The sequence below is a fragment of the Magnolia sinica genome, chromosome 5 (genome assembly GCF_029962835.1).
Source record: "Magnolia sinica isolate HGM2019 chromosome 5, MsV1, whole genome shotgun sequence".
Classification (NCBI taxonomy): Eukaryota; Viridiplantae; Streptophyta; class Magnoliopsida; order Magnoliales; family Magnoliaceae; genus Magnolia; species Magnolia sinica.
In genome coordinates, this window is record NC_080577.1 from 110322534 (window position 1) to 110394622 (window position 72089).

The window sequence follows — 72089 nt, forward strand, 5'->3', positions numbered from 1 at the left end:
TACGGATCTGATTTGTGATTGACGGTCACCGTTACGCGATCGGGACCTAGAGTTGGTGAACGGGTGTAGGAAAATTCATTAGACCTCCACCGTAAATGTGGAAGAGATCCGACGGTTGGATAGCTTGGTATCTCGGTTTCATTTGCAAACGCCAGATTTCGGTCCTGACATTGGTCGGGTGTATTTGTCAGTGCCAGATCCCACTTCTGGGTGTCTGCTGGGTCCGTGGTCCGCGATGGTCCACAAGCCCAGTGAGATTTATGGTTCCCTTTATTTTTAGAATTTTCTGACCTTCCTGTGTCACGGTGTAGCCCATATGGGCTGTTGCTAAGGGCAAATGAGCCATCTGGCTCGACGGCCCGCACCGAGTCCTGTCATGACCCGACCGGTTTATCCTAATGGGCTAGTCCTGGGTTGATTTGCCTGTGGTACCTCACCGTGCATGGTTTAAATGATCGGTCCTGTGAAAAATCCTACGTGGACACCCCAGGACACTGTACTGGTTGGACAAGTTGTTACATTGTGGATGATGGATTTCCTTGAGGGAGACGTAGGGTTTTGCAAGATGGGACTCTCTTGGGCCCCACTTTGATCTATGGCCCACCTTCACTCTCCTTCATTCTCCCTTCCTCTCTTCTTCCTCTCTTTTTTCTCCCTTTTCTCTCTTCTCTCTTTCCTTCTCTAGGGCAAATTCGTATGGGGAGAGGGGTGCCCTAAATGAGGCCCTTTTATAATGCCAGATTGGTGCAAATGGCCCCAAGTGCTAGGTTTTTACTATACTAGACCTATGAGAGGGTCTTTCTAAGCTCTAGGGCCCACTATGGGGCGTAGGAGTCGACACCCACCGTTGGATAATTGGCCCTAATGATGATCTACGTATGTATATGATCGGCCTGCCATTTGGACGCGCCGATCGACAAATATGATTAAAAGTCTGTTCAACGGTCACTGATAGTCGATCAGGGCTGTGGCTATACGGATATGAGCAGAGAAATATCCTTACTTCACAGGTAAAGTTTGGTCGCAAACCGACGGTCCGAAATTCTCAACTTTACATAAGAGTGGATGACTCAATTCACTTAAGTTCCAACTCCTTCCTTTTGGGTATTTGCACTTCTCATGCACTCGTCCTTCGGCTCAAGTTAACCGGTTCTGGACAGTACCTAGGTCCGATTCCCGTGATGGACGTCAAGCCCAATGAGACGGACACTATTCTATAGTTTTGGAACTAGTGGCCCGCTAACGAGCGGTCTAGAGCTTGTTCAAAAAATCAGGGCATTTTTGGAATGAATTAGGTATTGAGATTTCTCGAGGGCAATGATCATGGTTTGGATTAACTATGTTCATAGTGTGGTCTATTTATAACTAGTGAAAGTGAAGATTTGGTCATGATTACTTTAAGCCGTTGGTTTTAGGCTAAAAGAGTAATGGGGTTGCTCTGATGGGTCCCTGGTCAAGAAATTTATAGAATAGGTGCTCCATGGCCTGATGAAGGGCAATGCAAAATTTGAGGGCAAACGGATGCGAGGTTTTATCGCAACGTCCGATTTGCGATCAACGGTCACCGTTTCACGATCGGGTCCCAGATTTTTATGGGCGAGTGTAGAAAAATACATTACACCCTTATCATAAATTATGAAGAAATCTGATGGCTGAAATGTCTTACATTTCAGTTTTATTTATACGTGCCAGATTCTAATTTTGGCATTGGTGGGGCGCATCTGGCAAGTGACAGATTCCACTTCTGGGTGTCCATTGGGTCCGTGGTCCGCGATGGTCCCCAAGCCCAGTGAGATCTATGCTCCTTTGAATTTTTATAATTTCCTGACCTTCCCGTGTCGCGGTATAGCCCGCACGGGCTGTCGCTAAGTGTAAACGGTCATCTGGCTTGGAGGCCCGCACCAGGTTCTATCTTTGCCCGTCTGGTCTATTCAATTGGGTTAATCTTGGTCTAATTTATTTGTGATACCTCACTATGAGTGGCTTAAACGAACGGTCCTGTGGCAAATCCTACGTGGACGCCCCAGGACACTGTTCTGGTTGGGCGGGACGTTACACTACACTTGATGTTTAAGTGATCGGGTGGATTCATTGGCTTTCTACGGCTGATTAATTGGATTGGTGCGGCTCTTTACTGTACCACCCCTATATACACTGACATTGAGTGCTAATGATTACTAAGTAATATTTAGGTTAATTACATAAAATTTAAAAAAATAAAAATTGATGGATTTTTGGAAATCCAAAACAGTAAAAATCTAGGATGTTACACTTTAGGACATGAGATAAAAATGAGATAGATCCAAGACTCACAAAACTTGACAAACGATAATGATGACTATTATTATCAACTATCTCCTTGTGGTGTGGTCCACATGATCAATGAATGTGGCTCAATCTTTGAATCATGGTCTTTTATAAAATTCTGACAAGAATGGGCGGAATAGATTTGACACATACCCCATGGTGGGCCCTATAAATGGTGTCCAAAGCCCCGCAACCCTTAACACATGACAACCTCGACTCTAACAATCCATACATTTAACACATGATATACCTCGACCCTTAACACATGACAAGAACGACCCTGACAACCTAGACCCTTAACATACGACAACCTTGACCTTGGCCCTTAACACTAGAAGGACGTCATCTATTGGGCCCACCCTCGAGTATGTGTTACGGGTCGAGGTTGTCATGTGTTAAGGATTTGAGTCATGATCGTCATGTGTTAAGGGTTTAAGTTGTCATGTGTTAAGGGTTATGGGGCCCACCATGGGATATGTATGGAATCTGCTCCGTACATTAGATTCAAATTTTAATTTAACACCATGAGCCAAAGAATGAGTTACATAAAAAAAATTGTGGCCCCTGAGAAGCTTTTAACAATAGGTTTTTAATCTCGTTGATTTTTATTGTGTAGTCCACTTGAGCTTTTGATATGCCTTTTTTTTAAGCTCACGCCCTAAAATGATCTTTCAAAATAGATGGACAGCATGGATAAAATATATATATCATAGTAGATCTCATAGAGTACCTAAAAGGTTCTGCTGGGTGGTACCCAATCCATGTCATGTCCCATCACATGGACATGCGGATTTATAGCGAATGCCTTTCGCAGAAAGTTCCTGCCATGAGAAACTATGTTGGGTCCACCATGATATTTGTGAGAAATCCACTCCATTTATCCATTTTGTTACATTATCATGCTAACACATGAGGCAAAAATCAGGCAAACTTGAAACTCAAGTGGGCCATATAACGGGAAACAATAGAAATGAGGTTGCCTACCATTCGAACCTTTATGGGCTCTATGTACCATGATACTTTTATGCAATCTAAACCATTCATAGAGTCGCCCAAATGTTCATAAGGTCATTATTGTTGGGATAAATTGAAAGAACAAACATATTAGCTAGATCCAAAGCTTATGTGCCCGTAAATGTTTCAATTATGGGTATACAATATTCATTGTTTGATGTTATGTGGCCCACTTTAACTTTAGATCTACCTAATTTTGAACTCATATCATAAAATGTTTTAGCAAAACATGTAGATGAGATAGATTTCTCACAAACACCATAGTGGACCCCATATAGTTTACTTAGTATGCACAATCTGCTCCATCCCCACCCATTATAGTTTAAAGACCATGTAAGTAATATTTTAGAAATGCTCTTCTTTCGACCATTGGGCTCTTCGGGGCTCAAGGTGAATGGCACTAGAGGGCATCTCTATCTTCAGCGTTCATGAGCAACCAAAGTCCTCCAACGTAATAATTGGAAGTAGATTAAGTGTCATCCGTGCTTTTATTTGCCATCCAACCTTTTGATAATGTCAAAAAGTCCTTGATGAAGGACACGTACAAATATCAGCTTGATCCAAAGCTTTTGTGGCTCACAAAAAGTTTTCAACAGTCATTTATTACCTTTTCTAGTGGTATGGTCCACATGAGATTTGGATCTTCTTAAAGTTTAGGATAGCATACATAAAATGAGATGGAAAAACAGATGAACAGAGTAGATATTAAAAAAATACATCACTATGGGCCCCACACGTTTGGAGTTACACCTGCAAAGGTGTTACTCTGATAGCTGCTGATCCGCTCCCATGTGATTGACGGGAAGCGGATTGGCTGGTGTACCACACACTAACTGCTGTATTGACGTCAGCAAGTACTGGGGGCTTGATCATGAGTTATGTGTTATATCCAAACCGTTCATCCATTTAGGGAGCTCGTTTTAAGGTGTTAGACAAAAAATAAGATAGATACAACTATCAAGTGGACCACACTGAAAAAAGCAGCAGGGGATTGAACGTGGGGTCACAGAAGTTTTGGATCAATAAGAAATTTGTTTTTTCTTTTCATTCAGGTCTTTGTGACCTTATGAACAGATTGGATGGAAAATAAACATTATGGTGAGCCCTGAGAATTTTTTAACGGTGAAAATCATTATCTCTGTTGCTATTTGTGGTGTGGTCCAGATGATCTTTGGATATGATTCATTTTTTGGATAATGCTCTAAAATGATCTCTAAAAATAGATGAACGGTGTAGATATAATAAATACATCACTGTGGGGGCCATGTAACTTTAATCTCCTCTGAACCGTTCGTACAACTCGGGGCTGGAGGAGGGTCAGTGCTCGTCTTCGCACGACACTATAGAAGACTACGGAAGCTATATAGCTGATGTGTGGTACACCAGATAACCTGCTTCCGTGATTTACGCCCAAATGCCTACGTAGCCACCTAAACGTAGGGAGCGGATTATCTGTTACCGGTTTCCTGGGAAAAGACTTTCGCATAAGTTACTGCGGTAGGATGCAAAGTGGGGTCCACCGTTATGTTTACGAGAAATCTACCCGTTCATCCGTTTTTCGAGTTAATTTTATGATATGGGAAAAAAAATAGGAGGATCAAAGACTCAAGTGGGCCATGCGAGATGAAACAGCGAGGAAAGGAATGCCCACCGTTGAAACCTTCCTAGGCTCCACCTTGATGTTTATATTCCATCCAAACCGTTTAAAAGGTCATTTTCAATGGGACGAAGTGAAAATACCAAAAATTAGACTGATACAAAACCTATGTGGACATATAAATGTTTCAACGGTGGTCACTAAATCCCCACCGTTTCCTCTAGTGTGGCTCATTTGAGTTTTGGATACACTTTATTTTTGGCCGCATGTCCTAAAATGAGGTCTAAAATATAATATACGGAGTAACTTTCTCACGAACATCGCAGTGGCCCCACCCAAATTCTTGCGAGGAAATCAGCCTCCGGTGTTACCCGGGGAACACCCACTAAGGCGTTATCCTTACCATATGGAGCCTACCTTTATAAATATTTTGTATATCCACGCCGTCCATTCATTTTCCCGGCCCATTTTAGGAGGTGTTCCCCAAAATTAAGTATATCCAGATCACAGGTTGGCAATACCAATGGAAAAAATGATGAATGACCATTAAAATAATTTTTTAGGCCACAAAAGTTTTAGATCAAACTGATCTTTATCTTTTAGTTCATCCAGATCTTTTTGACCTTTATCAACGGTTTGGATGGTAAATAAACATTGTGGATCTACTTACAGTGGGCCTTTGTAAGTTTTTAATGTTGACCGTTCAATTACCACTGTTCCTATGGTGTGGTCCACCTGACATTTGGATCTACTTAATCTTCAGATTGCAGCCGACATCTCTCTCAATTTATAAAACGGACGGTGAGGATTGGCACACAACTTTATCCTCATTCTGGGATGAAAAACCACAACTTAAGCCCCTGATTTTAGTTTGAACAAGCGAAGCTTATGGTTATATGATCCAAACCGTTGATATGCTGGGCTGGACAGTGGATGTGCTATGCATAAGAAATATACCACGTGTAAAAATCCTAACCGTTCACGTCTGGGATTTCGTTACTGCGTGGGACATCAAAAGGGTGCCCATCATATATATTAACGGTTTCGATCACTGAAATATTTGCTCCACGGTAGAAACTGAAAACTAGAAGGTACTGAAAATCCTACGGGGCAAGTGTATTATTCGTATACCGTGACTACGTGCCAGCATATGGATGGAGATACTCTGCCAGAGTATCAAAAGGCTTGGAAACGATGAAAGTGAGAAGATTCTCACTCTGCGTATCAGAAGTGTGGAACTCGAAACTTCGCGGGTAAGAAACGATGAAGAAATTATATGTTACATGACGTCCTTCTTTTCACAGTACATGCCAGTGTTCAATTCTGACAATTAGGTCCCAAAATTTCATAATCTAGACCATTGAAATATTTAATTACACTTTAAAATTATAATTTTTAAAGTAATTATTTCAAAAAATAAAATTTTTACTTTATTTAAATATCATTTCTTATCCTTCTTTATTTAGCCTATAAATTCAAACCCGCGTATACTGTCGATGATGCAATCGCGCACATTCAAATTCCTTGGAGAAGAAATGCGGAGCGATACAAGCGAGGAAAGGTCGAAGAAGTGAATATCGGGACGCTAGCTAATTTAGAATATATATGAGAAATCCGACCCATAATAGTGTGAAAATTCCAATAAAATAATCGTTTTGTGTACTTCTATTTATTTTTCCACATATAAAACGCTAGATCTAATGTATTGGAAAATATTTATTTTTTAACCGTCAATTTTCCTCATATGTTATTTCTAATTTAAATGAATATATTTTTATTTATTTTGATAATGGACTTTAAGAATATTAAATGAATGGCCATGATCTCGTATATATGTTTTGATTTGGCACGTATGACGAAATCCACATCTTCAGTCTCTCCTCGCGCGATTCTCTTTAAGTTGATATTCTCCTTCGAAATCTAAAAAGCCCCGTCAACGCGGAGTCACTCTCACTTTATAGTACGAGACCGTACAGAGCGGGAATCAGACACCTTCTTTCCCATTCTCGTTACGACTATCACGAAACGCTCGACTTCACTCACCTCACACGTTGGCACACGTACAAGGCACACGTATGAGATATCGAAGCAGCTTATCAGATGATCTTCGCTGTCAAGGTTGACTATCGAAAACTCAGGACGAGATGGTCTCCAGATGGGTCGAACGACGACAACGCTCAGTACAATTCTAGCAACGGTCCAATTCGAGGAACACCTTTTCCCAACGAGATGATTATACCGTCGTGATTCTTTTTCTCAGGCATGCCATCTAGGATGCTGGGAGCCAAGGACTAACGGACATGATATCTTACATGTGTGCTTCGTATCCACGTGTAATGCGAGTGCACTCTAAACGAGTGCAATCAGTAGCATTTTGAGAAAAGGTTTTCTCGGATACATAATCTTTGAATATGAGTCTTATTCCAATGACCCAAACCGTTTATAAGATTAAAGTTCCATTTTACGGTGTATGTACAAAAAAAAAAAAAATCGATTTGGCTCATTTCAACCCTTTGAAATGTGGATCTTGTGTTGAAAATGGACGGCTATTATAATCTTCAACTTGATAAAAATTTCAGAAATCTCCAATCCAAGAGAATCATTATCAAATAAACGGTTTGGATCATTGAAAAGAACTAGAGTCCAATGGCTAAAGTCTGACGTATGATATAGCAATCCGTCCAGATGTATTCGAGTGAACCACTTCGCATAAATTTGATCACCAGGTGGGCCACGCATGCTCACAGAAATTGACCCAAAAAATTAAATCTCTACTAACCGTTCATTTTTTTGTCCGCCCAACTTGATGAAGCACTCATATCTCTCACACGTATCCACAGTTCCCACGTGCGAGGCGAGTGGAATTTCAAGGTGCGCTCGAGCGAGTGCTTTTAGCACCTTCCTCTCTCTCCGGCTGTCTCTTTGTCCGATCGCTTTTGAGCTTTTCTATGTTCTTTCCTTCTTCCCTAAGCATCTCTTCTCCTATATAATAAGTGAAATCAAATGCGGAGAAATACGATTCCTGGTTTTTGATTTCCTGCATTTGGATTCCCATAAGAAATAGCATTCTGGTATATTTCGCGACTGAGAGTAGCGATGGAGACGAAAACGCCAAGAGAGCATATTGAGCACATTAGGAGAGAGACATTCTCCATTGGTGGAAAACCAAATCCTCTAGCGGGAGCTTTACATCAGGCCGTTAATTTTCTGTCCGCCGAGCTGTATACTAAAGACGTCCATTTCCTCATGGAGCTCATTCAGGTCTCTCTCTCTCTCTCTCTCACACACACAGAATGGCAAATTGGCTGAGCCGGCCGACACGGACCGGTTGGGCAGGAGGATGGACCGGTCTCGGTGGGCTTTAACTGCTGTTGGCCCGTTATGAGTTTTAGGCCCAATAACTTACTGGGCTCCACTTAATCCATAATAACAAATCTAATTCTCGGGAATTATTAAAATTTTGTGGGTTTTCTCGGGATATTACCCCGAAAATCTCGCAAAAATAATAATATTTTATGAATTAATAAATAATTTTAAAATGTTAATTTATAATTATATATTAAGTTAGTTCCGAATTTAAATACTTCTTACGTTAATCACGGGATAAATTGGTGGAAAATTCGCGAAATATTCATCACATCCACATTTTAAAATTCGCAAGATATGTGTTGATCCAAACCCGAACCCGATTTTAACTCGGTTAGATCGGGTTTGGGTTTGATTTTTCTTACCCAATTTTGATTAGGCTGGTGTGATAATCTCCACGTCAATGATACAGATGGGGTTTTAACCGTTCAATACGATAATCGTTTGGCCTCGGGCTGATGAAGTCCGAATAGGGTTTATTAGATACTTAGCTAGTAGTGGGCTTGGTCCGGCACCACTTTAATCCAAACCGTGCAATTCTCGGGCCCCACTTTAAATGATGGCATGTACATCACAGTCAGTTTATTGGGCCATCTGTACTTCTTTTCTAGAAAAATCCTACGTCGATTCATGTAACGAGAGATAGTAGATGGTGGACCCCACATTAAGTGGGCCACGTACATAAAGTTGAGATCCCAACTAGGGCCTAATTTCTGGGACTTATTTGGATGATTAGTCGGGTTCGGGTCCATCTTTTACCCAGTTAAAAGATGTGCGTAGGCCATGTCTCAGTTAATGACTGGGTTATGATGCCCTAACCCGATGGGATTCAAATTATGTGGGCAGTAGTACGTAGTCCAATTAAATGCTGCCATGTCATGTGACTGTGGATGTGATAGCCGTAGGGTCACTAGGAACAATCTGCATTCAAAACATAAAAGCTAGAAGGGGACCACAAGGACCAAGACCCGATGAGAGCGAAACTCCACTGCTCGGGTAATTCATACTCGTGAAAAGTCTTGGCACGGTCAATCATTTACAATGTGTTCACACGTGCTACAGTGCCGATTCTATTGAACATCTGAGCCGTTCAAAAGGTGGACCCATTTATCAAGGTCGTTTTGCTAAAAAATCTGGCCGGGTCGTTCATTAACTTGGTCACACATCAAGTGGGCCACACATGTGTTGAATAAGACCATCAACGGTCCATATATAGAGCTGTATCCTCTTTTATGCCAGTGTAACCTGCCCTAATACCTTAGATTGACTTGGGTGTCCTCTGTACACGTCCACTGGGACGTGTGAACGCAGCGTTAGTTACTCCATTCAATTCGCTGTATTCCCAGGAAAAATGTACAAGGCATATTGGGGCGTTTGAATCTTAAGTTACTTAAGATAAGGTACTTATGCATGAGGATTTGGAATAATTGTTTGGCTTTCGCCCTAAGGGCCTGTTTGATTTCAAGGGAATTGGAAAATACCTTTGCAAAAGTTCATTATTACCTTTTTCTTCCGTTTGGATTTTCAAATGCAATTCTGCCTCGACAATTGGTCCAAAAAGGTTGACTTGTGTTTGTGGACCCCACTGTGATGTGTATGACATATCCACACCGTCCATCTATTTTATCAGAAGATTTTAGAGCCTAAGTCTAAAATTGATAAGGGATAAACACAAATATCAGCTTCAGCCAAAACATCTAAGCGCCACAAAATTTATATACGGCAAACATTAAATTTCCACTGTTTCCTGTGGTGTGGTCCACTGGGGCTTTGGATCTGTCTCATTTTTCAGGTCATGGCCTAAATGAGGCTGACATACAGGATGAACAGTGTTGATACATCATGTACATCACAATGGGCCCTATATTCCTTTCACAACCATCCTCGATTTTAACGCCAAACGGTTACGCCGTCGACATCAGCGCACTGGAAACGAAGGGCAATTCCCCGGTAAGTAATTATTACTTATTTCACAGGTAATTGTTTGGCTTTCGCCCTAAACGATAAGAATTTGGAATTCTATTTGGATGTGCTATTATGGGTGCTGCATGTTGTGATATAGATGGACTGCATCCTGTATCACAGTTTGCGGTTGTAGGAGCTTAAGGTCGTTCTTTTGTTGGTTTCTTTACTTTGGCTAGTGATGAATTTTGCGTGAGACCTATAATCGGAGGTCGAGTCAAATGATAAGACTGAGTAAGGACTCTTGCAAGCTGCATTTCTGTCCTACCTATCAACTGTTCATGCACAGTCCCAATGAGATGTATCTAAACTCGATCATGAATTGTTGATCATAAATCGACTATGAACCGTGCTACCTTTTATGATTTGGTCTTCGATGAGTCATTTTGCATTGCCAACCAGTAGAATTTTTCGGTATAATATGTGACGGTTCGATTCCTTTGTCAGTGATTTTTGTATTGCTGGAACAATACATGCTCGTAATCAATAGGAAAGAATTGTGATCGAAGAAGGCATTTCATCCGTGACCATGATCGGATGGACGCCTTGTTTTGTCGGGCACATGAGAGTTGTAATTGCTCACACCATGAAAATGCACCAAATTTTAAGTTATTGCTACTAATTTTACTTCTTCTTTTTTTTTTAAAAAAAAGTTTTGGTACATTTATGTATCAAAATGTCGTTCTGTTTTGGCTAATCAATCGAGGAAATCTTTTATATGCAAAAAGCCATTAAAATTGAAAAGTTCAGCCTTAACTCGTTAGTCTCTTTTAACATAATCTAGTCGATCGTCTTTATGCACCGGTCGTTGGACAACGCCGTTACTAATGTCCTCGTTGCTGGAGCTCGACTCATCTAGGGTAGCCATACGATTCACCTCCGGAAGTGCTTTACGAAAATTGGGGTTATGCTGTACAGCGATTACAGGTAGTTGAGTATTGATTGGGCTCGCAATGGAATTAGCGCATTCACAATACAATTGAGTGTTGTCTGCAGTCCTTATATGGTCGATTGACTCTCCCGTTTGAAAGCTATCATTCTTCCCAATAAAATAATGAATCCCTAAATCACCGTTTACAGGATTTTTGTCCATTCCATTATTAGTTGCCATCAATCTAAGGGGAATCCTTACTACCAAGTCATGCAGGTAAAGACGTGATAATGTCGATCATCGTTTCCCTCATGACAACTAATTTGAATCCATAGAGTTTTTTGAACTCCTCACAGAGTTTCCTCAAATCCATGAGGGATAAAAAGTAAAAATAAATTTTAATAAATTTGAAAATAAATTCATCAATCATAAAAATGAAATTATAATCCTTTAAATTAGGGTTCATAGTCAGGTGGGTTAGGTCGGATTGGTGCTCAACCCAAGCCCAACCCAAGGTTCTTATACCTCAACCCAACCCAACCCAACCCAACCCAACCTCACCTCAGGTTTGGAATTCTCAACTCAAGCTTAACTCAAGCAGGATCGGTCGGGTTGGTCGGGTGGATACATGCTAATATTTTCATTATTACATTAGTTTATTATATTTTTAATACACGTTTTATTTTTTGTACATATGATTTTATTAATTATATATGTAGTTATTTATCATAAAGGACTTTATTTTTTCTAAATGAACAAGCTAAATATATAGGACAACTACTCCTTTAAAAGTCATGTTATGTAGCACGCAATCCATTAGGGAGACAGAAATCCGGTGTATCTTATTAGCTTGGTCATCATAAATGACATGGACCAATGAAACCTGATGGTACTGGAATTTCTAATGCCTTCAACACAGATGATCCGCACTCAATTATAATTTATAACCAACTTATATATCGATTGGGTTCAAGTTAGGTCGGGCATCTCGAGACCTCAACCCATGCTCAACCCAAGTTTTATCTGGTTGGTGTTTATATAGCCCAAGCCTAAGACCGAACCCGATACATCCGCCCAAGCTCAACCCAATATCAAGATAGTCATGGGTCGGTCAAGTTAAAACCATCTGACTTTCAGCCCTACTTTAAATAATGAGTTTAAACCTAGGACGAAGTTTTAGGTTTAAAATGTGTCCAATTCCCTAAAAAATCAAATTCCCTAAAAATGTGGCTTACTATAAATAATAAATTTACTACTTATAAACAATCATGATTCCTACTAGATTTCATTATTTTTGGCTAAAAATAATAAGTGTCCAATTTGGCCTAACCACGTTATTCTCCTAATTTTTCGAAGTCCTTTCATGTTGGGCACATCTCCTACAATTCAAAAGGATCAAAAGTTATGATTGAAATAAAGCATACTATTTATAAAAAAAATGAAAATAAAATGGACTTTTGAATGTTGGTATAATGGAATCTCATAAATCCGGTGTGGGCAAACTAGCATAGCGGGGGTTGGTCGGCTAAAGTAAATTCTTCTACCTTAAAATCATATATGGTATGTCAAAAAACTTATTTTGATTTGTGAGAAATGATTATTTTAAGGTTCTGACGGTCGCGAGCACTTTTGCCTCCAGTCGGCCACACCGCAAGAAACATCATGAATTGAATGACCACTGTTGATAACTTCTTGGAAGCCATAAATTTCGAATCAAGCTTATATTTGTTTTTGTTTTTTGTTTTTCTCATTCATTCATGTTTTTGTTACTTTATGAAAAGGTAGGATGACAAATCAACATCACTGAGAACCCCCTGGGAAGGTCTCAATGGTGGATGCCTTTATCTCCTTTGTTTCTTGTGGTATGGTCCACTTGAGCTTTGAATATGCTTCAATTTTAGGCTAATGCTCTGAAATAAAATGATATAGAAAAGTGGATTGACGACGTAGATGATATATACATCCATGCTAATGGCTGGCCCCACAGTGTACTCGGTATGCTATAGTAAGCAATCTGCATCTAGGTCCCATGTAATGAATGGTCCCAATCAAGGTTGATTGATATAATGGATGCAATGGGCCTCACATGATAGATGGCCCACATCAAAGTGTGGTCTTTCGTTTTGGACAATCCACATCAAGTGCACCCCACCTAATGGACGGCCCACACCCAAGGTCTTACAAGATGGATGGCCCATATCCAAGTCGCCGAACACGAATCCACGTAGAAGGTGAGTCCCATTGATAGATGGTGGACATCAAAAGTGGGTCCCACGTGATGGACAACTAACATTGAAAGTGGACCCACATGATGGATACATCATATGTGAACTCCACGTGATGGGTAGTGGACATTGACCATGTAAAGGACAATTAGCATTGATGGTGGGCATCATATGATGGATGACCTAAAACAAGATAGGCCCTCACATGATGGATAACCTACATCAAGGTAGGCCCCACCTAACGGACAGTCCAAGTCAAAGTTTAGGCCGTAATGATGAATGGTCCACATTTTAAATGGGCCTCACATGATAGACAACCTTCTTTGAAGGTTTGGCCCACACAATAAACGGTCCACATTAAAGATGGGCTCTATATGATTGATTATCCACATCCATTGCCGGATATAATAGACAGCCCAAATGTCTGAAAACATGAGCTTGAAGCCATCTATTCTTTTGCCATTTTGGGCACAGTCCGTTTATGATGAGATACACCAAAACAACCATATGTTAATCTTATAACTGAGTTGTTCTAATTTTTAAAAATAACATCAACTAATACAACAATAGAAAATCTTTTTCAAATATTTTACCAAATATACTTATTTTAAATAAGAGCTTTTTCAGTTTTAAACAAGTGATTTTTACAAACGAATTTATTGTAAAATTGGGCAAGTGTCATGTAATGGTCCACCATCTTGTACATACCAATCAAGTTTGGCATTTGTCATTGATGTAGAGAGGGTCGTGGACAGTTTCATGGCCAAGATGGATCAGAAAAGGCCCGGTCAACGATAGAAGTGATTCGGACCGTTAGACCTTAAATCAGGCGTATCTCGCAATTCGGAATGAGCTATCGGATGTAAAATATATGAATTTGGCGTAGAACAAGCTACTTTAGCCACCCAACCCTGCTATGCCAGGTTGCGCAAGCTGGAATTGTGAAATACCATTAGATTGATGGTCATTTCCTTATTTTAATTCCGTTTTTACTACAAATAGTAAGTTTTATTTTGATTATAACTCTTTATCCGTTGGGTTTTAGGAGTTGCGCCCATCGTGAAAAGAGCTTAGAATAATTAGGAGAACAGCTTGGTGAAGCCAAGTAGGACACATACTTTTCTAGCTGAAAACCTTGGCACTGGTAGACTTCACGGCCATCTATAAATGGTAAGTTTACTATTTATAGTAAGTTGCGAATTGTAGGAGTTTTACTTATAGTTTGATCCTGATTTCTCCCCCATTGCTTGGTATCCCTATTTAAAGGGTTGTGAACTTGTTTATTTCATTCGTAAATCAATTTTGAATTTTATAGAAATTATTTTCTATTTTCTTGTTCTTTTCCTCATGGATTTGAGGAGTTTATGTGAGGAGTCCAATGAAATTCCGTGGATTCGGAACAGTTATCCTCTTGAGGAAGACGTGCTCGACCTCATGTCCTCCCTGCGTCAGTCATAGACCTGTACATGATCCATGCCACATGTTGTATTAGTTTCACCATGCATGTACTTCTGTCCTAAATTCATACCCATATGTGATGATCCTAACCATTCAATTGGTGGAGCTTTCACCAATTTACAAATTTTTTCTTTTCAGAAAAAAATGATCCAGTGCGAATCACCAATAAATGAAGTTCTTTATTGGTAGGGTGTCAATGGACCGGGCTCGGGCGTGAAAAATCAGAAATTTGGATAGGACAGGCCGACGGCCCGGCCCAAAACAATGCAAAATCCGGGCCGAAGTTTACACCAGGCCCGGCCCGTTGACAGCTCCATTTATGGGTGAGAAATTATCAAGTGGACCCCACCTAAAATCATTCTTCTTTCTGGACTCTTATCACTCAATAGTGAAAAATCTGCCTTTCATACTAGCAATTAACTAAACTGTCGCATCTTTTTTTTTTTTTCCCTTACTTTCTAAAGAGGAATATTCACAAACACCTCAATGGACTGTAAGTTACGACCCATCTCGTTCACACGTGCTAACGTGCCACGAGTGTATTGCATTTGAGTCGTCCAAAATGTGGGCCCCACCATGAATATCTCCTGATCTAAAATCAGGCTGATCCAATCATGAGGGGGAGAACATGCATGTTCTGTACTTGGTGCAATTGAAGGAGTTTGGATTATGAATTTACAGAATGCCGAAGATAATGAGTATTTATCTGATGATCCGTCTCTGGAGTTCGTTATCACATCAAAAGACATCACAGCAACTGGTGCCGCCTCGACTCTACTTATATTCAACAATGAAAGAGGCTTCTCCGAGAAGAATATCAACTCCATATGCAATGTTGGAGGATCGACAAAGAAAGGGAAGAGGCAATGTGGATATATTGGAGAGAAAGGTATTTCGATTCGATAACAGTTTTTCTTCCCATCACTTCGATTACTGAATTTTCTTGAAGCAGATACATAACAAAATCTCTGATGTTTTCCATTACAAAATTTTCAGTGGGATTAAGTATTTCCATGGTTGATAACAAAAATTAAAGTGGTCATTTATAAATTTCATTATCATATAAATCTCCCACTAAAAATAGGAAATTTCACTAGATGGCCCATGTAAGGGGTCGTTTGGATGCCTGTAGATGGTTTAAAATCATTTACAGCCTGTCCTGTTTGGTTGTAAGTGATTTACAGATAAATGATTATCTGTGTTTGGATAGCTTGTAAATTCTTTGAGTCCTGTAAATGGAATCACAACTATTTGCCTGTAAATCAAATGAGGCTGAAATCTGTAAATGATTTACAGCCTGTAAATTATTTACAGGCATTTTTCAGCATCCAAACACAAACTGTAAACCATTTACAGGCATCCAAACGACCCCTATTGACCGTTCACTTGGGTGGGTCCTTCCATAGATCTGTGACTGGAAATATCTCACTGTTCAGACAATCTTAATGGTTCAATGCTGAGACATACGGAAGGATGATGGAAAAGGATATTTGGCAAATGTCGGCAATGAATGTAAAAAGTTCCCCCGATTGGATGTTTGGGGTTGCGCATCGTGTGATTGGCAAGCAATACCCACCTTATGAATGGTCTTGACAATGGATGGTTGTGACATGTGTCCCAACTGAGATCAGTGCATCATATAAGAACTTGTTGAGCTACTCAATTTCATCATGGTGGGACCCACCTGATGAATGGTCTTCTGTGGACACTTGTCCAAATTGAGAGCAGTGCATCAGATAAGAGCTCGTTGAGCTCCCCAATTTCAACACCATCATCATATCTATTTGGGGTTATTTAAGTTTCATTATTTGAATTTTCCAGAGGTCTTTATTGTTTTTATCATGCATATTCTTTTAGGTGTTCCTAAATACTAATGCATTTCGGAAGCTGTTTCTCTTTTATGTTTTCATATTTGAAACTTGAACACTCTTTTATCTTCACTTGTTAAGCCTTCTTTTCTTGCTGCATGCTTGAGGTTATTTATGATAATCCGAAACATGTTCTTGCATTATCTAACTGTAAGCTTCTTGTTTACTCATTGAGTTCTTGATTTTGGTTGTGGTCTTGATTTGTTAACCATTTTGAATGGGGAGTTTTTTGATACTTGGTCGTGTATGAGTCTTGATAAGCTAAATTGTGGAACTCAAGTTCCAAAGTCAGATTGGTTGAACAATCCCAATCTTCGACATGTGGACACTTGTTTGTTGAAACAGAGCCATTGGGTATCTTTAACTTCTAACCATCCAAGAAATTTTCTCCAATTTGATTGTCAGTTATCAAATAAACGTTTTCATGATACATCTAAACTGGATCCATAAGTGAACATTTTGATTTGAATTACTCGTTCAAGTTATTTTGATGTTGATCTTTATCATGGCCTTGCCCTAGTGATCGGGGTCGATCTTCTCCAAAGCCTTGCCCCAGCTATTTGGGGTTGATCTGTATCCTTGTCTTAGCTATTTGGGGTCCCATTTCATAGTAGCCATGTCCCAGCTATTTGTTATTTATCTTCATCACAGCCATATCCCAACTACTTGGTGATGATCTTGATCTCGGGGTGCAACTCGGGCTTGTTGGCTCAGATTTTGGGTCAACCGTAATCCAACCTGACCTCTAGAGGACCCAATTGTACAATCCAACCCAGCCTGACTTCCAACGCAAGGTGCACAACCCAAAATCCTCTATATTCGATCCAACAAACTCCAACCTGACAGGATCAGCTCAAGTTGCAGCCATGTCTTCTTTGTGGCATTGTACTAGCTATTTGATGTATAAATCTTGTTTTGCCGATAGCATTCTTAACATTCATATTCAAGATTGCTTGACAGAAGTTGTATGATTGGCTGCTTGCCTTCTCTTTTATATGGGCCTGTCAACCAGCTGGCCTCCAGGTGGATTTTCCGATTACATCTCAGATATTCCATAAAAACATCATGGAACTTGAAAAGTGTTTTGGAAAAAGGATCCCCTTTCTTGATTGAGTAACTTTCACTCTAAGAAAATATCTTACTGAGCCAATGTAATTCATATCAGATAATCAATCTTGGTAACTTTCAATTCAACAAATGTCATCTACATTCAAAATCAGTGTCATAATATCCAGTACCTTCAAGATACATTTATTTGCACCACTTATTCAAAATCTATACCCCATTGATGATCTGATAAACCCTCTCAAACCATGCTCTAGGAGATTGTTTCAATTTATACAAACCATTTTCTAACTGACAAACATTTCCTTCCTCATTGCGAATTGTTAATATAGGTCGCACGTATAGGCCTTTTATAGATCTCCATACAAAAAGGCTTTGTTAATTGATGTATGACTCCTACATTATTTGGAAACAAAGTGAATTACTCAAATTGAGTTTGATATTCGATCAAATTTACATATTGTGAATAGGTTTGACAAGACAAGTCTCTTCCAGTGCATTGGAATTGCGCATATTCCAACATCTAAACATTTCCAAGGTAGTAAAAAACAATAAGAGTCCAAGATTGATCTTATCAGAAAGAACAAGAATGAGAATCTCTCTCATAGATGACAACACCATGAACTCTTTCACCAATCTCCAATGAGAAAAAAAGAAAGAAGGGGTACAGAAGAAACAATAAAAGCAATCCAAGCTCATTGCAAATACAACTGCCATGTTGTTTTTTTATTTTTACACTAAGATAATTATATTACACAATCTCTTGGCTCATTTGGATTTCAAATTTTAAAACCAAACCTAGATGCTTGAGATTGAAGGATGTATGGATGGATTGATGGAGAGTGTGATAGAGAGAATGTGGCAAAACTATCTAACACATTATACAAGAAACAATCAAACACAAGCGACAAGTGTCAACATACCTATATAATGCCTAACACTAAAAATCACCTAAGAAGCTACCCAATAGATGAAATGACAAGCAGTACCTTTTTTTTTTTTTTATTGAACTCAAAGAAAGAGTGTAAGCCAGTTATGTATCCAAAACAATCCACACCATATGTCTGTGTGAACCATTATTTCATTTGCCGAATTTTTTTCCGTATAAGTTCCGATCTCCACAAGAACAGGGTTTATTTACTATCATATCCGATTTCAAAACCACAAAACTTTTTCTCTTCGTCTCTTGAAAACTTCGTTGTCAAAGCCTTAGATGAGCTATTTGGATTAGATGAGCTATTTGGAGTGGGCTCTAGCAATCCTGTTTCTGGGCCACATGCCAATCTTAATATCTGAAACAAGAATTCTTATGATTGCTTTGAAAATACCTGTCATCAACCCTCCAACTAGAACTGGAGTGCTTTTACTGGTGGAGAATTCCTCCTCCCTTGAAAACATGTTCACAACATGCAGTTCTTGAACATGATCCTTGCTGTCATCTCCACTTTCAAAACTGTGGAACGTTTTCTATTCATCCCTTGAAAACATATGGTTTCTTGGAAACATATGGCTTCACACGAAATACCTGGCATCAATCTCCACCAGAACAGGGTTTTATTTACCATCATATCCGCTTTCAAAACCACAAAACCTTTTCTCTTTGTCTCTTGAAAACTTCACTGGTGGAGAATCCCTCATCCCTTGAAAACATGTTCATAATACGCAACTCTTCAACAAGATCCTTGCTATCATCCTCACTTTCAAAACTGTGGAACGTTTTCTATTCATCCCTTGAAAATATATGGTTTCTTGGAAAAATGTGGCTTCTCACGAAACACCTGGCATCAACACCCATCCCTTAACTAGGCTTGGGAAAAGGTTGAATGTTAATGTTACTGGTGGATAATTCCTCTTCCCTTGAAAAGATGTTCACATGTGGTTATTGAACATGATCCTTGCTATCATTTCCACTGTCAAAACCATGGGATGTTTTCTATTCATCTCTTGAAAACATATGGTTTCTTTCATCATTCCAAAATTAGCTCTCAAATAAATTGCCTAACTGTTATCTACCTAATTTTCCCCCCAAATTTCTTTTAGTATGATTAAAACTAACATCTTAGGTGATTGGCAGGTATCGGATTCAAGAGCGTATTCCTCATTACCAGCCAGCCTTATATTTTCAGCAATGGGTATCAGATAAGGTTCAATGAAAACCCACATCCAGACTGCAATCTTGGATTCATTGTCCCTGAATGGGTGGACAAGAACCCAACTCTTTCCGACATACAAAAAATATATGGCTCTGATAAAGTCCTTCCGACAACCATTATAGTCCTGCCATTGAAGTCTGAAAAGGTAAATGCTGTGAAGCAACAGCTTTCAAGCATGCACCCTGAGCTCCTCTTGTTTCTTTCAAAAATCAAGCAGCTTAGTGTCAGGGAAGACAACGATGATCCTCGGCTTAATACAGTTAGTGCCATCTCTATTTCGAGTGAAACTGACTTTAAGACAAGGAAGAGCATCAATGCAGAGTCCTGCACTCTCCAGCTCTCCGCTAAAGATCCCTGCGAACAGAAAGGGAACGAATGCACTTACCATATGTGGAAGCAAAGGTTCCCAGTTAAATTGGAAAACCAAGTTGAGAGGAGGAAGGAAGTTGAGGAATGGGTGATCACACTAGCATTTCCCTTCGGCGAACGCCTCGATCGAGGGATGGGAATGCCTGGCATTTATGCATTTCTACCGACAGAGATGGTCACAAATTTTCCATTCATAATTCAGGCAGATTTTGTTCTAGCATCATCAAGAGAAACCATACTCTTGGATAATGTGTGGAACAAAGGCATTCTTGATTGTGTGACTTCTGCTTTCATCAATGCTTTCATTTCTCTAGTGAAAGAAACAGGCAACACACCCACATCTTCCCTCGTTCCGATATTCAACTTCTTGCCAGTAAAAAGCTCTTCATTCAAGGAGCTGAACACCGTGCGAGAGGCAATAAGAGCGAAGGTGGTCGTGGAGAATATCATACCATGCGAGTCATACACAGAGCAAAAGCTATTCTGCAAGCCCAGTGAAGTGGGCCGGCTAATGCCTGCATTCTTGGATATCTTGATCAAGGCGAGGGAGCAAGGTGTGAGCTTCCAGAATCTTTCATCCCATGGGACCTACATTCTGAACTCAGCATTCGATCAGGCAGAATACAACGATGTCCTGGGTTTCTTGGGTGTGGGATCCATCAGCAACGAATGGTATGCGAAATGCATCAAGAGCTCAAATCTAGTACTGGGTGTTTCTGAGGATCTTTATATGGAGCTGCTATCCTTTTTCGCAGACAATTGGAACATTTTCAGGGAGACTGATACCAGTAATATACCCCTTCTGAAATACATTGATCGGAACTGCATGCAATCCTTGTCGAGCATCAACAATGCAACCGCCAAGCATGGAAATACATTATGTTTTTCATCCAAAGCTAATCATGTTTCGTGGCTTATCAAATGGAACCAGGAATTCCGATGTGCTGCGGACCGCTTCTTCTTCCCAGAAGGCACACATGAGGCTTTGAGATTGTCTCCAAAGAGGGAAACAATACGGGAATGGCTTCAGCAGTATGCTAGTGTGGACAGTCTGACTGTATCCAAATATGGTGATCTTCTCGTCAATGCAGTGATGAATGATAGAAAGCTTGTTATAGCTTTTACACACTTCTTATATCACTCCCTCTCAGAGAAATACTTGTCAGTTCAGGAAGTCTCGCAGCTGTGTGATAAAATGCCGCTTGTAGATAACTATGGCCAGGTGACTGCACGAAGGAGCCAAGTCCTTGTTCCCGCCAATGGCAGCAAGTGGGTTGGATTATTGGGTTCAAACCCATGGAGAAGAGAGAACTATGTTGAACTGGGTGAAGATTATGCCCGGGATGGCTATTTTGCTGGTCTGTATTCATCCAAGAAACAGCTGATGAAGTTCATGGAGGATTACGCTGAAGCTTCTGACATACCGGGTCTATGTCCTCCTGACGCTGCTTTTCCTACTGTATCATCTCCGCTGACGAAAGAAAACACATTTCTGCTTTTGGGATGGATTCAGAATTTGAAATATAAGGGGGTGCAGATGCCAGAGAGTTTCTTGCAATGCATCAAGGAGGGGAGTTGGCTGAAGACCTCAATCGGTTACAAGCCTCCCTCGGAGACATTCCTATCGAGCTCTGACTGGGGAAACCTACTTCAGATGGGTTCTGTGCTGGTGGATATCCCCTTGATCGACCAGGGATTCTATGACAACAGGATCAGTGTCTACAAGGAAGAGCTGAGAACAATTGGGGTGATGTTTGAGTATGGCGAAGCATGCCGCTACATTGGTGAACGTCTCATGAAGCTAGCCAGATCCACGAGGCTAACGAGAGCGAATGTGCTGTCGATGTTGCAGCTGATAAAGTTCATGCGAGAGAGGATTCTGTCACCGGAGGAATTCATCAAGAGCATCAAAGATGGTCGTTGGCTACGGACCACTCACGGTGACAGATCTCCAGTTGGGTCTATTTTATATGGGCCTGAATGGAAAGCTGTGTCGGAGATCAGCAATCCGCCATTCATCGATAAAGACTACTACAGCAAGGATATAGAAAACTATGAAGAAGAGCTTCAGCTGCTTGGTGTTGTAGTTGGCTTTGATGCGAATTACCACATGGAAATCGTGGCGAACAACTTCAAATTTAATGCTTCTTTACCTTCTCTGTCAGCAGATAGCATTCTTTTGATTTTGGATTGCGTTCGGAATTCAAGATTGTCTGACCAGATCAAAAGGAAACTTAAAGATGAGAGATGGGTAAAGACCAATCTCGGTTACCAGTCACCAGCCAATTCTTTCTTCTTTGATCCCAAATGGGAATGTCTTTTGAAGGTTGTCAATGGAATTCCGTTGATTGATGAAGGATTTTATGGGAGCCGGATCCGCTCATACAAGGATGAGTTGAAAGAGGCCGGGGTAGTTGTCACACTACAAGGAGTGTCCAAGGAAGTCACCCGTCGTTTTGAAGAGCTCATTAAGACATCTTCCATCAGAAAAGAAAATGTGCTAGCACTGCTGGCATGTTACCGCCACTTCAAGGAAGCAAAACGTAGCTTCCCCAAAGAGCTATTCAACTGCATACTCAAAGAAAAATGGCTGCAGACCCGCTTCCTTGGCTTTAAATCCCCACAGGAATCAATACTGTTTGATGTGGAATGGGAATCTATCTGTCCAATTGCGATCCTTCCGTTCATCGACGACAGCGATGCATGCTATGGAAAAGACATCCATGAATACAGAAATGAGTTGAAGGATTTTGGTGTTGTAGTCAAATTTGAAGATGGATCAGGGTTTGTAGCTGCCGGTCTCAGTATCCAAAACCCAAGCGGAATAACTCCTGCAAGTGTGCTGTCACTGCTGAAATGCATCAAGAATTTACTGGAGCACAGCAGCACCTTACCAGAGGAGTTCATGCGGCGTATCAATAAGAAGTGGCTGAAGACCCATATGGGCTATCGATCGCCAAGCGAATGTATGCTGCTCGATTCGAAGTGGGCTTCTCTAGAACGCGAAGATGGGCCATTCATCGATGAAGCTTTTTATGGGACTGAAATTACATCATATCGAAAAGAGCTCAATGCGATCGGAGTGATTGTGGATGCTGAATTTGGCTGCCCATTGCTTGCAGGCAACCTCAGTTGCCATTCTCAATCTACAGTCATAACTAGAATCTATGAGTTTTTGAGCAAATTCAACTGGGACCCAGACAGTAAAGAAGCTAGCTGGATTTGGATACCAAATGGAAGTGACAAGGGAGAATGGGTGGGCCCAAGATGCTGTGTCATTCATGACAAGGATAATCTCTTTGGCTTACGGTTGAAGGTTTTGGACAAGTATTACAAGAAAGATCTACTTGGCTTCTTCTCCTTGAGGCTTGGAGTTAGCTCAAATCCAAGTGTTGAAGATTACTGCAGTCTGTGGAGTGATTGGGAAAAAACAGACTACAAAATGGTGTACAAGGAATGTTGTTCTTTCTGGGCGTTTGTGGCAAAGCATTGGAATTCAAAGTTGGAGAAGCTTCTCTTGAGCAGCATCTTGAAGGTGCCTGTGAAGATGGCTTCTGAGGGAATCCATCTAGTCGACAAGCGAGACGCTTTCATTCCCGACGACCTGCAATTGAAGGATATTTTCGAGGAGGCTTCTCAAGAACCAATATTTGTCTGGTATCCACAATCGAGCTGGCCTTCTCTGTCTCGTGATAAGCTCAACAAGATCTACAGCAGCATTGGGGTCCGAACTATTTCAGAATCTGTTATAAAGGATGAAGATTCAGCATCGAACATGCCCGAATTCAAGAAGTTAGATAAAAAATATGAGATGCTCCAGAATGGTTTGTTCCAAATTGCACTTGGGTTTCTCTCAGATCCTTCATTTGAGATGCCCATGGACGCGAGGCATCAGAAGGTGAAAAGCCTCCTCGGCGTCGAACTCTTTGTTTCAGAGGAACCCATTACAGTAAGCTACAATCTGCTACTTTCTGCAGGAAAGATCATCAAAGCAAATGCTGCACGAATGATTCGTTGGGATAGGGAAGACTCAAAGCTGTTTGTTCAGAAGATTTCCTGCAACAAATCCAACATCAAATTCGCAACGTATTTCTCTGAAGTGATAGCAGAAGGGCTGTTATGGGAAGAGCCTGATAGGATTCCGGACCTCTGTGAGCTTATCAAGATCGGGTGCTTGTTGGAGTTTGAGGAGGCGGCGATAGAGTTCTTCTTGAAGACTCAGAATCTGCAGGTTTTCATGGAGGATGAGGAGTTCCTCAAATCTGCACTCTTATCTGCATAGAAACTTATGATGCATGGTTTGTGATGAAACTTCCTGTTTTTTGTTTTGATGATTTGAAGCTTGTATTTATCTTTTATCTTCTTCTTCTTCTTCTTCTTCTTCTTCCTTTTTTTTTTTTTTTTGGATTTTCAAGCTTTTATTGTGTTAGTGTTTATGTTAGTGGAAGTTAGTTTCTGTTGGAAATTCTTCTGTTTTGGTCAAGACAAAGATGAGCTATATTCCAGTACAAATTCTTCCTACCTTGTGAACTTGCAATTCTGTGGGGCCCACTTGTAGCAGTGTACCATTGGGGTCGTTGGATCCATCTTGTATTACATGTGGCCTCAATTGCACGCTCATTGGATGAAATTTGCTTTTTTCAAGAGAACAGGGGAGGAATTCCATTGCCACAGAAGTTCAAGGAAAAAATCGAATTTGAGGAGAGTAGGCCCAAACCATACCAAAATTTGGGCCACAATCACCGTAATCATATGAAATAGTCTGTGTCATCCAATCAAAGTGATTTGTGGCTATATATATAAAAGATGTTTCTGTTTCTTTTACCGAAGAAGAAAAGCCTCTGTATCCGAACTTTCGCCGTATAATCCCCACTTCTTTCGTCGACCTCTATTCGATCAAACAACGAAATCTTCCAAATGCCAAAAATCAAAACCTAATAAGATGCTAGTACGGAAGCTTCTAGAATTTAATTCCGGAACTAGCAGATTCGAGTCTGATCGATCGCGGAAGAGTGTGTTCGAGAGAGAGAGATGTACGCAGGAAAAAAGTTTCGACAGTTAAAAGAGAGACATCTACGCATGAAAGAGTGTATGGGCCCGTTTGGGAGCTTGGATTTGGAAAGCATTATAGTCCAAATCATAATTGCATTGGAATCAAGGTGATTCTGAATCTTCATTTACATTCTGATGAAATGCACTAGTATTTGTCAGGCATTGGAATTCTTGAGTATATTGACAGCACATCGTGATATTTATTAGAATGATTGTAATACATCTGTTAAAATATATAATTCGGAAAAAAAAAATGAGAAGAAGAAGAAGAAGAAGAAGAAGAAGAAGAAATGTTAAGACTTCATGCAAAGATTATAAACATGTGACTCAATTTTTAAACTGTACATTTACATGGTTTAAATCATTTTATTGATGTGATTTTATTGTTGTGCCGATAATTGAATTGTTTTTGGGTATCATAAGTGTGCCAAGTATCTAGCGAATTAGTAGCCTAGAAACACCTTTATTACATGTGCCATTATGCATTTTGTTGAGATTTCAAAGCGTATCTAAAGGGTAAATTTGAAAATACCTTCAATTCCTTTTCCTATGGTGTGGTCTAATTGAAATTTAGATCTGCTTTAGCTTTGGGACCATAGCCCAAAATAAGCTGGTAAAACGAACAAATGATGTCGATACACAATGCATACATCAAGGTGGGCTCTATGGTTAGGGTCTCACCCACATTACTGATTCTGCGGTCACAGCTAAGTCATGCTCGATTTTCTTCGGCTAATGATAAGTTATGAATGACCTATCGCTTGTACACCAATTGATATGTATCCTTTGGTTCATCGAGTACAACAACATCTGAGAAACGATGTCCAATTTGATTTTTCTCCCTTTCTATTCATCACAATGCCCATGTGCTAGACTGGTTTATGGATTTATTTGCAAATATGATTGTGGTTTTCATGATTAAAAGGGTGAATTTCCTTTCTAATAGATGGTTTCATTGAGATTTGAATTCTAGAGACGGATTTATGGTTGCAGAGTTGAATGAATGTCCTTTTTCTAATTTCTTATTTGTGTAGTGGTTGATGGGATTTGGTTGAGATTAAAAATTTGCAATTGCTTATTTGCATGTAGTGGTTGATGGGATTTAGTTGAGATTTAAATTTCATATGCACTAATAAAATATTTTCTTTTTTTACTGCTGGGGTTGTGACAAGCCTTAACACAACTTGTCTGTCGTGGAAGCAACCTCAGATGGAATCATACAAAGCAATAGGAAAATAAAAATTCGAGAAATCATAGAGAACATACAAATTTTACGTGGAAAAACTTTTATGGGAAAAAGCCAGAACACCAGGCGACAAACAATCCATTATGAACAGAAAATTATAAGAGATGGAACAACTTACAAATGAGAAACCCTAACTTATCACTCGAAACCCTTGAAAACTCACTAACCTCCTTTCATTGTACCCTAACTATGTAATTAGAAGTTTACAAAATTAGAAACAAAAACTTGCACTTACGCATTCCGCTCGATCGCACATTCGGTTGACCGAGACATCAACAAAGTTTCTTGATCAACTGAAATAGATCTCAAGCGTTGAACATCATTGCACCCAATTAAAGGCACTCTATTAACAATCTCCACCATGGCTTTAATCCTCCAGCTCAACTGTTCCACGTTGTTATCTCTCTCTCTACTCTCCTTCATAGTAGCACTATCATGATCACTTTTTTTGCACACTCCATCTTCATTCCTTCTCTGTCAAGCCTGAGAAGTTGAGCAAAACCTAAATTTCTTTGCATGAATAATAACCTTCGCAAACATATCCGCCGGATTTTCACTGGTGTGAATCTCGTTAAGAGTAACATGACCTTCCTCTACCATCTGCTGGATAAAATGATTATTAACATCAATGTGTTTAGTCCGTAAATGATACACTGAGTTCTTTACCAAATTGAGTGCACTTTCGTTGTTATAATGCATAAGCACGACTTCTTATTGAAGCTCTAATTCATTCATCATTCCTTTTAAGCAAACAACTTCGTTGAATTCTTTTACTTCAGTTGTAAAAATAGCAATCACAGACTGACGTTTTAACATTTAACCGATTATTCCACCCACTAACACAAACGAATAACTAGAAATCGACATTCTATTTTCCACATTACCAGCATAATCCGCATCCACATAATTTACAAGTTTTTCATTAGATTTTTCAAATGTTAAGACGTAGTCCATCATAACTCATATGCAACGAAGTTGTCATTTCACTGCCTCCCAGTGTTGTTTGTCAAAGTTTGACATGTATCTACTCACAACACTCACTGCATGTAAAATATCTAGTTTAATACATATCATGACATACATAAGATTGTCAACCGCGCTCAAGTAGGGCACATGAGACAGATACTGATTTTCTTGACCAAGACCTTTTCAAGATATTATTCCTGAGACAACCATGGCCTGCTCCTTTTCCTATCTTTGAATAAGTTGATGCCAAGAATCCTTTTTTGCAGTTCCCAAATCTTTCATCTTAAATGTCCTGGATAACTGAGCCTTCAATATGTTAATTTCAGATATGATATAACTAGCAATAAGCATATCATCAATATACAATACCAGAATAATTAGTTTCTCATCACTAATTAGTGATGATGAAGTAGACACAATGATCGAACTTACTTTTGATAAACCGTTAGCTCAATATGAAAGAATAAATTTTTTTGTACCATTGCTTAGGCGACTATTTCAAACTGTACAACGACATCTTTAACTTGCAAACCTTATTCCATATCTACCGCACCTCGAATCCTTCAGGTTGCTTCATGTATATATGTTATTCTAGTTACTCATGTAGAAACACAGTCTTCACATCAAACCGTTTAAATTTTAAATTGTATTGAGCAACCAACACCAATATAAATCTGATGGATACTTGATTAACCACATGCGTGAATATCTCACTAAAGTTAATGTCTTCTTTTTTAGCATAGTTCTTTACAACCAGTCCCGCCTTTTACATATTCGGTTTCTTGTGAAAAATTTATTTGTACCAATCACTTTCCGCCAAACGAGTAGTTCCATTAGCTCCCATGTTTCGTTCTTGTACAGAGAATTCATCTCATCATGCATCGTCGCTTTTCACTTCTTAAAATTTATATTACCTAATGATTCATGTAAGGTAAACGGATCCCTTTTATCCATAATGAGGGCAAATACAACATTTGAGTCATTCATGTATCATAATGGTACCCTGCGATTCCTTGGTAGATTTCTCTTGACAGGTGGTGCCAGCATCTCTTCATGTACCTCTTTCTGTAGTTCAGCTTCTTTAAGTGTTTCAACTTTATCTATTTCAATGTCAACAATCGATTTTTTTTGGTTTCCTTATGCTCATCCTTACAGTATAAGAAATCATCATCGAACTTGACGTCCCGGTTAAATATGATCTTTCACAAAATCTAGTCATACAATCTATATCCTTTCATACTATTACTATAACCAACAAAAGTACATTTTTTACCTTTTCATATAGCTTATTTCTCTCAACTGACAGTACATGAGAGTAAGCATCACAACAAAAATTATGCAGGCCCGAGTAGATAACTTACTGATCACTTCATATCTGCTCCGAAATTTTATAGTCAATTAGTGTAGACATAAATCGGTTCACTAAATAGCAAGTTGTATTGACGGCTACAGCCCATAGCTCATTCCTTAATCCAATATTACTCAATATACTTTGGAATCTTTCCAAAAGAGTTCGATTCACATGTTCCACCACACCATCTTACTCTGGTATATGCCTCACTGATCGAACCTAGGGGTTGACAGCGCCAAGTATAGGGATGCGATGTAATAATAACTCTGTGAAACTGAGGTCGATTAACAAGAACTTTGGTGAGAATACACTTAGCGCCAATCAGGTTTTGTCCGGATTTTTAATCCAGCGAAGTAGAAGGGTTTTAAACAATTAATAAAATGGACTAAGGATCCAAGAATCCTCAATCAGTGAAATCTAAACTTAATTCGTCTTCTCGAGTTGATAACTCAAGTAAAACTGGATTCCAATCCATTCTAATTGGAAGATAAAATAATATAATCAATAATAAACATCCAAACTAGATTAGAATCACGATAAACTTGATTTCTTATGAAGATGTAGACAATTACAATATAGGGAATTAAAAATATCCAATGTAGCCAGAGGCAACAATAGATCAATCAACTTTATAAATTAATTTCTTCTCTAATGTAAGAATTCAGTCACTTCTAATCATAATTCAACATAAATAATTAAAACCTTCATTGAAAATGAATTTAAATGTCAAATATCCATTAAAATGTTCATTCATTAACTTTAGGTAAGAGATTAATCAAACATGACTAACATCTCAAATGTTTATTTGCTATCTAACCAGTTCATAATTAACTTGGATAGTGGGAAAACACAAATAATCAGCCTGATGTAATCGCCCTTAAGAAGTTTTTAATGGTAGGTGTTTTGTTGGGGAAAAATAGTACGAGTTTGGAGACTCGGCTATGGAATGGACTAACTCTACTGACACTGCCGGGGATCCTAAGGCAACAAGCCCGACCGAGGCAAGCATACCAAATGCCTAAAGGAGAGACTTAGCTCGGATTATAAGGAACGAATCCCGACCGAGACTTACAAAGTCTAGAGCCATAAGGCAGAATCTATGGGATGCATGAAGTTGACTCAATAAACAAGGTAGCAACATTCAAAGAGGCCGACTGAGGCCCAAAGCTCAGAAGCCACACGACCGACCATAAAACTGACCCATCTTGAGGTCAATTACAGAGTCGGCAATTGGACTGAGAAAGCATACTGATTACGGATCAATCTCATCTCATCCGACAGAGGGCAAGTAGCTCTACCTTATATAGCCAGCTGAGGCTCGCTCTCTAGTAGAGTCGGCTCGGCCCGATCCAAGCAAGGTAGAAACGGTGTAAAATAAAACACATTCTCAAAAATTTAGTAAAAAGATCCCCGATCCCGAAGATCTCGGGATCGGCTAGAGTCCAAAATTGGATTAGCACCGAATCTCCAAGATATCAGGAAAAAAATCCTAGTACGATGGGATCCTCCTCTTCCTATAAATATGAAAGACCTCAAAGGTTGAAGGTACGCAGAAAATTCTCCCTAGAACCTTTGATCACGATCCTAGTGCTGACTTTGGCATCGAAGGGTTCCTGGCTCAAGCCAGGGTCTCTGTTGTCTTCTCCTTGTGCAGGTGTAGGGTTGGAGGAAGGTCGCACCAATTTTTTGCATCAACATGTTTAATCCCACTATGTGATCTGTTTAAACTTTGAATACACCTCAATTTTGAGCTTATACCTGAAATAATAAGAAAAAAAATGGATAAACACGCATCACGATGGCCCCTTAGACGCCCTGCATGTGCTGATTCCAGGATATGCAGGGATAGTACCCAATCCGCATTCCTTCCCGAGATACTCGGCCTCATATCCAAAAGTACAAAGTGAAAAGATGCCTCATTCGAAGCTTTGCAGGTAAGGAAGCGGTGAAGCGATTATATGTTACGCGACCTCTTTCTTTTCAAAGTATATACTGGTAGACCCACAATTTTGTAATCTAGATTATTAAAATGTTGAATACCATATGTATCTGTTTTATCCATGCCGTGCATTAAAATTTTCAGCTCATTTTAGAGCAGGATCCCAAAATGAGGCAGATCTAGATACAAATATAGAAATTTAGGACTGTGGACCCCACCTTTTATCTAGCTGTTTTTATGAAACACTACAAACTTTGTTTTGGAACTTAGACCTGCACGTGCGGAGACCGAATTTCAGGACGAAAATACCCCTCCTTTTCACTGCTGTCCACTTTTCCTCTCCCTTTCCATTGTTTGCTTTTCATCTCCCTTTCCACTGCTGCTTTCACTATCGTTGCTTTCACCCCCTTTCCTCACTCCGTTTCCACGAGAAAGACCAAAAAAACTCATTTTGTGGGCCCCCCTTATCAGCATTTTGTCTTCTTCTGAAAATGGTTAGTCCAGTGAAGAAATCACGCACCGCAGGTATATTTTAAACTCAGTTGGGCCCACTTTGAATGTATGTAGTACAAGAAACGGATTGGCTACTCCCCTTGACACCAGCCCATTGGCTGGCGATCGGTGCTCTGTGGGCCCCACCATGATGTATGTGTTTCAACCATTTTGTTCATCCAATCGTAAAGATCATTTTAGGGCTTTATCCTAAAAATAAGAGGGATATAAATCTTAGATGTACCACACTACAAGAAAACAATAGTGATTGGATATCCACCATTTAAATCCTCCTGAGGCCCACTGTACTGTTTATCTGAAATCCAATATGTTTATTAGGTCATAAAGACCCAGATGAAGGCTAAAAACAAAGATCATCTTGATTCAGTACGTTTATGGCCCCCAAAAAGTTTTTAATGATCGATGTTCATTAAACACCGTTTCCTGTAATGTGGTCCAATTGAGAGCAGGATATACCTCGTTTTTTGTATAATATCATAAAATGATCTATAAAAATAGATGGACGGCATGGATGAAACACCTACATCTTGATGGGGCCCACAGAGCACCGAACATCGGTTTCCTGTAGTATATCAACACCGTCCATCGGTTTTTCCATCTAATTTAAGGGGTTGAGCCCCAAATTAAAGCATATCAAAATATCAAGTGGATCATACCACTGGAAACAGTGGGCATAATGATTTTCTAGTTTGCCCTGCTGATTTCATGTTTCCCCCACTCAATTTCATGTTTGCCCCGCTGATTTTCTAGTTTGCCTACTCAATTTCATGTTTGCCTCACTGATATTATAGGTTGCCCCGCTGAATTCATAGTTTCCCCTGTTGAAATTTCTGTTTCCCCCGCTGAATTTCATGTTTGCCCCGTTCAATTTCATGTTTGCCCCGTTCAATGTCTAGGTTCCCTCCCACATATGGGGTTTTGGTGTATACATAATCCGATGAACATGATGTATTACAAATAAAACATCATTGTGGGGCGCAGCAAGTGTAATCGGATTGCGTACTGAGTTAGTCAGTACGCTCCCATTGTAATAAGTAAACTCAGATGGGCCCACATTGAATGTATGTAGCATATCCTCGGCGTCCATCCGTTCTTCCATCTAATTTTAGCTGTTTAGCCCCAAACTGAAGCATATCAAAAGATCAAGTGGATCATACCACGAGAAACAGTGGGCATAATGATTTCCACCGTTGAAACCATAGTGGGCCCAACAGTGATGTTTATTTCTTATCAAACCTATTCATAAGATCATATAGACATAGATTAATGGAAAACACAATTATAAGCTTGATCCAAAACTTCAGTGGCCCTTAAGAAATGATCAACATGAGAAGTTCAATTCAAAATTTTCCTGTGGTGTGGTCCATTTGAACATTGGATACGTTTAGTTTTTTTGGCTCAATTCATGAAATTATCTGTTAAGTTTGCACCGCTAATTTTCTAGTTTGCCTCGTTGAATTTCATGTTTCCCCCGCTCAATTTCATGTTTGCCTCGCTGATTTCCTAGTTTGCCCCGCTCAAATGCAAGTTTCCCCCACTGAATTTCTTGTTTGCCCAGCTGAATTTCTAGTTTGCCTCGCTCAAATTCAAGTTTGCCCCGCTGAATTTCAAGTTTGCCCTGCTTAAATTCAAGTTTCCCTCGCTGAAATTCAAGTTTGCCCCACTGAATTTCTAGTTTGCCCCGCTCAATTTAATGTTTCCCCTATAGAATTTCTAGTTTGCCCCGCTCAATTTCATGTTTCTCCCACTGATTTTCTAGGTTGCCTCGCTGATTTTTTAGTTTGCCCCGTTGAATTCATAGTTTGCCCTGCTCATTTTTCAGTTTTTCCCGCTGAATTTTCTATTTCCCCTGCTGAATTTCATGTTTGCCCCGTTAAATATCTAGATTCCCTCCCTCAATGTCTTGGTTCCCTCCCACATATGGGGTTTTGGTGTATACATAATCCGATGAACATGTTGTATTACAAATAAAACATCATTGTGGGGCGTGTAGCAAGCGTAATCGGATTGCATACTGAGTTAGTCAGTACGCTTCCATTATACTAAGTAAACTTAAATGTATTATAAATAAAACATCATGTATGTAGTATATCCACACCGTCCATCCGTTCTTCCATATACTTTTAGCAGTTTAGCCCCAAATTGAAGCATATCAAAAGATCAAGTGGATCATACCATGGGAAATAGTGGGCATAATAATTTCCACTGTTGAAACCATAGTGGGCCCAACAGTGATGTTTGTTTGTTATCACATCTATATAAATTGGTCAACTTAATCACTTTTTGTGAACAAAAAAAGAGCCATATTCTTTAGCACTCATAAAAATATCATGATCAAGTATACCTTTCAAATGATGTAAAATCTTTTTTCCTACTTGTAGATGAATTTAACTTAGAAATTTCATGTGCTAATTAAGTAATTTCATAATACACAAGATGTTTAGGCTAGTATGAGTCAAGTAATTAAAACTTCTAATCGACAACTTGAAGCCTTTTAGGATCTATTTGATTTGTTTTCTTGTCCATGCTCAATTTCAACTTAATTTCTATGAGTATGCACACTAATTTAGAAATTTTCATCTCAGAGATTTTTAGAGTTTCATAAATATACGTGTTCTTAAATGTAAAAATTACATCATCTATTTAATTTATCCCGATTCAAGATAATATCTCATAAGACCTCATCAATTATAACACTATCATTGTTTGTGAAGATTAGATCACCAATGTATAAGGATGTCAATAATACATCACCATGGTCATTGTGTTAACATGGATAACATGCTCATTGGGATAACTTGTTTGTTTGTTATCAAACCTATTCATAAGATCATATAGATATGGATTAATAGAAAACACAATTGTAAGCTTGATCCAAAACTTCTGTGGCTCCTAAGAAATGATGAACATGAGAAGTTCAATTCAAAATTTTCATGTACTGTAGTCCATTTGAACATTGGATACGTTTAGATATTTGGGCTCAAGCCATGAAATTATTTGTTTAGTTTGCCCTGCTGATTTTTCAGTTTGCCCCACTGAATTGCATGTTTCCCCCGCTCAATTTCATGTTTGCCTCGCTAATTTCCTAGTTTGCCCCACTCAATTTCATGTTTGCCTCGGTCAATTTCATGTTTGCCCCGCTCAAATTCGAGCTTGCCCCGCTCATTTTCATGTTTGCCCCACTCAATTCCTAGTTTGCCCTGCTCGATTTCATGTTTGCCCCGCTCGATTTTGTGCTTGCCCCACTCATTTTCATGTTTGCCCCACTCAATTCTTTGATTGCCCCGCACATTTTCATGTTTGCCCCACTCAAATTTGTGTTTGCCCTGCTGAATTTCATGTTTGCCCCGCTTAATTTTGTGGTTGCCCCGCTCATTTTCTTATTTGCCCCACTCAATTCCTAGTTTACCCCACTCAATTTCTAGGTTTGCCCCGCTCAATTCCTAGTTTGCCCTGCTCATATTCATGTTTGCCCAACTCAAATCCGTGCTTGCCACTAGAGCATCGAAACGAAGGTTCTCTTTAAATCCCTAGAGTTATGGCATCTTGTGGAGAATGGCTATACCAATGTAACTGTAGCTGAGACACAGGCATTCGAAGGCCTTCCAAACAAGGGAAGAGAAACTTGTTGTATTAGGTGCAACCATGCAGGTGCTTGGATCTAAACTAATCACCCTCTCAATCAACAAAGTAGCAATGATAAAAATAGAGACAATGGAGAAGAAAATAACAAATCTAACATCTCTTATTCACTTTCAAAACCAAGATGCATATATCACATTTAACACCAACTAATACTCATATTATTAACATAATTTGGATGCATGTAAGTTTCTAAGTTGCAACTTGCAAGTGATTTTCAATTGTAAGTCACTTACAGTGAAGTGAGCTCATTTTCATTTTTTTTATAGGTGTGTGCTTAGCAAAACTCTATATTATATGATGCAAGTGATTTTGGATGTAATTTTATCACTGATCTGGGTTTTGTCATTTTTGAAGGTCAAGATAAGATTGCTAATTTTGAGATGAAGTTCATGGTCATTGACAGCAAGCATCTTGGTGGAAATGGATTCCAACAGGAAACCAATTCCAAGTATTTACATGGGCCCAAACGCATGTAAGTTGACATGTTTGATTAATGACTGTTTTGTCTTTGCAGGCACTGGCATCTCAATCTCAGTGACTCAACTTGTTACAGTAGCTGTTCGCCGATATAGCTTTAGAGATTGATATTCGAGCTAGGGGTAAGGAGCCAATGCATTATCTGCTTTTCTTTCAACTTTAAAGGTTCTCAATTTCATGTTTGCCCCACTGAATTTCATGTTTGTCCTGCTCAATTTCATGCTTGCCCTGCTGAATTTCATGTTTGCCCCGCTCAATTTCCAGTTTGCCCCGCTCAATTTCATGCTTGCCCCGCTCAATTTCCAGTTTGCACCACTCAATTTCATGCTTGCCCCGCTCAATTTCTAGTTTGCCCCGCTCAATTTCATGCTTGCCCTGCTCAATTTCATGTTTGCCCCACTCAATTTCCATTTTACCCCGCTCAATTTTAGGTTTCCCCCACTCAATTTTCAGTTTGCCCCGTTCAATTTCCTGTTTGCCCCGCTCAATTTCATGCTTGCCCTGCTCAATTTCCAGTTTGCCCGGCTCAATTCTTGTGAAAATCCTTTCAAAGAAAAAAGATTCCTAAATAATACACTTGAGAAAAGAACAATTGGGCATTTTTTAGCTAAGACATACGAGTAAACTTAATATTTTACTAATATAGTGAGGAACTCATGTACTTGTTAATGAAATAACATGTTCATGTCCACCAATTAAATGACATGAAAAAATCAAGTGCCAAAATCAATGATATTGAGAAAGACTTGTGCATATTTAGAATTTCCAACAACATTCTCCAAAGACTTGTGCATGAAGCCTTCCTCCCTTGAGACTTTTCAATTCTTCTCTCATTAGCACTGACAAGTGAGCTTTCAAATACAGTTCATTAAGAGGAATTCCATAGAGAATCATTCTCAACGCAAGAAAATCATCCATGTCTCCGTGATTCAATGCCGCTGCAATTGTAAGGACTAGTAATTAGTGGAATTTATCATAGAAGGTGTCAAAAATATTTTTTTAAAGAATAAATTGCCCAAAGAACATTTTTTAGGTTATTCAGCTCGAACAAGTAGATGAACAAGTGCATTTCATCTTGCTTTCAACAACACATCTAATAAATCTTAAGTAGAAAACATACCTCTCAATGCAATGTGCTTATTGGAACTAACATTTCGAGCATCATTAAAAGCATTCCTCAGAAGATCCATAAAATATTCTTTTGGGACACCTCCATAGTTTAGTAGTGAAATAAAAGTCTTATTTAGGTACAGCACCTTGGCTATTTGCTAAAAAAAGAAGACAAGTAATTTGGATCAACTCTTCACATCACCTTTATAGATAACAAATAACCATAACATACAAGCACTAAAAGTTTGCCTCGATGAATTTCATCGAGGCTTATTTAATGTTTGCCCAACTTAATTTCATGGTAGATAAGGTCAGTTTCATGTTTGCCCCGCTCAAGATCGTGACAACCTGAGTGAAACTGACCCCATCTCAAGTTGGGCTAGTTGATCCAAACCCAAGTTGTAGTGAGGGGTAGGTTGGGTTGAGTTGAGGGCAACTTGAGCCCAACATGACCTCTGGAGGACCCAACATGACCTCAAGCCTTTGGTATCCACAAAGTTCAACTGCTTTATGGGTTCCTTTTCTCCTCCACTTGACACTTTGGTTATTGAGAACTCTTCCAGATATGGTTTGTTGGAGCCAAAGGGAGAACACTTTGGTTATTGGGATTTACATGTATGATTTACAAGGGCATGCTTGAGTTGAGTATAGGGTTTGTGCACGTGTTTTGCTATGGTTATCGGGAGAATGGTGACCTCCAATTAGCTCTCAGGTGTCCCTTGGACTATCATGATCTTGAATCACATTTTGGGTTCTCATAACATGAGCTTGTGGTTAACATCCTACGATTTACAATTCAGGTTCTATAATCTAATTCATTTATCATGGAAATCGAATTAGTCCTCAGTTTGATCTTTGTTTGATAGGCATCTCACAAGATTTGTACAATTTACTTCACTAAAAGAAGGGATGGCATGGGGATCTCATGAGATGGCAATAGACTGTCGAGCTTCTAGGCCTGTCTTGTTGTTGATTGGGATCTAGCCTGGGTCTGCAACAGATTCACATGTTGTGGGTTTTTTCTCTTTCATGGCAAGTGATAGGTCTTAGGTGGCCATGATTGTTGGCTATGAAAAAGATGGACTTTTCCGGAATCTCAAGGATTGCATTGTGTGATCACCATATACAATTAAAACCACATGCATGTTGTAGGAAGATGTTACCCATGAAGCTCGGACGGGTAAAACATTGCCTTTTAAGGTTACATTCTCTATGGTGTCCTAATGCTTTGTTTCTTTGTTTCTTTTTTTTCTTTTTTGTTTTATTTTGTTTTTTTTATTTATTTATTTTTGCATCAGGTGTGAAGAAGAAAGTTGATAAAGTAATAGTACTTGTGGGGAAAAGAGAGGAGAAAATGCCCATAGACTGATGGCTACGGATTATAACCGTAGCAATAGAGTTTCGAAAATATCAACCATAATTCGATAATATCAAAGATGAATGGCAAATTGTCCAGCAACAAAACTCAAAAAATGGATGAATTTTTGATAATATTGAGATATGTTCGATAGTATCAAGCATAAGTCATCGATAATATTGAGACATGATTGATAGTATCGATAACAAATACCAAGTAATACCGTAGACTTATAGCTACGGATTATAACCGCAGCAACAGGTACCGTGGCCGATCTGCCATCAACCACAACAAAATTTTATAGTCTTTTACGAATTACAATTATGGCTACGGCTATAATTCGTAGCTATAGCTTCGATACATATCGAAAACACTACGATATGTATCGAAAATTGCAGGATTTTTAAGGCAAACTCGCTGGACAAGTTTGGACTTTTTCAATAATATCGAAAGGTTTTCGATGTATTGAAGCTACGAATGCGACAATGGGGATGTTGTGGAAAGAGAGAAATGGTTCCATCCAGCATCTGTTTGGCTCTTAGAAGCGGCCATGGCAGGGATCTGCATTAACACCACATGCCGGAATGGTCCCATCCAGCATCAACCTCCAGCCCACTATTGCGTTCATGCCCCAAAAAGGTAAGCAAGTGAAAGCAGGGTTATGGAGGGGCAGTTGCCAGGCAAACCGTCAGGCATGAAGGCGCACAAATGTACCACTACCGGACCAAAAGTGGAAAAGGCATGCTCAAGTAGTTCGCTGCAGGGAATAGTAGGGAGCCCACTGATACATGTTGACCAAACATCATTCACATGCCAAAAATTAAAAGTATAACTCAAAAAAGAACAATATTCAGATTTCTTTTTCTATGAATGGGTATCTCAAACAAGGTTTGACATATCGTCCAATACTGGTATGTATTGCCCAATATGTACCAGTATTGTCCATCAAAGATATGGCCGTATCAGCCCATATCAGCGTCATACAGCCAGATCAGGAGACCTATGGGGCCATATGACACTGAATCAGTGGTAAACAATTTGATATGAGAAAACCGATTTGCAAACCATGATCTCGAACGAGACAAGTTGTTCACATGGTATACTTTTCTAGAAATAAAGCCCATATGTAACGTGAGCAGATATGATACCGAGCATTTTGGCTTTACAAAACCAAGATAATACAGCGGGTGGGAAATAGTCACGATCTGCTACTCGAGTACACTCATCTCCAAGCAAGTCCTTCCATCATCTTAGACATAACTTTCTAAGATGCATTTATAATCATGTTTGAACCTTACCAGAAAATCAGATGGATTTTTCTTGTGTTGCTCAGCATGGTTTACTGATTTGCTGAACTAATAAGAGGAAAAGCAATCTTAAAAGCAAAGAAAGAGTTTCACACAAAAGCCCGTCCTTCAAAAATCTATTCCAGTTGTATACTTCTGTTGCAATTCCTTATTTCCATATAAACTCATCTAAATTTCTTTCCTTCTTATTATGGGGTAACCTGGACATTCTTCAAACTTTGCATTTATCAAGCGACTGAATCTCGTCATATGGTTAGAAGTAAACAATATGTTCCCTTGAGAGCATCCGTCCAACTCAAAATATGACTGAATTGAAACTTACAATTAACCAGCTGGAAAATTAAATAATAAAAAAAAAAAATCCCATGTCTGTTTGGAGAGGAATCCAACTCCTAATATCATACTAAAAGAATTTAATGCACCTTCTTGGTTATAACCTCCCATGGTCATCTCAACTTCTAAGATAACCAATCACACCAACCTTTTTCAGTAATGATATCTCATCAGCAGTGAGGTCTGCATTTTTCCTTTTCCTTTTCTTTTTCTTTGAAATATTCAAATATAGTCCTATCCAAAAGTCTATTTTGAAAACTCAGCAGCACTTTAAAAGTTCTGTTCAACAGAGATGGAACATATATGAAGTCTGCAGTTGAAGGCTAAACGGTCTACTGAAGTCTGCAGTTGAAGGTTTAAACGGTCTACGCCCCCCACCCCCCCGCCCCCTTTTTTTTTCTTCTTTTTTGATGCGGTAGAGCCTCCAGGAGTTGCAAAAGAAATTACAATAAACCCTGAATTTAGTAGTGAGATACAGTGAGAATTTCCTAAGATGGAAAGCTTTGGCAATGCTGTATGACAACAACACTCCATTTACCAATTTCTAAAATTTGCTTCCTAAAAGTAGCTGTGGTGTGATCTATTAATTTTGCAAAACATCTCATTCCGAATTCCAGAAAATTGTAACACCAATGAGCATGCTGAAAAAAAAAAATGCGACTCTTCAATTCCTAACCAAACAGTGACAAATCAGACTCATAGAGAAAAGAGAAGGCACTTAATGTAGGTATTGTAGAATGAATTTTCCTAAAATAAAAAATAAAAAATAGTGTCCTTCTGTAACTGAGAAGATATACATAATGTTGTGACCGGGGCCAAGATAGACCAAATCAATCCAGCCAAAATGCTTGATGGTATGCTTGATGATTTTGCATCTGTTTGGCTCAGCTCTGTATTTTTCTGTTTTGAGTAATGAAGTAATCCATTCACCATCTGTTTGGTTCGGCTACATGAATCCTTTTCCACCATTCCACTCTTTTAGAGGCCATAACTTCAATTAGACCATAGCTCATCAAGTCCTTAATTACTACATCCACCCACGTCCTTTTGGGCCTTCCCCTTGCCCTTTCAGAGCCTTCAACTTGTACCAACTCACTCCTTTTAGCTGGCGCAATTCTTGGTCTCCATTGCACATAACCAAACCATCTAACTCTACTTTCCCTCATCTTGTTACCTATTGGCGCTACTACAAAATTCCCTCAAATGCATTCATTTATAATCTAATCCTTTCTTATATTGTCACTCATCTACCTTAACATCCTCATTTCAGCTACACTCATCCAATGGCCATTTTGTTTTTAACTGCCCAAAATTTTGTCCCATAAAGCATGGTTGATCTTAGAGCCATCTTATAAAAATTTTCGCGGAGCCTAGATGAAGGTGACTCACACAGACAACTGACTCCTTTTCAATAGAAAGGAATAGACAAACCAACCCAATTGAATGGATGTGACGAAGTAAACCATTGTTTGGCAATAATGAGCCAAGCTAGTATTTGCGATGAATCCCCCCATTAAATCGTCATGCATTATGATAAGAACTCCCAATTTCCTAACAAATACGACCGTTTTGATCATTTCTTCACATGTACACTCCTGAAAAAGGACATTATATGGACTAGATTAGAAAGATCAGTCATCCTAAATTACGATGCATTTTTTGTCTCAAATATTCACTTGTAGCGTGCCATATCTCAACTGATTGACGTAACTTTTTTCTACCGTGTGTACATTCCCATAGTGATGGTGCTTTTCTAAAATCAAACTTCGTTGTTCAACATCTATTTCATAACCATTTTTGCTAGGGACCACATGTTCTTCACCTACCTCTGCTTCACATTTTGTCACTTGAAGCACGAAGGAGAAGAAGTCTACAAGCAGAAGTAGAGAGCAGCCACAACTCTACTTTCATTTGACGATGATGGTAAGGAAAGAGGGGAGGGGGGATTATGTGCCTCTTCAATCTATCCCCTTGCTACAGGGCTCCTGCTTGCCTCGATCCTTAGTCAATGGGATCAGGGCAATTTAAGTGAGTACACGACGATCACATAAAACTCCAGAGGCACATCTCCATTTCTTCCACCTCGCCCGAATTTTATGGGCAACATCCTTCTCAATCTATCCACTCTCATGAATTGTCAATCCAAGTAAGCAATCTTTACTAATTCCTCGTTCTCACTCTTATTATTACTAAAATTGCACTCCATATACTCTATTTTAGTCTAACTAATTTTAAATCCTTCAGATTCTAAAGCATCTGTTCATATGTCACACCCTCCCTCGTCATGTCAATCAACACGAAATTGAGCTGGGCAAACCATAAATTGAGCGGGGCAAACATGAAATTGAGCGGGGCCAACGAGAAATTGAGCGGGGCAAACATGAAATTGAGCGGGGCAAACTGAAAATTTAGCGGGGCAAACATGTACATTAAACAAATACCTTTTTTCTCCTTTTTTTTTTTTTTTAAAAGTTTTTATGTTACTTAGAAGGTGTTTGATAAAACACCTGTAAAGCCATTGTATTTGTTTGTAAAACAGTGAGTTTTTAAAATTGCAGTTTAGATGTTTGTAAAAATGCCTCATGGGAAGGGTTGCATCACTCTGGGTGAGGCTGGGGTGCACCTAATATACTCTTAAAAATTGGGTGGCTTTTCACTTATAGGACAAGACGTAGCAAATCGTTTGCATTCTCTCTACTTGTGCAATTGTTTGCATTCAATGGGGCAAATTGCCATTATTAGCAAGGAATGGATGTTTAATTGACCTATAAGTGAGGGAATATAAACTTTACAGACATCATTTTCCGATAGTCAATGGAAGAACAAATTTTATGAACCAAACATTTCTCTTACGTTGAAAAGTTATCGGATGTGAGACAAACAAATTGTTTCCTTTTAGTGTTCAAATTGAAGGGAAAAAGTGAAATAACATGGAGCTATAAGAAATCAAAGCAATAATAAAGAAACCTGAATTACCAAAGTGGAGAGGGAGACCCTCAAGGCTATCTGTAAGGTCTCGACCTCAGCACAGGTTGTCGCAGCCACTTCCAGCACCATAGCTTGGGCTTGAATCTACTTCATTTTTTGAAGCATGCCTTAAAATGAGCCATTGATTTCATTTTAGTGGGGCAAACATGAGCCATCAATTTGAAGCATGCCCCGCTCAATTTCATTTTTGCCCCGCTCAATTTCTAGTTTGCCCCGCTCAATTTCATGTTTGCTCCGCTCAATTTCTAATTTGCCCCACTCAATTTCATATTTGCCCCGCTCAATTTTTAGTTTGCCTTGCTCAATTTGTAGTTTGCCTCGCTCAATTTTCAGTTTGCCCCACTCAATTTCATGTTTGCCCTGCTCAATTTTCAGTTTACCCCACTCAATTTTATGTTTGCCCCGCTGAATTTTTTGTTGGCCCCATTCAATTTAATGTTTGCCCCGCTCAATTTCTGGTTTGACTCGCTGAATTTCTAGTTTGCCCCGCTCAATTTCTGTTTGACCATGAAATGAAGGGAATTGACCATGACATGCACGGAATTGACCGTGAAGTGAAGGGAATTGACTGTGAACTAGTGAAGGGGAATCGCCGATATTGATAGTGAAATACATGGAATTGATCGCGAAGTAAATGAAATGAATGAAATTGATCGCGAAGTGAATTGAATGGATTTTCAACCATCGACCTGATGGAATCTTGAAAAATAACTAGGTTGGTTGACTAATGTAGCTTCTCCTACCCAAAATCATATAGGGTACGTCAAGTAGCTAATTTTGGTTTAGAAGATATTCTTGTTAAATGTGTAAAGAAATAAATAAATAAATAAAGAGAGAAATTTTTTTTTCTTTAATGCTTATATATACATATTTATATAAATATGTATTAGAGAATATTGTAGGTAGAATAAAGTTCTCCATGTAAAAAAATAAGATTAAAAAAAAAAAGTTGTATAGACTGGCACACACTATAATTATGGCTACGGTTATAATCCGTAGCTATAGGTAAAAATCACCTTCAATATACATCAAAGGTCTTTCGATATTATCGAAAATGTCCAGAACTGGCCAGCGAGTTAGCTTAAAAAATCTGCGATATTCGATACACTATAGTTACGGATTATAACCGTAGTAGACTACCACGGACGGCAGCGCCGCGGCCGTCTGTGGTTTTTTTTTTTTTTACTATGTTGCTTTTGTGGGTCCCATCATGAGGTTTGTATTATATGCAAACTGTCCATCTATTTGGAGAGATCATATTAAGGCTTGAGACGAAAAATAAGATAGCTCTAACTATCAAGTGGACCATACTGTAAAAGGCAGTGGGGAATTAAATGTCTACCATTGAAACCCTTTTAGGGGTTACAGAAGTTTTGGATCATTATGAAATTTGTTTTTCCTATGCATTTAGGTCTTTGTGACCCTATGAATGAACTTAGATGGGGAGGATTTCTCACAAACATCACAGTGGGCTCCCTAAAAGTTTTTAATGGTCAACACTCATTCAACACTATTTCCTGTCATGTGGTACATTTGAGATGTGGATATACCTCATTTTTGGTCTCATAACATAAAATGATCTAGAAAAATATATGGACGGCATGAATGAAAAGTATACATTATGGTGGGGCCCACAGACCACCGACCATCCGCCATTGGCTGGTGGCAGGCGGAGTACCCAATCCGTTTCCGTGAAAGGAGGGGTATTTTCATCCTCATATTCATTGTCCGTACGAGCAGGTCTAAGTTCCAAAACAAAGTTTGTATTGTTTCACGAAAACAGCCGGATAAGAGGTGGGGTCCACAGTCCCAAATTTCTAATACAAATATCAAGTGGACAACATTAGAAGAAATATTAGGAATTGAATACTAACCGTTGAAAACTTTTTGACGGGCCAGAAGTTTTGGATCAAGCTGATATTTATGTTTTCCCTTCATCTAGGGTTTTATGACCTTATCAACAGGCTGGATGGAAAATGAACATCACAGTGGGCCTAGAAAGTTTTTAATGATGGACATTCAGTCAACACTACGTTCCTAGTGTGGCCCACCTGTGATTTGGATCTATCTCTTTTTTGGATGCTCTAAACTGAGCTGGAAACATGGAAGGACGGCGTGGATAAAACCCATACATTATTGTGGGGCTCACAGAGCTTTGACAGCAACTAGCTGGCTGATGTGGGGTCACTAGCCGAACCGCGTCCCGTTCGGGAAACGGATTGGCTACTCCCCCTGCCACCAGCCAATGGCTGGTGTTTAGTGCTCTGTGGGCCCCAGCATGATGTGTGTTTCATATATGCCGTCCATCTATTTTTATAAATTATTTTATGATATGAGAACAAAAGTTAGGTATATCCGAATCTTAAGTGGATCACATTATAGGAAACAGTGTTGAATGAATTTTGACTTAAAAACTTTTTGAGGGTATAAAAGTTTTGGATCAAGCTGATCTTTGTTTTTTCCCTTCATCTGACAGATTGTATGTCAAATAAACAGTACAGTGGGCCTTAGGAGGATTTTAATGGTGGATATCAAATCACTATTTTTTTTCCTTTGATGTGGTCCGCCTAAAATTTATTTTCCTCTCATTTTTGGGATCAAGCTTAAAATAATCTGTAAAATTAGATGAACAGAATGGATGGAACACATAAATCATGGTGGCGCCCACGGAGCACCGACCACCAGCCACCGGGCTGGTGGCTGGGGAAGTAGCTAATCCGATTCCCCCGTTCGTTGTTGATGCGCTTGCATAAATGCAAATTTATCGAGAAAGAAATTCTTGAGCCATTCAAGCGAGGAAAGGTTGAAGAGGTGAATCTCGGGAAATGAACTAACTCAGCAAACGTTTCAGAAATCCGAACCGTAAAACTAGTGGTTAATGGTGTGAAATTTTTAATAAAATAATCTAAGATGGTACGGTCATCAATCGGTCCACATAACACACGCTAGATATAATGTATTGTAAATTTTTTATTCTAACTATTAATTTTCCTCATATAGGATCTATCAAGTAAATGAATATATTTCTATTTTGATAATAACGTTTTTGTATACTAAATGAATGGACATGATCTCGTAGAAATGTCCTGATGTGGCACGTGTGACGAAATCCACATATTCAATCTCTTCTCGCGCGTTTCTCCATAGCTTACTATTTCTCCTGGGAGGATTAAAGTGTCAGCGCGGACTCATCACCTATTTACAGTACGAGACCGTACATAGTCTGAATCAGACGTTCCTTTGAAATTCTTTCCCACTCTTCCTCACTGTTACGAAACGCTCGAGTGTATTCGCATCATACATGAAAAGCAGTCACACGTACGAAATATCCAAGCAGTTGAACAGATAATATTCACCATTAAGGTTCATTATCTGCAAACTCAGATTGAGATGATCACCATATTGGCCGAACGAGCACAACTCCTAGTATAAATATACCAACGGTCTAAATTCAAGGAACGCATTTTCCAAACGATGTAATCATAACAACGTGATTATTTTTTTTCAATAATTTCATCTATGAATTTGGGATCGAAGGACGAGCAGGCCCGATATTTCCCACGCAGGCGTCGTCTCCACTTGTAATGCGAGTATCTTACAAGGTGGCACTCTAGGCGAGTGCAATTTGAACTATTTCGAGGAAAGGTTTGCTCGAAGCCTCGAATACGTCCCGACGTACCATAATATGATAAGTTGGGACCTATGTTTTGAATATCTGTCGTTATACTATGATCCAAGCCGTTTATATGATTACCATCTCATTTTACGGTGGATAATAAAAAAATTACTTCAAATTATATGATTTCAATACATTAAAATTTGGCTCTTTTACTTTGAATATGGACGTCTACCATAAAATTTGTTCAATCTCGTAAAGTTTTCATAAATATCCTATCCAAGAAAATCCTATCACATAAACCGTTCGAATTATTGAGAAATTCGATTCCAATGGCCAAAGGCCCCGCGTATGATATTGCAATCTCCCGGATATATTCGAGCGAACCTCATTGGATAAAAACGAATCTCATTCGCGTCACACGTGTACTAAATTGAGGCATGTCTTAGTCGATCTAATTGTGTGTATTCCATGACCTCAAACCATGCAAATATGATCACCAGGTGGGCCACGCATGCTCACAGAAGTTGAACCGATAGTTAAATCTCTAGTAGCCGTTTATTTTTTCCACAGGTACGCCTAACCTGATAATCACACGGGCCTGTTTTCTCCACACGTGTCAACTACATAGTGTGTTAGGCAGCTGAATTAGACTCGGATTGAGTAGTGTAGCATGCAGCACCAAGGTAGGAACTCGGTGCTGCTGGAAAAGCTCCGTGGGCCCTACCATTATGTATGAATTGCATCCACGTCATCCATCCATTTTGTTAACTCATTTTATATAATAAGCCCAAAAATCAGGTGAATCCAATGCTCAGATGGACCACACCACAGGAAACATTGGTGATTGAACACTTACAATTAAAAACTTCCTAAGGTCCACTGTAATTTTTATTTGCCATACAACTATTGAGTAGGTCATATATAGGTCTACATGAAGGGAAACAAAAATATCAACTTGATCGAAAACTTTTGTAATCCCCAGTAAGCTTTTAACGGTGGGCGTTCAATCAAAAACTGTTTCATATGGTGTGGTCCACATGAGTTTTGGATCTATCATATTTTCGGAGGATTATACTAAAATGAGGGTGCAAAATAGATGGACGGTGTGGATAAAACATATACATCACGATGGGCCCACAGAAGTACGCAATCCGAGTCCTGATGAATCACTCGTATTCCAGTTTCCACGTGCGAGGCGATTGGAATTTCCAAGTTTACTCGAGCGAGTGCGATTATATTTCCCTCGCTCTCAGTGATTCTCTTTCGGTGGCTTTTTGGGCTTTTCCATGTTTTTTAACTTCTTCCCTAAGCATATCTTCCCCTTTATAAGAAGCGAAATGAAATACAGAGAAATACTTTTTCTGGTTTTTGATTTCCTGCATTTGGATTCCCATAAGAAATAGGATTCTGGCATTTCACGACTGACAGAAGGGATGGAAACAAGAACGCCAAAACAGCATATTGAGCATATTAGGAGAGAGACATTCTCGATCGGAGGAAAACCAAATCCTCTAGCGGGAGCTTTACATCAGGCCGTTAATTATCTGTCCGCCGAGCTGTATACTAAAGACGTCCATTTTCTAATGGAACTCATTCAGGTCTCTCTCTCTCTCTCTCTCTCTCTCTCTCTCTCTCTCTCTCTCAGAATTCTCTCAGAATTGCTCTCTCTCTCTCTCTCTCTCAGAATTCTCTCAGAATTGCAAATTGGCTGGGCCGGTCGACAAGGACCGGCTTGGCTGGAGTAGGATGGACCGGTCTGGGTGGGCCTCACAACCCGGCTGTTGGGCCCATGCCCTGAATGTATTGGACTGGGCTTAATCCATATTGACTAATTCCATTCTTGGGGAATTTTAAAATTTTGTGGGTCTTCGCAGGAAATCTTGCTAAAAAAAAAACTTATTATAATTTAAGAAATAATTTTAAATGGGATTTTTATGGAGAAAATGCCTCCATGATTTGGATCCAATCATGAAGTGGACCAATTTGTAAAAGTTAATATAGACCACTCAAAACATCCAAATTCAAGTGTAGCCCATCTGACCATTTGATTGGCTTGGTTTTTTGTTCTTGCCATCTCCATAATAGGGTGCATATGTTAGATGGTTTGGATGTTGTACACGTATCATGTAGGCTCCACAAGTCTTGATTTTCACTAATTTTTAAAGAGAAACTTAGATGAGGGTTTTTTTTTTTTTTTTTTTTTGTAATATCCTTACTCAAAAAGCATCTCCCTATCAATTTTGTTATCAAAATTAGATTTTAAAATGCTAATGTATAATATATGAAAATTTATTTTAAAAATTACTTGATTAATATAGAATTAACATACAGGTATCTTTTTCAAAGGACTTATCAAAAAGCCACCTTCATCCAGGTCTATGTGACCTTATGAACAGGTTGGATGGTAATTAACCGTTACGGTGGGGCCTAGGAAGGTTTCAACGTGAGCTTCATTTTCACAGCTGCTTCCTGTGGTGTGGTCCACTTGAGCCTTGGATCTGTCTCCATTTTGGGCATATACCTTACAATGATATGAAAAAAAATGTATGGACGGCTTGCATACAATCCATTAATCACGACAGCCCCTCAGCGGCCCTGTCCGTTCCTAGCTAAAGATGGGCGGGGCAGTACCCAATCAGCGTCCTACTCCGTGGAACCACCTGTGCCAGCATGGCAGACAGTTACAATATTAAAGTCGGTCACCAGGTGGGTCAGACTTAAAGATATTCTAGTTTAGAAAATGAAGCTTGTACACTCATCAGGTGGGCCATGATTTTAGAAATGAGTGGACGGCTTAGAAAACTTCATCCAAGCTTCCATAGCTGTACATTTGTTCTATATAAACCGTAGCCATCTTGATATATATATTTTTTTGACTGATCAGACTCTAGGAACAGGGAATCTATTAGTAGGGACCCCTGATAGATGGATTGGATCTCATAACTACGTGCTTGTTTGTCCATGAGCTGCCTATACACACGTACGCTATATATAGGAAAGCTCTTTCAAGCCGTCCGTGACTGGGCATGTATCAAATAAATGGTCCATTATCCGCACCACTTACTGGACTGGTCCCACGATGCATGTGTGGCTATCCTTGAATCATATGGATATGGGATGATCCTAACCGTTGGATTGACAGAGATTCCACCATTTACCATTTTCTTTTCTTGACCTTTAAGCGATAAGAATCACTCAATAATGAAAAATTAACCACTTCATCATTTTAACTAACTTAACTGTCACACATTTATTCCTTGTTTCTTTCACCATTTCATCCTTGTAAAGGAATGTTCACATACACTTCACTGGACCTTAAGTTATGGCCCATCTTCTATACACGTGTCAGCATGCCACATGTGCATGAGCTGTCCAATAGGCGGGCCCCACCACATAGATCTCTTGGTTTAAAATCAGGCTGATTCAATCATGAGGGGTTGATGCAATGAAATGAATTTGGATTATGAATTTTACAGAATGCGGAAGATAATGAGTACTTGACTGGCGTGGATCCATCGCTGGAGTTTGTCATCACATCAAAAGACATCACTGAAACCGGCGCCGACTCCACTCTACTTCTATTCAACAATGAAAGAGGCTTCTCCGAGAAGAACATCGACTCCATATGCAATGTTGGAGGATCCACAAAGAAAGGGAAGAGGCAACGTGGATACATTGGAGAGAAAGGTATTCCAATTCAGTAACAGTTATTCTTCTCACCACTTCTTTACTTGATTCTTCCTTCTTCTTCTTTTTTTTTTTTTTTTTTTTAGGACCGGATAAATTACAACATTTCTAATTGTTTCCCTTACAAGAATTTCGACGGGGTTACGGTGTTATTCGAATAAAGTCGGGATGCCAAATAGAAGAGGCCATGATATCGCCTTAAAATGATCCAGTAACAATAAATGATGCCCTTAGATCTTAAGATGTTTCTTTTTGGAAAGAAGCTATAAACAATGAGATGGATTGTATAATGTAAAATGGAACATGAAAACTTGTGGATCTGCCCCAGGATCGAAACAAGTATTTCTTTTGTTGATAACAAAAATTAAAGTGGTTGTGTATGAATTTCGTCATTGTCTAGATCTCCCACTAGAAATTGGAAATGTCGCTAGGGGCCGTTTGGATACTACCAAATAAGTAGTTTTTTTTTTTTCTTGTCTAGGTTAATAAGTTAGTTTTTGAAAAAAAGAAAAGAAATTAGTTTGGTTATTAAAATTAAATATAAGTAGTTTTTTTACAAAAAAGTAATTTATTTTTAATTACTTTTCTACTTCTAAACGTAAGTTATTTTTTTCATTTTCATTTGTTACAGATCTATGGCCATCAACCCATTCTAAGTTCATATGTTTGGAAAATCATCCAATGAATAGGTAAATTAATGGGTAGATGGTCTAGTGGGCCTCGCATGATGGATGATCTACATCAAAGGTCCCCTCTAGTAATGAATGACCCACATTCAAGGTGAGCCCCACATGATGGGCAACCCACATTGAAGGTGGGACCCACATGATGGGCAACCCACATCAAAGGTGGGCTCCACATGATGGATGGGCAATTAATAATGGTTGGCCAGCATGATGGATTATCCACATCAAGGTGGGCCCCACATGATGTACAGTCCACACCAAAGTCAACCTAATGATGAGTGGCCCATATCCAAGGCGGGTCCTGCATGATGGACAACCCACATTGGAGGTGGGCCCACATGATGGACTATCCACATCAAAGGTGGGCTCCACATGATGAGAAGTGGATATTGAAGATGGGCTTCCTATGATGGACAATAACATTGATGGTAGCCCCACATTATGAATGACTAACATCAAAAGTCGGCCCTACCTAACGAACTGTGCGCTTTAAAGGTCGGCCCATAATGATGAATGGCACACAACCAAGGTGGGCATTGCATGATTGACAACTGACATCAAAGGTTGGCCCCTACATGATGGACTGCCCACATCAAAGGTGGGGCCCACACAAATGAAGGATATCCACATCAAAGGTTGGCCCCACCACATGATGGACGGTGGATATAAGTGGGAGACATTCAAGATAATTACTTACGATGTTGGATACCAAATAATTAAATATGATTTTTCTACTTTTTGGATGATAAATACGTTGTTTACCAAATACCTGCTGAAGAAACTTAGATAAGCTAAAGTAACTTACGATCCAAACGCCCCCTAGATGACCCATGTAATTGACCTTCCACTTGGGTGGGTCCTTCCATACATCTTCAACGGTGTAGAAATACCAATGTTCAGACAATCTTAACAGTTCAATGTTGAGACATACAGAAGGATGATGGAAAAGGACATTTGGCAACTGTCGGCGATGAATGTGAAAAGGTCCCCCAATTGGACGGGTGGGGTTGCGCATTGTGTCATTGGCAAACAATACCCCATCCATGGTGGGAACCACCTCATCAAGGTTCTTGACAATGGATGTTCATGACACGTGTCCAATGTGAGAGAAGTGCATTGGATAAGAACTTGTTGAGCTCCCCAATTTCATCATGGTGGGACCCACCTGATGAATGGTCTTGACAATGGATAATTGTCCAACTTGAGAGCAGTGTAGCAGATAAGAACTTGCTGAGTTCCCCAATTTCATCATCATAATCATAGCTATTTGGAGTTAACTTAAGTTCGAATATTTGAATTTTCCAGAGTCTTTGTTTTTTTGTTTTTGTTTTTATCATGCATCCTCTTTTAGGTGTTCTTAAATCCTAATGCATTTTGGAAGTTGAACACTTTATCTTCGGTTATTAAGCTTTCTGTTCGTGCTGCAAGCTTGAAGTTATGTATGATAATCTGTAACATGCTCTTCCATTCATCTAACTGTAAGCTTCTTGTTTACTCAATGAGTTCTTGATTTTGGTTGCGGTCTGAATAGGGAGGTTTTTTATACTCCAGCATATGACTCTCAATATGCGGACTATATTGTGCAGCTCACATTCATTAAGTCCCAAAAGTCAGATTGGTTGAACAATCCTAACCCTTGATATGTGGAAACTTGTTTGTTGAAATAGTACCATTGGGTATTTTTGAAATGGTCAGATATCAAATAAACGTTTTCATAATACATCTAAACTGGGACCCGTAATTGGACATTTTGATTTGAATTACTCTTATAACGCATATTCAATTTCTAAATAATTACCAACTGCTCACGTATCCTTCATCACTCTGCCAAAGTATCAAAGTGATTTTGTTTTCCTTCTTACCATGCTCTTGTGAATAAGGGGCTCAATTTGAGAGCTTTCGTCATCATCATAGCCTTGACCTATCTGTGGGGTTCATCAACATCATATCTTGTTCAAGCTATTTTGGGGTTGATCTTCATCATGGCCTTGTTCCAGTGATTGGGGTCGATCTTCTCCAAAGCCTTCTCTTGGCTATTTGGGGTTGATCATCAGTGTCCTTATCTTAGCTATTTGGGGGGTCCATCTTCATTTTAGCCATGTCCCAACTATTTGTCGTTGATCTTCATCACACCCACATCCTGGCTTTTTGGGGTTGATCTGATCTAGGGGTGCAACTCAGGCTTGTTGGCTTGGGTTTTGGGTAAACCGAGTCCAACCAGACCTCAAGAGGACCCAACAGACCCAACCCAGCTTGAATTCCAAACTGAGGTGCCCAACCTCTAGCCCTCTATACTAGACCCAACAGGACCCAACCTGACTGAACCTAACCCATCCCAAGTAAATGTGACCCAACCTGAATGTGCTCAACCTGAACCCAACCTGAATTCAAATTGGGTTGGCATATTCCAACCCAGACCTGACCCAAGGACCTTGACAACCCTACTTGAACTCAGGTTGGATCAATCAAAGTTGCAGCCATATCTTTGTATTAGCTATTTGGGGTCAATCATCACAATGCCCTGGGTTGATGTACAAATCTTCTTTTGCTGATTGCATTCAGTGGTAGGACTGGCTGCTCACCATCTACTTTATGTTGGCCTTTCAACCTGTTGACTTCTAGGTGGATTTTCCCATTACATCTTGGAAACTCCATAAAAACCTCATGGAACTTGAAAACTGTTTTAGGAAAAAGATCCCTTTGTTGATGGGGTAACTTTCGCTTTAAGAAAAGATCTTACTGATCCAATGTCATTTTTATCAGATAATCAATCCGAGTAACTTTAAACTCAACAAATCTCATCTACATTCACAATCAATATCATAATATCTAGTACCTTGAAGGCACATTGAATTGCATTGCTTCTTCAAAATCATACTCCATTGATGCTCTGATAAACCTATTGAGACATTGCTTCTTCCAGGGCGTTATATATATATATATATATAGCCCAAGATGAATCTTATTAGAAAGAACAAGAATGAGACTATCTCCCATGGATGGCAATACTGTCAACTCTTTCATTGATCTCTAATGATAGGAAACAATGTTGCAAATAGCTACGCTATATAGCGTGTAGCTTACACTATGTAGCGTAGCTTGGCCTTAATGCTATGTTGCTCATGAAAATAGCTCAAGTCACATGCCGCCTACGCTACATGATAATTTATGTAAGCTACATGCTATATAAGACTACACTACATGCCACGCAGCTCACATTAGAAGTTATTTTTCACTACGCAATGAAAGTCAATGTTTTCAATGATTGGTTATGAATTCCTATTTTCAATAAAAATTACTTAATCTTATCAATGCTTTTAGTAAAATAATATAAGTAACAATATTAAATCAATTTTCTTGTTGTTTCTTTACCTTTATATTTAATCATTGCCCTTTCCTATTACTTTAGACTTCATTTGGTTGCCCCAGATATGATGAAATTATGTTAATTTCATAATTAATCAACCTAATTTGGTGCAGAATATTATGTATTGATGCAATCACATGCAACCTTGATTAAAAATCTAGAAGTAATTTCTAGCTTACGCTACATGCTATGTACCTTATGCCTTACGTTTCAGAGAGCTGAACGCTACACTACATGCTATTCACTATTTAAAACATTGAGAGGAAATTTTATTATTTAAAAAAAGAAGAAGAAAAGAACCATAATATAAGGGGAATAGAAGAAACAAGAAAAGCAATACAAGCTCATTGCAAATATGACCATCATGTTGTTTTTCTCTATGAGTTGTGGTTTTTTTTTAAGATGCAAAATGAGAGAATAGTTAGAGAGTTATGTTCCCCAATTTCTTTGCTCATTTGCATTTCAAATTAGCAAAGCAAGGTTAGATGCTTGAGATAGATAGTTAAATGGATGCATGGATGGATTGATGGAGAGTGCAATATAATGAATGTGGCAAAACAATCTAACCTGTGATATGAGAAACAATCAAACACAGGCGACAAGCATAAAAAATACCTATATAATGCCTAACATGAAAAATCTGTTGCGCAGCAATCCAACAATGCAGTGAACTGAGATCCAATCTCAAGTCTCACCCACAAACGATAACTAAGAAGAAATATAAACTAGAAAAAGAATCAAAGCATTCCATACAAACCACAAGACAAGATATACATGGAAAAACCCCAACAAGGGTAAAAAAACCACGGATGCAAACTTCCACTATGAAGAAAAATGAAAATTACAAGGCAATATACTAACCTCTCCTTTGGAAGTACATAGAAAACCATTTGCCCACACCTTAGAATTATTTTTTATACCCTAGAAAAGCCCTAGGGACACCTATTTATAGTTTAGGCAACTTCCCTTTCGTACCCTTGCAAAAACCGACTCAAATTTCCGCAGTCCGCATCAAATCCGGAAACAAATCTGCGTAACCTCGACTGGTCGTGCAGACTTCACGACCGGTCGAGCGGACCCCTCGACCGGTCAAGCATGGGCCACGACTGGTCGAGCACCTCGGAACCCAAAAATCTGATGCTTGCTGGACTTTGAGTCGAGCCAGTCCATGACTGCTCACGATTGGTCGAGCATAGGCCACGACCGGTCGAGCAGCCCCCAGATGTGGCTCCACATCTCAACAAAATCACCTAGGAAGCTACCCAATGGATAAAATCACAAGCAGCAACTTATCATAACTCATTATTAAATTCAAACAAAGAGAGTAAGACAGTTGCATATTCAACACAATCCATACCATTAGTCAGTTGAATCAAGTAGAGTCTTTATTCCGTTTGCTGAAAATTTTTGTATATATTTCAATCTCCACAAGAACAGGGTTTTATTTACTATTGTATCCACTTTCAAAACCATAGAACCTTCTCTTCATCTCTTGAAAACATCATTATCATCACCATCATCATAGCCTTATACGAGCTATTTGGACTCAGCTGCTGCAATCCTGGTTCTTAGTCACAAACCAATCTCAATATCTGAAATAGGAATTCTCATGTTTGATTTGGAAAACGCCTGGCATCAACCCTCCTTTAACTAGGCTCAGGACAGGGTGGAATGTTTTTACTGATGAAGAATTCCTCATACATTGAAAACTTGTTCATAATACACAGTTCTTGAACATGATCCTTCCTATCATTTCCACATTCAAAACGTTTGAATGTTTATTATTCATCTCTTGAAAAAATATGGGTTCTTTCATCATTCCAAAAATAGCTCAAATAAATTGCCTTACCATTACCTGCCTTTTTATTTCTTTCAAATTTCTTTTAGTATGATCAAAATTAACATTTTGGGTGATTGGCAGGTATCGGATTCAAGAGCGTATTCCTCATTACGAGCCAGCCTTATATTTTCAGCAGTGGGTATCAGATAAGGTTTAATGAAGAGGCACATCCAGACTGCAATCTCGGATACGTTGTCCCCGAGTGGGTGGACGAGAACCCAACTCTCTCTGACATACAAAAAATCTATGGCACTGATAAAACCCTTCCAGCAACAACTATAATCCTGCCATTGAAGTCGGAAAAGGTAACAGCTGTGAAGCAACAGCTATCGAGCATGCACCCTGAGGTCATGTTGTATCTTTCGAAAATCAAGCAACTTAGTGTCAGGGAAGACAACGACGATCCTCAGCTCAATACAGTTAGTGCCATCTCTATTTCGAGTGAAACCAACTTCAAGAGGATGAAGAACATTGATGCAGAGTCCTACACTCTCCATCTATCAGCTGAAGAGCACTGCAAAGGGGAAGAGAACCAATGCATTTACCATATGTGGAAGCAAAGATTCCCAGTTAAATTGGAAAACCAAATTGAAAGGAGAAAGGAAGTTGAGGAATGGGTGATCACACTAGCATTTCCCTTTGCGGAACGTCTCGCTCGAGGGATGGGAACACCTGGCGTTTATGCCTTTCTGCCGACAGAGATGATCACAAACTTTCCATTCATAATTCAGGCAGATTTCATTCTAGCATCATCAAGAGAAACAATACTCTTGGATAATGTGTGGAACAAAGGCATTCTCGATTGCGTGTCCTCTGCTTTCATCAATGCTTTCATCTCTCTTGTGAAAGAAACAGGCAATGCACCCACATCCTCCCTCCCTCCAATGTTCAAGTTCTTGCCTGTAAAAACCTCTTCATTCGAGGAGCTGAACATCGTGCGAGAGGCAATAAGAGTGAAGGTCGTCGCGGAGAATATCATACCATGCGAGTCGTTCGCAGAGCAAAAGCTATTCTGCAAGCCCAGCGATGTAGGCCGGCTAATGCCTGCATTTTGGGATATCTTGATCAAGGCAAAGGAGCAAGGTGTGAGTTTCCAGAATCTTATATCCCACAGGACCTACATTCTAAATTCAGCATTTGATGAGGCCAAATACGATGATGTCCTGGGTTTCTTGGGTGTGGGGCCCATCGACAATGAATGGTATGTGAAATGCATCAGGAGCTCGAATTTAGTACTGGGTGTTTCCGAAGATCTTTATATGGAGCTGCTATCCTTTTTCGCAGACAATTGGAAGATTTTTGGGAAGACTGATATCAGGAACATACCACTTTTGAAATACATTGATCGGAACTGCAATCAATCATTGTCAAGCATCAACAATGCAACCAAGACTAATGGTAACACGATATGCTTTTCATCCAATGCCAATCATGTTTTGTGGCTTATCAATTGGAACCATGAATTCCGATGTGCCATAGACCGCTTCTTCTTCCCGGAAGGCATGCACAAGGCTTTCAGATTGTCTCCAAAGAGGGAAACAATACGGGAATGGCTTCGGCGGTATGCTGGAGTGGGCTGTCTGACTGTATTTGAATATGGTGATCTTCTCGCCAATGCAGTGAGGAATGATAGAAAGCTGAGGAATGTTAAAAAGCTTGTCATAGCTTTCACCCACTTCTTATATCACTCTCTCTCAGAGAAATACTTGTCAGATCGGGAAGTCTCTCAGCTGTGTGGTAAAATGCCGCTTGTAGATAACTACGGTCAGGTGACTACACAATGGAGTTGGGTCCTCGTCCCTGCCAATGGCAGCAAGTGGGCTGGATTGTTGGGTTCGAACCCATGGGGAGGAGAGAACTACGTCGAACTGAGTGAAGATTATGTCCAGGAGGGCTATTTTGCTGGTCTGCATTCATCGAAGAAACAGCTGATGAAGTTCATGGAGGTTTACATTGAAGCTTTTGATGTACCCAGTCTATTTCCTCCTGATGCTGCCTTTCCTACTGTGTCATCTTCATTGACGAAGGAAAAGATGTTTCTGCTTTTGGAATGGATTCAGAATTTAAGATCTAAGGGGGTGCAGATTCCTGGCAGATTCTTGCGATGCATCAAGAAAGGGAGTTGGCTGAAGACATCTGTTGGTTACAAGCCTCCCTCGGAGACATTCCTATCAAGCTCTGACTGGGGAAGCCTACTTCAGATGGGGTCCATGATGGTCGATATCCCCTTGATCGACCAGGAATTCTACGACTACAGGATCAGTTACTACAAGGAAGAGCTGAAAACAATCGGGGTGATGTTCGAGTATGGGGAAGCATGCCAGTTCATCGTCGACCAGCTCATGAAGCTAGCCAATTCCATGAGGCTAACGAGTGCGAATGTGCTATCGATGTTGCAGTTGATAAAATTCATGCGGGAGAAGTACCTGTTACCGGAGGAATTCATCAAGAGTGTCAAATGCGGGAGTTGGCTAAGGACCACTCATGGCAACAGATCTCCAGTGGGGTCCATTTTATATGGGCCTGAGTGGAAAGCTGTGTTGGAGATCAGCAATCCACCCTTCATCGACAAAGAATACTATGGTGAGGACATACTCTTGTATAAAGCAGAGCTTCAGCTGCTTGGTGTTGTAGTTGGCTTTGATGTGAATTGCCGCATCAACATTGTGGTCAACCACTTCAAATTGCCTGTCTCTTTAACTTCTCTGTCAGCAGATAGCGTTCTTTTGATATTGGAGTGCATTCGAAATTCAGGATCGTCCAACCAGATCACAAAGAAGATTAAAAATCAGAGATGGGTAAAGACCAATCTCGGTTACCAGTCACCAGCCAACTCTTTCTTGTTTGATCCCAAATGGGGATGCCTTATGAAGGTTGTCAATGGAATGCCATTGATTGATGAACAATTCTACGGGAGCGGGATCCGCTCATACAAGGATGAGTTGAAAGCAGTTGGGGTATTTGTAACGCTACAAGGAGTGTCTAAGGCAGTAACTCTTCGTTTCAAAGAGCTTGCTAAGATGTCTTCTGTTAAAAAAGAAAATGTGCTTGCATTGCTAGCATGTTACCGGCACCTAAAGGAAGCAAAATGTAGATTCCCCGAAGAGCTATTCAACTGCATACTCGAAGAAAAATGGCTGCAGACCCGTTCCCATGGCTTCCGATCTCCAAAGGAAACAATACTGTTTGATTCAGAATGGGAATCTATCTGTCCGATCACGAACCTCCCTTTCATCGATGACAGCAAGGCATGCTATGGAAAAGACATCCATGAATACAGAAATGAGTTGGAGGATTTTGGCGCTGTAGTCAAATTCAAAGATGGGTCGAGGTTTGTAGCTGCCTATCTTAGTATTCAAAACCCGAGCAGAGTAACTTCAGCAAGCATGCTGTCACTGCTGAAATGCATTCAATACTTACAGAAGCAGAGCAATGCCTTGCCAGAGGAATTCATGCGACAGATCAATAAGAAGTGGCTGAAGACGCATATGGGTTATCAATCGCCGAGCAAATGTATGCTGTTCGATTCGAAATGGGTTTCCCTAGAACATGAAGATGGCCCATTCATTGATGAAGCTTTTTATGGGACTGAAATTGCATCATATCGAAAAGAGCTCAATGCAATTGGAGTGACTGTGGATGCTGAAAATGGTTGCCCATTGCTTGCGGGCCACCTCAGTTGCCATTCTCAATCTACAGTCATAATTAGAGTCTATGAGTATTTGAGCAGATTCAACTGGGTCCCAGACAGTAAGGAAGCTAGCTGGATTTGGATACCAAACGGAAGCGCCAAGGGCGAATGGGTGGGTCCGAAAGGCTGTGTCATTCATGACAAGGATAATCTCTTCGGCTCACGGTTGAAGGTTTTGGACAAGTATTACAAGAACGATATACTTGGCTTCTTCTCCATGACGCTCGGAGTAAGCTCAAATCCAACTATCGAAGATTACTGCAGTCTGTGGAGTGATTGGGAAAAAACTGACCACAAAATGGTGTATGAGGAGTGCTGTTCTTTCTGGGAATTTGTGGCGAAGCATTGGAATTCAAAGGTGGAGAAGCTTCTCTCGAGCAGTATCTTGAAGGTGCCCGTGAAGATGGCTTCCGAAGGATTCCGACTAGTTGACAAGCGAGATGTTTTCATCCCTGACGACCTGCAATTGAAGGATCTTTTCGAGAAGGCTTCTCAAGAACCAATATTTGTCTGGTATCCTCAACAGAGCTTGCCTTCTCTTTCTCGCTATAGGTTCAATAAGATCTACAGCAGCATTGGTGTCCGAACCATTTCCGAATCCGTTCGAAAGGCTGAATCTTCTGCTTCGAACAAGATCAAATTTGAGAAGTTAGATCAGAAATATGAGATGCTCCAGAGCAGTTTGTTCCGAATTGCACTCGGGTTTCTCTCCAATCCTTCATTTGAGATGCCCTTGGAGGCGAGACATCAGACAGTGAAAAACCTTCTCCGTGTCGAACTGTTTGTTTCAGATGAACCCATTACAGTAAGCTACAATCTGACACTGTCTTCAGGAAAGATCATCAGAACAAAAGCTGCACGAATGATTCGTTGGGATAGAGAGGATTCAAAGCTGTTCATTCAGAAGATGGATAAATCGTCCGGTAACAAATCCCGCATGGAATTCGCGACGTATTTCTCTGAAGTGATAGCTGAAGGGCTGTTATGGGCGGAGCCTGATTGGATTGCGGGCCTTCGCAAGCTTATCAAGATTGGGTGCTTGTTGGAATTCAAGGAGGCGGCAGTGGACTTCTTGCTGAAGACTAAGAATCTGCAGGTTTTCATGGAGGATGAGGAGTTCCTCAAATCTGAATTCTTATCTGCATAGAGACTTATGAAGCATGGTTTGTACTGAAACTTTCTGTTTTTGATTTTGATAATTTGAAAATTGTGTTTCTCTGTTTTGTTTCTTGTTTGGATTTTGAAGCTTTTTGGAGTTAGTTTCTTCTGTTTGTTCAGGACAAAGTTTAGTATTCCAGTATAAATTCTTCCTACCTTGTTAAGGTGCAAGTTTATGTGGGGCCCACTTATTGGACCATTGGGATGAAGGGGTCCATAAGTGCAAGTTTGTGCTGGATTCCTCCAAATCCGGTAGAAAGAATTTGTTTGGATTGTGAGAACTGATCACCTACACCACCCATCTTTTCTGCCTACATGTAACTAGTGCAGGAGATCTGGTCCTTGCAAAAAGATGGGCCTCATCATGAAGAAAGCATATCTTAAAAATGAGGCCGAGGCCAATTCATATTTAGGTGTTCCTCACCAGTCTGTAGATTCAGTACTGCTTTTGTGTCCATGATTCCAAAGGTATGCCCAACCAAAAAGGTGGGCCCACAGCTTTGATATAAATCCTAGACCGTTAATAAACAAATAAGGAAAAAGAAAAAGAAAAGAAACGAGAGAGAGAGAGAGAGAGAGAGAGAGAGAGAGAGAGAGAGAGAGAGAATTTTAGAGGGTGATTTCATCTCATCCATGTTTTTTTTTTTCTTTTTTCTTTTTTCTTTTATTCATTGTATCTTTTCTTTTTTTAATCTGATCAGTCCAATGTTGGCCATTGATTCGTGCATTAAATCTATCCGAATTAGACTTTTGTTTTGTGTATTAAATTTCTTCTCGATCAAATCATTGATTTATGTGTACAAATCATGTAAATCTGTCCATTGAATTGTGTACAAATTATGCTAATTTATCTGTTGATTTATGTGTACAATCCATGCAAATTTGTCTATTGATTTTGTTGTACGAATCTGATGGTCTAATTGTGTATTTGATATGTATAAATTTGACTGCTGGATCCTGTGTTTAATCCGTGTAAATCTGACCATCCAATCGTGTATTCAATATGTATAGGTCTAACAGCTGAATTGTTTATACAACCTGTGCAAATCTGACCGTTCATTTGTATGTACAAACTGTGTACTTGTGGACAGAAGTGATGCAATCAATGATGCATTAGAACTGCACAAATATGAAACCGTGTATTTTCCCACAAATCTTAGTTATAATATATAGTTCGGATTTCAAATTTTTATATAGATTTTTTCATCTCGTAACCTCTCAAGTTTCACTCGTGATTCTTTTTATCATGATGGTGGTAAGGTGTGACCTGATCTTGAATTATGGTTGTGGTTTTGGTTCTTTATTGGGATTTGAGATGAGTCATGGATTCATTTATGGTTTTAGTTTGATCGATTGTAATGGAAATTGATTGAATGATGTTTTGGAAATCGATATGTGATTAATCATGGGAGGATTGATTCATAGAGGCAATTGAGTCGCTTGGTTTGAAAATTAGGGATTTACAATGTTGAAACCCTAATACCCATCTTTCTAATGATGGTAATCAGGATGCCGATTCATTAGGGGATGCCTTCTGGAAAATCTAGACTCTACCATCCTTTTGTTCAGTATTGTTAAAAATTCTTTTATTATTATTATTATTATTATTATTATTTTCAATTTCCATTATTGAAAGGTTCTTGGTTCACCTTATATGAGGCACTGAGGAAATAGAATGACATAAATTTTAGGTTTCGTGATTGTTTAACTATCTTAAAGTTGGTTGGATCTTATAGGCTGCAGGGAGATGATATTGAAACATGTATTTCTAGGTTCCTTGTTCCATTGTCTGATTGGTTTGAACATTGGACAATTGACATGCTTTGGTACTGGAAATGCCTCTAATTGTTATTAAAACTCAATTTGAATTATTTTTTTGATTATGGTGGAATTTCTAGAACTATTGTTTTGATTCAAATGTTGTCTTCTGTAAATAATTTTTATTGAAATGTTTTAATAGCCTATCAGACAGCAACCATAGGAGTTATTGATAGGCATCTTTCTTTTTTCCCATTTAATTATTTGGCATCTCCTCTCTTAGTATTTGGGAAAAAAATGTAGACTAGTTGTTTGTTAAAATGGCAAAGATATGTGATTTTATGAAAAATGGTATGCTTTTAGTTTGGTCTTTCTTTTTCCCATTGTTTGTATGGATACTTGCATATATGCATGATCAATCATACATGCATGCCCATAAAATGATGGACAGATGTGTTAGTGGGGTTTCTCTAAGCACACATGCAAGTAAATAAAAACTGCACTAAAAGACTATCTTTGAAAATCCTATTGTTCCCTCCGAATCCTCTATAGGATTCTTAGGAAAACCAATCCTCAAACGAGGCATTGAAGATCCAACTGATTTCAAACTTTCATTAGAAGCAATTCCAACCAGACTTGACCACGGCACAGTGAATAAAAATATGATGGATCGATTCCAGTTCTGACTTGCACATGATGCATCGATCAGGAATCATCATGCTCTTTGTATAAGATCTCTATAAGGTGGGCCTTATTGATCAACGATCTGGATTGGACTAAAGGTTGAATAATGTGATAGGGTAAACCAGTGGACCCCACTATATTGTGATGTTTTCAGAAACACCTGTGTAAAAGCGCGTTTAGGATGCTATATCACATAGGAATGTGTGGAGCCGTGGAAGAGAGTTTTGATGAGTTTCAAACTCTCTTCACCACATCATCTCCATAAGGAAGCTGTGTCCTCGATCTCTTCATCTTTTGATTCGCATATTCTATGCACGACGTGGAACATAACAGTTGGTATCATAGCAGAGCCAATGCGCATGGGTAGGGGTGATCGAATTCTGCCCCCAGCCCCCCCACCATGATATATGTGTTATATCCACACCGTACATCCATACGGAGGGATTATTTTAGAGCATGAGGAAAAGAATGAGGCAGATCCAAAGCTCAAATGGACCCCACCACAGAAAACAGTGGAACAAGGATCCCCACCGTTCAAAACTTCTTAAGGGTCACAGACGTTTTCGATCAAGCTTATATCTGTGTTTTCATTTTTTCCATGTCCTTTTTAACTTATGAACAGTTTAGATCTCAGAAATACATGATGGTGGGCCTAGGAAAGTTTCAACGGTGGCGTCACCCTCCCCACTGTTTTCTGTGGTGGGGTCTGATTGAGCTTTGGATCTACCTCATTCTCTGGATCATGCCATAAAATGATCTCTCCAAATGGATGGACCGTATGGATACAGAACGTATATCAGGGTGGGGCCCACAGAACGTGGTGACGTCACTTCAGTAGCCAAATCGCTACTGACGCTGCCAATAGCAAATCCGCGTCCGGTGTTTGCCGGGTGACACCATTAGTGGGTGTTTCCCTAATCGGGGGACCCATATTGATGAATTATTATTATTATTTTTTTATATCCATACCGTCCATAAGTTTTTAAAGATCATTTAAGGATTATTTTTCCAAAAATTAATTAGATGAAAATCTCAGGTGTACCATACAACAGGAAACAATGGTGATTGACCGTTAGAAACTTCTTATGGCCACAGAAGCTTTGGATCAAGCTGAAATTTGTATTTTTCCTTCATCCATGTCTGTGTAACCTTATCTTCGTATTAGATAGAAAATTAACATTACGGTGGGCCTTTGGAAGTTTTTAATGGTGAGCATTCAGTGACCATTTTTTCCTGTGGTGTGGTCCACGCGAGATTTTTATGACCTTTATTTCTGTGACATTGCCCTAAAATGAGTTGGAGAAAGTGATGGACGGCGCAGATATATAAACATGCATCAATGTGGGTAAAGAAACCGAGAAGAAATTATATGGTACACACCCTCCTTTTTATTATATGGTTTCAAAAAATAATATTGGAACTTTATTCCTCTTTTATCTTATTAACCATCTTAATGTAGGTTACAAATTCAAGGTTTGAAATTTTGTTTTGTGGAAGATATATCAAGTGAACCGTTCAATCACAGCTAGAACCAACATACCAATGGTTCGGATTACTGATTAGTGGGTCCCGCTTGTCATAATTGAAACTCGCGTATAATGTTGATGATGAGGTCGCGTAAATGCAAATTCCTGAAAGAAGGAATGCTAGAGCGATACAAGCGAGGAAAGGTTGAAGAAGTGAATCTCGCAACACTAACTAACGGAGCACACATGTTAAAAATCCGAACCATTGAAATGGTGGGTAATGCTGTGAAAATTCCAATAAAAGAATCCAGAAATGTACGGTCATAAATATGTCTACATGTCACACGCTGGATGCAATGCATTGCAAAATTTTTATTTTAACCGTCAATTTTCCTCATTGTTGATGCAGTTTTCCGGTGGATCCAATATATGGGCCTTCCCTGTACCTGTAGCAATAGAACAAAGGGACAAAGGAGACCTAGTGTATTATTCGGGAGTCTCCAGTGCATCAGTTGGGATCGAGGTCTTTGAGAAGGGAGTAAAATCTTTTAGAAAGTGTTCGACGTACCTTTAATGATGGATGGTACCTCTATTTACAGGAGATTCTGAATGTTATTCTGATTGAACTCTTCCCTGATTTCGTGGCTGTAATCCACGATTTCCGTGCAGCAAGGGATTTCCGAGATTATCAGGATCCGATATTATCCCTCAGAGATCTCAAAAGATCACCTGGGATGTTAGGAGATTATCCAAATCTTCTAGGTCTGCCTTGAGTCGGCCTTGGGTCGGGACCAAAGTGGACCCCGACCCTTCTCATGAATCAGCCTTTGTTATCTTGTGAGCGTATTATTCATCTATGGTCATTCAGCTCCCGACCTATAGTCGATCCATAATCGACCTATGGTCATTCGGCTCCTAACCTATAGTTGATCCATAATCGACCTTTGGCCGAGCTATTGTCGATCCATAATCGACTATCGGATTTGATGCGGTCGATCCATAATCGACATATTACCGACCTATGGGTTAGGTCGGTAGCACATGGCTATTATAAGGGTCCTTTGAATGTCCTTAAGGTTGCATCAACCTCCTTAGAGGTTCCGCTCTTTGGATGTGTAGGCCTCGTTAAGTTAGGCGCTTGATCGGCCTGAGCTATTTTAGTAGAGTTGGGCCATTCTATAAGCCAACTTGTCGACTTGTCCATTTTCCCCCCAACAGTGAGCCCCCCTACTTCTCATACAGACCCATGGAGGTCGAGAAGTAGAGTGGAAGTAGGTCGGGTTATGATTGGATCGAGCGAGTCATGTAGTCATTAATGCCAGGTATGGCGGCCAGCACAAAGATCGAAAGGCGCCATCTCATATAATAACGTGTTGTTTAGTACCCGATGTCACGTGGGCTTTTAAGTCATCGTTCCAGTGGCCGATCAATGAAGGAATGACGCGTGGCGCCATACTTGATGTTGAATTCGAATGGTGCATCGGGTCACGCTACGTGTCGTTTCGGGGTAGCTGAAGAGGCGTCCGTACAGCATGCCATTAATGATCTCTATACTTGAGTGGCACATGACGTGGCTATATAAGGGAAGCCCTGGCCCTTGGATCATCTCCATTTGCGTTTTATTTCTTCTCCTTTCTCCTTCTCTGTTCTTTTAGGCGCATCAGTCCCCGCCGTAGCTTGATTAAGGCACCGTCAGTTGTCAACTTCGGTGAACTCTCTTCCCCCTCCTCCTTTCCTTTTCAGTCCATGTCTGGCTCCATCAGTTCGCGGGAAGGGGTTTCCGGTGGTGAAAGTGGGGCGAGTAGTCGCCTTAGGGTTATGTCAAACCCACCTTCGCCACTGGTGGTGATGTCGGATGCCACATTCTGGTATTTGTTGTCGAGGAAAGTGCTGGAGAGGTCCCTGGCGCAGAGACCGACACCTGCTGCTAAGGCGTTGAATCTCTCTCCCAGGCGTGAATAGACGGCCAGATCACGGGGGATGAACACGCCCCCAGCGATTGAACAAGCCGCTGAGGTGCGCGATCCTCCAGCTGAGGATGGAGCAGGGGAAGTTGAGGGCAAGGAGGATCTAAGAGGACTAGTGCCCTCAAATTTGTCTGAGGAGGAGCTTGTCCGGATCAGGTTCGAGTATCATATTCCCGAATCTATAATCCTGCGGCTTCCTTTGGTGGACGAACTGTCATATCAACCTCCCGCCGGGGCAGTTGCGATTTATCAAGTCGCCCTGCAATGTGGCCTACGACTCCCACTCCAGGGGATTGCTCGACGTCTCCTGGCATGCCTCGGCTTGGCCCCGGGACAACTGACCCTGAATGGGTAGAGGGACTTATTCGGCTGCACAGTCTTGTGGGCTGAGATGGAGCAGCCCGAGCTGTCAGTGGAGGAGTTCCTCCATTCGTATCAAGTGAGGCCAAATCCCCTTAAGCCCGGCTGGTATTATTTTTGCGTGTGGCGAAATACTGGCGGGGCTTTGATAACTGATCCCCCTTCCTCCAATAAGCATTGGAGGGATAAGTGGTTCTGGGCTTATGGTCATTGGGAAACGGTCGACCCAGGTCCGATCCAATCTTTCATTCCCCGAGCCTTTTCCGAGCCAGGTGAGTTTAGTGGTAACTCTTAATTTTAGTTGATCGGCTATCTTCTATATCTTCTAACTCTTTTTGTATGTCTTTTCTTTCAGTCGTTCCCAAGCATCTGCCATTGCTCGACATCAACTCGGCAGCTTGGATTAGGGACCTGCCAGCCCTGAGTCAGGAGAGGAGATCTTGAAGAATGCTTCTCCAACCAGAGCATCTCCTTCGGTCAGGCTTGGACATAGCTCTGACAGGTACGACCTTTGGTAAGACCTTCAACTGAGCTCTCGTACTTCAAACTTTACTTGTGATAGACCCTTTGACATACTGTTGTGCTTTGCTTTGATGCAGAGATGTCTGAGGCTTGGTCCATCCTTCAGCCCCTTCCAAGGTGCGAGCACCTCCTCAGAACAATAATCTCGCTTCAAAGAAGAAAAAGCAGGAGACGTCCTCCAAGAGCAAGGGGAAGGTCGTTCCCTCTTGCCCGATCGTCATAGAGGTCGTGGATGAGGGTGTAGAGGGGGCTCCCTCCAAGCCTCTGGAGGTTGTCGAGCCCCCTTCCGAGGTACAAACTTCGAGAAGGGATGAGGCCGAGGAGGAGAAGGGAACTCTCCATCAAATAGTGGAGGAGATTCTCCCATGGGCGGATCGTCAGGGCACCGAAGAAGAGTTCGTCGGCTTGTTCGAGTCCTACATGGATCTGGCACTTGCTCACATGACGACCACCCTTTGGAGGTAAGAGCTTTAGTTAACATTATTTCTTGTCTGTCTTATTTTGAATAGTTTGTTTTAACCTTCCTCATCTTATCACAGTTTGCTTCGTGCGCGTTGAAGGCCCGCGCCGAGCTTACTCAGGCTCATAGGCGGGCGGAGGAGGCTGAAGCTCGGGCGTCGACCGCGGAGGCCGAGTTAGAGGTGACGAAGGCTACTCTTGAAGCATCCTCTGCTGAGAAGGCTGGGATGACCTCGCGATTGCAAGAGGCCAAGGTAGTGTATGATGACTGCCACGCGTGGCTCGTCGACATGAGCGCCAAGCTGGAGCAACTGAAGATAGAAACCAAGGCCGCCCTTGCCATCGCACAAATGGATGTTGTGAAGGAATTCTAGTCATCCCAAGCGTTCTTGGATAAGAGGGATACCCTCTATCGCCAAGGTTATGCTATGTGTGTGAGGGCAATGAAGGAGAATTTTCCCAAGCTTGACCTTTCAGCCTTTGACAAGCATGAGTCGGGCTCTGATGGGTCGAGTAATGAAGGGGCACTCGAGGCGGCTACCGAGGCAGCTCCTGAAGTAGCTTCCCAGACAACCTCTGAAGCGGCAACTGAGCCTTGAAGTTAATTTTGTAGAGCAGTATTTCCTTTCTGCTCCCTTTTTCATCTTCAGGCATTTCAAGCACACCAAGTGCTCGAGCCTCAATCATCAGCGAGTGTCGTTATCTTTTTGCTTTTCACTTTTATTTTCCAATGTACAAATTGTAGAATCATAACTAATGTAATACCGATGTAACTACTCCATTTTGATTAATGAAAATGTCTCCATTTTTGAAGTTTTGATTTCATTTTCCTCATTGGTCAGTTTACATAACAGATGCAAGTACGTACATGTCAGTCAGGTTTAGCTCGGAACTTGATCAGGAAAAGATAAATCCCCTTACCAATGTCGATCTTGACATGCCTCGGATGTAGATCACCCGTTTACCGACTTAAGGATAGTAAATCTTTAGGTGCTCGGCATTTCAAGGATGAGAGAGTAGCTAGCCAGTAAGATCTTCGAATCGGTACATGTTGGGTTGGACTGTAATTGAAATCACGTAGGGTCCTTCCCATTTGGGTCCCAAGGTCCCTGTACTAGCCTCCTTGGTGTTCTGGAATATCTTTTAGAGGACCATGTCACTTGCTCGGAACCTCCTGACCCTAACCTGAGTGTTATAGAATCGGGATACCTGTTGTTGGCGGACAACGTTACGAAGCCGAGCTTGCTCTCTTCGCTCTTCCAGAAGGTTGAGGCCGAGGGCCATAAGATCCTCATTATCCCGATCATTGAACGAGCTTATGCGGGTGGTAGGCAACCCGATCTCCATGGGGGTGACAACTTCTGATCCATATGCTAAGGAAGATGGAGTTTCTCCAGTGGTCGTCCGAGCCGTGGTTTGATATGCCCATAGGACCTTGGGAAGTTCCTCGGCCCAAGCTCCATTGGCTTTCTCGAGTTTGGTTTGGAGGTGCCACTTGATGATCTTGTTGATAGCCTCGACTTGTTCGTTCGCTTGCGGATGTCGTAGAGATGAGTATACGTTGCGGATTCCAAGATTCTTGCACATCTTTTGATACTGCTTGTTGTCGAACTGCTTTTCATTATCAGAGATGATAGTCTGGGATATCCCAAAGTGGCATATGATATTTTTTCAAACAAAGTCTGTGATTTTTTGCTTAGTTATCTTGGTCAATGGCTCTACCTCTATCCATTTGGTGAAATAATCAACAGCGACAACAGCGAACTTGGTCTGACCTTTTCCCATGGGGAGTGGCCCGATAATGTTGATTCCCCATGAGTGAATGGCCATGCACCGGCCATAGGGGTAAGCTCCTCCAGTGGTTGTCGCGGAACGATCACAAACCTTTGGCATTTATCGCAACTCTGGACGAGCTTCCGTACGTCATGTTAGATGGTCGACCAGTAGTAACCCTGCCGGACGACTTTATGGGCTAACGATCGCCCTCCAGAGTGGTTCCCACATATGCCCTCATAAATCTCCCTCAAGACGTATTCGGCTTCGTCGGGTCGTAAGCATCTCAAGAAAGGTAAATAGAACCCTTTCTTATAGAGCGTGCCATTGAGCATGGTATATCAGGTGACTTTAATCTTAATTCGTCATGCCTCTGCTCGGTCTTCTGGCAACTTGCCGATTTTAAGATAATGGATAATTGAGTCCACCCAGGTTAGTTCTGAGTCAATCGGCAGCATGGTTGGGATGTCTATTTCGTCGACACTCGGCTTAGCCAAGAATTTAATAGGGATAGTTCTGGGGATGTCATCCCCGTCTGCTGTAGCGAGCTTCGCTAGCATATCAGCTTTGGAATTCTCGACCCATGGGATCAGGGCGACGTTACAGTGTCAGAAGTTGCCGATTAATTCCTTAACCTTCTGAAGGTAGGCTTTCAAGCGTTCTTTTTTGATCTAGTAAACGTCAACTATTTGGTTTACGACCAGCTGTGAATCACTGAAAATGTCAAGGTGGCTAGCCCATGTTTGCCTTCAACTACAATCCGACGAGTAAGGCCTTGTATTCTGTTGTGTTGTTGGAGGCTTGAAATCTAAATCTTAAGGCATACCGCATGTGTGTATGATCAGGAGTTTTCAGGACGACCCCTGCCCCGCTTGCCTTAGAGTTGGAGGATCCATCAACGTAGAGCTTCCAAGGAACCCGATGGCTGGTTCTGGCCGCAACAGCCTCTGTAGTACCCCATTCTCGGCTCCTGAAGCAAGTTCCAATCCTGAGATCCTACAAGGAAGATTTCCATCTCGGTATAATCATTACCAATACGAGCATACCCAAGATCACAACAAGTATATCTGAGAATAATAAAGGCACACATCACAAAATCTACTATGAATTTGAACTTTTACAAGCTTACATTAGGTCCAAAAGGACATACAGAAGATAATAGAAAAGGAGAGAAAGGAAGGATGCAATACTGGGTCCTCAAGCTCAGCTCTAATCCAAACTCTGCCACTACAACACCTACTTAGAATCTCCTGCACGCATCAATCATGTATAAACTTATAGAAGCTTAGAGGGTGGTGTAAGTGTGTGATAATAGTGCACAGAAGAATAATAGGAGATACAGGAAGGAGACATGCTCAATGAAAATATCACTAGCCTTACCAAGGCTTATCATGAATATGATGCAATACTGGACGCCATACCAAGGCAATGCATGAATGGGCTTACATAACCAATACTAATGCGATGCAAGTAATGCCAGTGCTCATAACCAAACCATATGTCAAGTATATTTCCAATCATAAGAAAATCACCGGGTTCTATTACACTCTACGCTCCAGACCCGCACAGCCAAACGAGCGTAAGAGACCTCACTACCCGCTTTGTGGACAACCAATCACCAGGAAGGCCTGACGGTAGCGGACCCATTCACGAGCTGGTCGGACTCCCCAGCAATGCCCTCTTACATCAAGGCTAGTAAGGCCACACCCCTATCCAACCGACTACACGGTGGGAGTCACGGCCTAATGGTATAAGGCCCTCGTGCGCTCATATATTCCACCCTTTCATGGCTTGGAGTGGATCCTTGGTACCATGGAAGTTTTGGGAATTTCACCCATGGGCATCCTATGCACCCGGATGCTCAAGTAACATTTTCCGGTGTCCAAACATGGCCATCCATGATGTATCTATGGAGGCTACAACCCTGATGAAGCAAGGGTGATAATGCTCATATTATGCAATGCCAGATGCATGAATCACACAATCAACTATGCATCAATTCCAAGCATCCAACATGCTCAAGAGGGAATATTACGTCCCTCGAGAAGACAGCATGCAATGCCCAATGGCACAATCATAACCACACACACAGTGTCATCCAAGCATACAATGATGCACATGGGCCATGAAGATGGGTCTAGGCGCATTATGCGGCGATATACAAAGTAAATTACATTCCTCCTATCCAAGAAGGAACCAAGGCTAGGTACTTAGACAATATCCATAAGGAATCCCACCTCTAGTGGGGGCCCATTTACCTGGGGTAGCCCATAAGACTAAGCATACAACTACGGGTCTAAGTAATATAGAAATGAGCCTAACAACTGTCTAAGATAAGTATCCAATCACTTTTAAATACAACCGGACCTAGAGGGGTCCATAATGGGGACATTTAACCACCATTCCTCAAAAGGCATATCAACCATGAACTATATGGATAAAAGGCCCAAGGCCTACATTTAAGATAAAAATAAAAGTAACCACATATATATATTCCTCATAATAGGCCATAA

The 72089-nt window shown here is 40.2% G+C and overlaps 1 protein-coding gene across 3 annotated transcripts; it reads left to right on the forward strand.

The window, feature by feature from the left end:
* The first annotated feature begins 7833 nt into the window (after positions 1-7833).
* Positions 7834-60703, forward strand: LOC131246676 (uncharacterized). 3 transcript variants are annotated; one of them, XM_058247030.1, is made up of 3 exons: positions 7834-8179; positions 49635-49845; positions 55820-60703. In XM_058247030.1, the coding sequence occupies exons 1-3, from the start codon at positions 8015-8017 to the stop codon at positions 60574-60576; spliced, it is 5133 nt and encodes a 1710-aa protein (XP_058103013.1). In that variant the 5' UTR covers positions 7834-8014; the 3' UTR covers positions 60577-60703. The 3 variants fall into 3 exon arrangements, with proteins under 3 accessions (XP_058103013.1, XP_058103015.1, XP_058103014.1); XM_058247032.1 differs by lacking the exons at positions 49635-49845; positions 55820-60703 and adding exons at positions 15482-15689; positions 19808-24626 and having other exon boundaries at positions 7853-8179; XM_058247031.1 differs by lacking the exon at positions 7834-8179 and adding an exon at positions 47557-47756.
* The last annotated feature ends 11386 nt before the right edge of the window (positions 60704-72089 follow it).

Bases quoted from the DNA above. Each gene is read 5' to 3' on its own strand.
- LOC131246676 (XM_058247030.1), top strand. From the start codon at position 8,015: ATGGAGACGAAAACGCCAAGAGAGCATATTGAGCACATTAGGAGAGAG. The intron at 8,180-49,634 runs GTCTCTCTCTCT...TGAATTTTACAG, and splicing joins TCCTCATGGAGCTCATTCAG to AATGCGGAAGATAATGAGTA. The intron at 49,846-55,819 runs GTATTCCAATTC...GGTGATTGGCAG, and splicing joins TGGATACATTGGAGAGAAAG to GTATCGGATTCAAGAGCGTA.